Source organism: Uloborus diversus, chromosome 1, assembly GCF_026930045.1.
Source record: "Uloborus diversus isolate 005 chromosome 1, Udiv.v.3.1, whole genome shotgun sequence".
NCBI classification, from domain to species: Eukaryota; Metazoa; Arthropoda; class Arachnida; order Araneae; family Uloboridae; genus Uloborus; species Uloborus diversus.
The window spans coordinates 239,168,914-239,225,659 of NC_072731.1; the positions used below are offsets into that span (position 1 = coordinate 239,168,914).

Consider the following 56,746-nt stretch of genomic DNA (forward strand, 5'->3'; position numbering starts at 1 on the left):
TATTGAAAAAACAAACAAAATTGAAAGTATAAATATTATTCAATCCCCGTGACTGATGAGACAAAGATTTTGAGACTGATGTTACATTTACAATAAATTGCTGCAATTATAAATTATTTCTCCTTGAAAATAAAATTAGCATAATTAGCATATGTTTTGTTTAAAATTGTTTTATTGTATTTAAATTTCAAGAAAAATACATTTATAAAGTTTAAAAAAAATGTATTCTTAATGTATTTCATGTAATGAAATGTCCTCTTGCGTTTGCTACATCTAGTGCGCTAAGTATTTTATTTCTTTCTCATGTGAATAACAAATTTCATCCACATTTTCAGGCTATTTCCAATGTTTTTTTGCTTAAATTTTGACAATACTAAATTCTCCTAGTTTTCAATTTTAATGCCTCTTAACTTCTCGTAATACGATTGTTTGTCATATTCTTCAAGAACCCCTTCTCCAGTTGCAGCCAACAATTTTGGAACATGCTCTGCTGGAAGTGATTCTCTCCATTACTGTAAAAAAAGTGTTGCTGCTAAGCACCTGCTACAGCTTCTGAATTAGAAAAAAGTATTACTCAAATATAACTCTTTATAACATGACTGCAAGTCAGATGTTAATAGTTCTGAAATTTGCATGATGCTGTGACATTTAGAAATATTTCTGTATCGGTAATGTAGCACTTTTAATCAAATGTAATATATAGAGAACTAGAAGTATCTGTTTGACTAATTTCATGCTGATTTTTTTTCTTACAGCAGCCGTTTTCTCTTGTGAAGATATGACAAGAAGCGCTTTGAATGACTAACATATTTTACCAGTGTTTCATTATTTTTAAGAGGGGTAAGGCAGCTGAGAATTCTGCCTGGGCTTTAATACTTTAAATTTGTTTTACTCTCTTATTCTACTTCCTCACCTAATTTCTCTTTTTAGCTTTATTCTGAACTATCTGTGGTAATTATGTTCGGTTTTTTAAAATTCCATTATTTATTTTTTATCCTCCGCTGTTTTACTTTTTGTAATCTTCATGTTTTTCTTTATTTTTTAATTTATCTCGCCTCCTTTTTTGTCTTACTGCAGCAGTCAATGCCATTTGTGCAATTTGTTTAAGGTATATAAACGACAAGAGAAATTTGACTGATGTTACAGTGACTGATGTTACATATTTTAAATAAGTTTTGAATACTTAAATTCAACTGTTTCTAAATATTTAAGTGATAAATGTTAAATATATCATCATAAATGAAGAGAATATGACTTTTTATAAACTTTAGTTTGTTTTTGTTTAAGCAATACAAACTTTTATCCAATTTTGTGACTGATGTTAGATTAATATGAAGCCTAGTAAAAAAAAAAAAAGATGTTACAAGACAATTGTAACAATGTCAAGTTTTTTTGTTGGTCTAATCTCTTCCTATGTAAACAGCATTTCAGAAAAAAAAAAAAAAAAAAAAAAAAAAAAAAAAAAAAAAAAACAAGATTGTAGACATACCAATTAAATTCCTAAGTGAAAAAAAAAAGATTAACTTTTAGAGCCGCTAATACAACGACGCATGGGCACTAAATAGTTTTGTGAAAATTTGTCTATAAAACATACAAAAATGCTTTTGTAATTTTTTTCGCATAGTTTTATAAAAATACTGTCTTTTTTTTACCTCATATGGAGGAATAAAATTGCTGATACAATGAAGTTTTTTTTTTTATTACTGTGATGTCCCTAGTGTCATGGAATTTCCCATAATTAAATAATAACAGTAACGATAGAAGTGCTGGGTACTTGGGTATTACTAGCGTCGATAATAATAATAATAACATCTTTATTATTATTATTATTATTATTGTTGTTGTTGTTTTTGTTATTGCTATTGGTGTGGTTATTATTATTATTATTGTTATTATAATTGCCAATATGAAAGCAATAGACGGTCGAACAATACTATTTAGTTTTCTTCTTTTCAATTTCTGTAAATAAAAATACTTCTTTTCTTTTTAATTTTTAAAATGAAAACGTCGCAAAACTGTTGCTTGTCAAACTGAGATTTTTATCGCTATGCAAATTCTATTTTATCTATACATATTTCAATTATTTTTGCTACAAAAGCTGCGTAAAAATCTAGTTCAGTCAAATCGAAAAGTTTTTTTTAGGATATCAATACTTACCTTTCTTGTAACATAATGTTTCTAACAAACATCTGCCAAAGTACATGATAATTGGTACAGTGAGTTGCGTTTTGTTTATTGAAGAGGGATATTCTCTAATTTCGTAATCGAGACTAATATGGAATACTGCTCACACATACCTAATATTTCTTGTAGAAATTATTTGAAATTAAAGTTTTAATTTATGCACATTTACTACAAACACTTTGTAAGAGTTCATTATACGACGTCTGCAACAAGTTTACTTGACATTTGTAACCAAATTTGTAAACAAATAACATTACGGTAACATACATAAAGTTAAAAATTCTGGTTCGTTAGTTGAATATAAAACGTCTAATCTTTTTCATTTACTTTAGTTTCTTAACTGACAAATAAATCAAGGCTTTTAAAATTGTCTCAAAGCTATTGCTTTGGCATGGCTTTGAGAACTGACATTTAAATTACTCCGAAATATTAAAGAAAATAATAACATTGGTAATTAAAAATGTGGAGAATGCTGAACAACGCGAGGAATTATTTTTTCATTATAAACAGGAGCATTTTTTAATTGACATTAATAAAAGAAAAAAATAATTTTTGCTATTAATGAAAAATTAGTTTGAGGCAATGCATAAAAATGTATGAAATCGAATTTATGAAATTTGTTGTTCAAGCTCGTAACGATTTTAGAACACTTCTTGAATAGAGGAGAGAGCAACGTAAAATAAAGCAACAATTGTTTAAAAAAATGTTGCCAATACAGCATAATTCCAGTTATCTGAAATCCAACTACTCGAATCCCTAATTATCCGAATCACTTTCAGAATTTCAGAAAAAAAAAAAAAAAAAAAAGACACAAGCGTACTGCAGTTCGCAAAATTCTGATCACGTCTTCGCGCGCTATTGTCCTTCCCGACTTTAAATTTAGTGTTGGCACTGTGCGAACATTATTGAAATGATGAGTCACCGTCTCATAGTGCAGTCTATTATTGGATGCCGTCCGTTGCTAGATGGCCAGCCCTTTCGTTTAATTAATTAAAAAAACTCTTTTTCTATAAAAATATTTTTTTCTCCTATTTTCATCACACACATAATAATTCATAAATATTGAACCTTTTTTTGGAAAAAAACCTAATCATCCGAATGGGGCGCAGTCTCAATTGATTCAGCTAGTTGAAGTTCTACTGTATTTATTTCAAGGCTACACTAGAGTCCCTTCGATGTAGCTTTATGAACAGTGAGTTATCAATCACGAATTTTTTGTGTGTTGAGAACATATAGCATTGTTGAAGGGTCTCCATTTTTGTGCTGAAATGACCATTTGTAGCTTTTTCTTGGAATTATCTGTTTATTTGCGTTGTTTTTTTTCTTTTTCATAACATTTTAGTACAAATTGTTTTCGATCATCGTTCCTTCAGGAAGAATCGTTTTCGTAATATAGTCGAGCCAACGAATTGGAATATCCTGCTTCATGTAATAAAATCTCAATTCACTAAAACGTCGTAATCCCGAATAATGGAACATCCCCTTTGACTAACTTTTTTGTGGAAAACTGGCTATTCTCTTAAGCGGGCTGTACTGAAATCCATTTCGATTGTGTTTCGTTAATATTATCTGTTGATTTGAATTTTAGTATGATTAACACATATTTTCACATAAAAAATAGTTTCAATCATTACAAGTAACAGTTCATTTTGATAAAATTTAGAAGATATGCGTTTGCGGAGTATTTGGAAAATGACCGAAAACAGTTATTAAGTGTCACACTGTTTTCTTAAAAACTTACTTAAGAATTAAAAAAAAAATGCGTTTAAGTATTTATATATTGTAAATTCGACTTTAAACTAACAAGATTCTGCCACATTTATCTCATAACTATTATGCAAGCCTTTTTTTATCCTTCTCTATTATGAATGTCTTTCCATGACAAAAGAGAGAAGCAAGCTTTACTAACTAACAATATTTTAAAGATTATCATTCGCACAATTAAGTTATTTTTTTACAAACATCATAGTTGAAAATTTACTTAAGTTTACTTATTTTAGGAGAAATAAATAGCTACTTACATATCACTTGAAGGCAGGTTCCAAGAACCAGGAAATTCTTCATCATAATCTTCATCGTCATTCAGGAAAATTCCCTCTGAATCGGAGTATAGCACGAATTCATCACTTTGTTTCACCGAATCCGTGAATTTAGCGGTTAAGAATATCAAGAGGATGGAGAAGGGAGCGGACGGAAAAGGAGTGGCTGTGAGCATCCAACCCATCTTCTTGATCGTCTGCTGCTGGGAGCAGCGCTGCTTTACAATTTGAGCATGCGTATCTTTGTTTCTTTCTTGTTTCAATATTTTTTATTCATTTATGTCCCGAAAGTTTTCGTTTTAGCGCCAGGCCTATTTTAATACATCTATAGTGCACAATTCTAATAAATGTCACAATAAGGAGTTGTTTCTGTCCTAAAAGATTCGCTAATTGAGTTTAAATATACAGAGCCTTAGTCAAGGAAGGGAGAGCAAAGGAGATAATTGCACAGAAACCTGAGGCTCTGAGAACCCGGGCTCACTTAATTGAAAAATAGATTTAATGAAATTTGATGAACATTGATTAAATAACAAAGTTTGATTGCTTTCATTATATCATAAATGTGTTCATTTTACACACTTATAAGCAGTCATATAGTAGTGTTGCCGTAAAAACTTTTTTTCTTTGATGAAGTCGTAAGTACTAAATTTCGAATAGGAGGGTGGCAACAGAATGGGAGCAAAGGGGCTCGGAATTTCTATCTTAGGCTGTGCATGCACACACACACACACATACATACATACATACACACACACACACGCACACACACACACACACACACGCACACACACACACACACACACACACACACACATATATATATATATATATATATATATATATATATATATTTATTTATATTTATATATATATGGCAGGTCGAGGCACGTTTATGCAGTGCCCTTTTTACAAAACGAGTTATAACTGGAGAGCCAACAGTCATACCAGATTGATGCTGCTCCCTAGCAAATGTTTTCACAAGTTTTTGAGCATCAGTCGAGCTTTAGTTCAGCATGCGGAGAGAAAAATCTGTTTTCTACCAAGTTGAGTAAATTTTTCGTTGAACGTTTTGAAACTTATTGTGAATAAATAATATTCAGTTAAGCACAAATAAATGTATAAAAATTGACAGAATTTTATCCTGTTTTGAGAACTGTATTTGTATGGACAGAAAAAATATTAAATTTTGTTGCGCGTTAAATATAAATCCAAACTTGCCGACGGGGCTTATCGGGGCACATTTACGCACGTTCTTACTGTAGTGTCAAAACAAAAATGGGGTTTCATTGTTCATACTATACAAATTATCCAAGCTATAGAAGAAAGTTTTTCTACTTCATTTACACCTTAAAAAAAGTTTAAAAAGCTCGCCAACATGCCTCGATCTCCCCTACATATAAAAAAATAGCAGTAAACTACAAACGCTTGTTTTGCTCATTGTATTGAAAACAGGATGCAGTACTGTCCCAAAACACGTGTCTAAAGTTTATGTAAAATTTGTGCTTTTTTAATGCTTTTACTTCGTAGCACAAAAGTATTTATTTATTCCTTAATTTAAAAAAAAGGCACTTTTGTATGATACAGTTTTGAATTTAGTTCTAGGTAAAAAAGTATTGGTAAACAGGCCGCTTAATGTGTTCACGGTTAATGTTACCATTCGCTTAATATTATCAGAATCACGAAGTCCCGGAACACTTGTATATTAACACGTGTAAAAAAAGTCGGATATCGTAATCAGTGTCTTTGGTTATTGTTATCACTTTTTCATTTGCAAATGCAAAACTTCTGTTACTGAACATGTCCGTGGTTGCAGGCAGTGGCGTAGCGAGAAAAAATCCTAGGGGGGGGGTTAATTTTTTCTGAAGTTTCAAGTAAAGCCATGCCCTCAAGTTTATACACTTATACTGTATATATATATATATATATATATATATATATATATTATATGTATATATATATGTATGTATATATATATGTATATATATATTAGGGTGCATCATTTGCCCAACTAGTCTAAAATTGTTTTGTCCCTAGTTTAAAAATGTTCTCATACCCATAGATAGTATTCCTGTGAATTTTTATGAAAATCAAAATTGATTTAGGTATCCTACCTCAAGCAAGAAGTTTCTTTTTTAAGGTAAATGAACAATTATAACATCAAAAGTGACTCAAAGTGCAATACTGGGAAATAATTTTTAAATTATTTAATTTACATTGTACCTGTGTTAACTTCAACTGTTACCATTTTTCCAGTAACTTTCCATAACATCTTTTGTAACTGTAAGTTTAGGTTCACTATTTGTTTTCAACTTTCTACCATTTTCTTCTATCATACAACTGCTAATGCTAGTTCTTTACGTTTTCTTCTTGTTATTCTATGCATATGTGTTGTAAACCACTTAAATAAGTTGATCTATACTATTTTAATAAGGTCCATAAGGTTTTGATAATGTCCATAAATTTTCGAAAGTAACATATTTTGAATTTTTTTAATAAACATGAGTAAATCAGCTGCTGTTGAATCAGTGGCATTTTCTCCAAAAACAAAGCCTTGTTCATCTGTACAAAAGGTAACAATCAAAATCAGACAACCTTCACGTTTACCCACTAGCTTGCAAGTTGCTTCGCTGCTTGATGTATCATATTGAGAAAGGTGTCGATCAGAATCTTACCAAATGGGAGTCTTCAAAACTTATCTTATCAAAAATATCTGATTTCTATGCAAAAGCAAACATTCCAATGATTACTGAAAGTAAATAATGTGAGAAAATACTAAAACTTCATGAAGACAACACAAAATTTAAAGCAATTCCTCTTCAAAGAAGAAATACAAAAAATTCCATTAATAAAGTAAAGAAAGTGGAAGAAGAATTAGCTAAAACATTTTCATTATGGCCTAAAAATGTAGAATGCCTTTTAAAAAATCCAGAAGATTTAGCTTTTCTTCAATCTATGAAAAGTGATCATCTAGCAACCTTAGGCTCACACGATAAAATATTACACCGAAACATTAAGCGTCAGGAAATGCGTGAAATATCAAAAGCAGCATTTTGTGAAAAAATAGCCAAGGAAAAAAGGAACTTCAATACAAGTTTTAATTCAGCTATTATTGATGAAATTGGAAGAGATGAAAATAGTGATGTAAGTGATACAAGTGATGAGACGGATCCGAGAGGTCAGATTTATAATGCTCATAATACCAGAAATCATCATCGTACAATACGAACTAGTACATATGCTTTTATTCCACATATTATAAAACGACCTGATGTTATATCATTAGCAACACGTTTAAAATGACACCAGCACAGCAAGCTTCGTACACTAAAGTTTTAATAGCAGAAGCTGGTGGTGAATCATCCAAAATTTCAGCATCATATGCAACAACAGACAGAGCAAGACGATCTAGTGTCAGAGACATTGTCAAAGCTTGTAAAGATCAATGGAATGATTATGATTTTGCAACTTTGCCCTGGGATTCTTAACTCTTTCCAACTTTAACAAATCAAAATATTGAAGAAGAAAAGCTTGCAGTTATAGTAGGTAATTCATATGAAGTTAAGCTTCTTGGTGTACCAGCATATCCAATAGGAACAGAAAAAAAAACGGAGATATCATTGCTAGTTTAACAACTAATTTGCTGAATTCATGGAACTGTTCTGACTCAATAGTTAATATGTTGTTTGTCACAACTGCTTCTAATACAAGACATATAACTGCAGCATGTGTAGCTATTCAAGAGCGTTTGGGTAAAGCTCTCCTGTGGTCAGCTTGCCGTCACCACATTGGAGAAATTATATTGTCACATGTGTTTGACGATTTAAAAATTGAAGCATCGAAGTCACCATACATATTTGTTTAAAAGATTTCGCAAACATTATACATTACTGCAGTTTGTGGAAGAGAGTCACGCTGATATACCTATAAATTTATCCAAATTTGATGACAGTTCATTCAGTGAGTCCACAAGAAGATAAATTGACGAGTGCAAAAACGTTATCAAATTAGCTAAATCAAATGTTGTGTTTTGCAGAGGTGACTACTTAGAATTTGTTCAACTTTGTCTTTTATTCTCAGTAAACGATCCAAATGAGATAACTGCAGCAGACTTTAAATGTCTAGGAGCTTTATATAAAGCAGATGGCAAAATTAATTAATTCAATCAAAATTTGCTTATTTCAACATCAAATCCAAGAACTACCAACTGGAACAATAACTACACAACAAGTTTTAAAATTAAGAAATTTTGTTATTTTTATCACTTTGGTATATAGTTCATGGTGGATGATGTGCACTTCTGTCTTTGATGCACTATGGAATGACTTGCAATTCTTTCACTTACTTATAAAATATAGTATTATTAATTCAGAAATTTCTGGAAGTGCAATTAATGCTTTTAAAAATCACCTTTGGTATCTGACAGAAGAAACTGTACCTCTAGCACTCATGGAGTGATAAAGTGCCTGAAGCAGACCGACGTGCTCTTGCTGACAGTATATTAACCATTAGACTTGCTAATCTTTCTAATCCAAAACACAGATTTGGTATGGGATTTGGAAAACCAGTTTCCAACAGAAATTCATTTTTCTTCAACACTGTCTGATTTTGTTGGTATTGATTCCTGGTTTTTATTTTTAATTTTGAAGTTAGATTCAGAATTCATGGTGGAAGATGTTAAACAGTGGCCAAATTGTATTTCATATCAGACTTCAAAAACTAATTTGAAAGGAATAAATGTAGTAAACGATTGTGCTGAGCGAGGAATAAAGCTGACCAATGACTTTTTTTTCAGCCAAAACTGAAGATCCTTACCAGAATATATTATAAGTAGTTGAGCATGATCGAAAACAACTGCCGAATCTTTGTAAAAGGAGGAGAATTGATTAAAAACTAACTTTTAAGCCAAACTTTAATATTTAACAAAGTAATATTATGAAATATACAATAAATTGACTTCAATAAATCAAATAATTCTTTCAATAATTAAATAAATGTAAAAAATTGCTTAGTGTGCTATTTTTCTGAGTTTTCATAACTTTCAATTGTCAGGTGGCACACATAGATATTATTCAAAGTGGGAAAAATTTCTTATAAATTATTAATTTTGTATGTAGAATAAAAGTAGCTTAGGGACAAAGCATTTGTAAACGAAAAGAAAATTGATGGGGCGTATGATGCACCCTAATATATATATATATATATATATATATATATATATATATATATATATATATATATATATATGTGTATGTGTGTATATATATATATATGTGTGTGTATATATATATATATATATATATATGTATATATGTGTATGTATATATATATATATATGTATATATATATATATATATACATATATATATATATACATATATATATATATATATATATATATATATATACATACATATATATACATATATACATATATATATACATATATATGCATAGTTTCGGGGCTCATGGGGGGTTCTGACCCCCCAATCCCCCCCCATGGCTACGCCACTGGTTGCAGGTGGTGATCTTCTCCCACTTTTAGAGGAAATTACTGTAGCATCCGGGAAAAGAAGTTCCCTTCTATCAGTAAAGCAGAAGAATTTTTCTCCTTGTCCAGTTACCATAAAAACTTCACTTTGAATGGTCAAACAGCAATGATTTAACTGTCAAGGCAGAAATTAACATTTTAAAATGCTTTGAAAATTTACCCATGCTGAGTCAAAGAAATGCTGCAGCACATCTAAAAATTTCCCAGCCATTACTTTATAAGTTCTACTAAAGAATCGTGATGAGATTGAAAACAAAGCGAATCTAAATGAAAATTTAAATGATGGAAAAGTTGGTGAAAATCAATCTACTTTGAAACTGTGATTTAAGAATATCAGCGGAAAAGATGCAGTAGTAAACGGGCATATTTTATTTCACCTATTACTATATGATTTTTAAAAATTGCATATTTTAAGTTTCCCTTTTATGTCTCAGCTATTTTCATTCCGCAAATTTAAATTTAAATTTTATTTTAAAACTGCGTTTAGTTGAGTCATTGTTATTTTAATTTGTTGCGGAAAAAAAATAACTTGAATTTTGACTTCTTGAATTCAGATTAGGGTTTTCGCAATCACGAGTGTGTGTGTGCGTGTATATAGGCGTGTGTGTTTATGTGTGTGTGGGGGGTATGTGTGTTTGTGTGTAGGGGGTATGTGTATGTGTGTGTAGGCATGTGTGTTCGTGTCTGTGCGCAGGCATGAGTATTTGGGTAGTTGTGTGTAGGTGTCTGTATGTATGCGTGTGTGTGTGTATGTGTGTAGGCGTATGTATGTTCGTGTAAGTGTTTGTGTATGTGTACGTGTGTGTAGTATGTGTGTAAGTGTAGGATATTGACGCAGCCAGGAGACGGTTTTCGCTAGAGGAGCAGCATCGTGGGGCGGCCGGTCGACGGTGGTGCTGCAGAGAGTGCTGGCGGGAAAATAATATCATAGCTCATCAAAACAGTCAAATAAAAGCAATAAGCAATCGTGATTGCTTAAAAAAAAGAAACTTCTTAATTGAAAAAAAAAAAGATTATTATTTTGTGTGTTCTGGATTCTTTTCGGTTATTGTCATCAGTCGGTTATTGTTATCAAATTGTATTTGTTCCAAAGTGATCACATTAAGCGGAGCCTACTGTATTGGTAAACAGTATAAACAGATGTAAAAAATGCATATTAAACAATCTTTAGCTCTTAACAATGTTAAGTTATTACAGCCAATAATGCTTTCAAGTTATTTTTGTAGCATTGTTGCAACGTGTAAAATCTGTTTCGAAACGATCAGCTTATGGTGTTCGTCAGTCAAAATGAGAGCTGTACAAATATTTCACTTCTTCAGGTTCTCATGTTGCAAAACAATTGGAAAAAAGAAATCGAAATGCGCAATCTTGTTATTTTTCTTGATCTTGAACTGCATTTTGTGTTTTCTTTTAAGTTTAAGTAAGTGTTATTAGAATTTTATTCTAATCTCCCATCTTAATTAATCGTTACTTTGACGCTAGAAACAGGAACGTCTTCTGTGAAAACTAACTCCCAATCAAAGGTTCGAAGACAAACAATAGTTTGCCTCTCTTTTGATAGCTTATGTTTAAGGGTAGAATCAGCAATGCGACAAATGTAACATTGCTGTGTCAACAAACAACCGACAAATGTCACAAAATGCATGCTATGTCACGCTTTGAGGGGAGTGGGGAGTTCGTGAAATTGTGACAGCTTGTGGCAATAGGGAGGGAGGTGGTAAGAAGAAATGTGACATCACACCTTTATTGAAATACTATGCTCCTGAAAATCAGTATGCCATAGGACAAGAGGAGGGGAATTGGTCAAATTTTATGCAAAAAAGTGACATTTTTGCTCAACCCCCTAACTCTGCATTAACTTCTTTCTAATCATATAATTCAGTAATTATTTTTAGTATTTCTAAACGACCACTTTCTTTGTAGGCTTCATGGAGATACCACAGGATTCTGATTCGTTTGATGTCAAAGAATTTGAATTGGACAAGCTGAAATCAAAAGAGACGAGTTTCAAAAGCCTTTTCAAAAAAGTAAAGCAAGTTCGAAACTTAAACTTGAACAAATTACACCTTCCGAAAAATTGCCGTTTCGAATGCCAACCTGCAATAGACAATCATTTGGCTGGAGTAGGAAGCAGTATTCATGACTCACAACCGTCTGTGAAAATTATGATCAGTCATTGTCTTCACTGCTTAAGATCTAAAGGTTACATGGGCAGGATTATGGAGAAACGAAGACGGAAAAGAGAGATAGAAGATCAAATGGTATTTAATGTTTTCTTGTTATCATTATCGTTGCAAATAAATCCGATAAGAAATTGTAATGTAAAGCGATAAGAAATTGTGTGGCCGGAGTGGTTGCCCACAAGGGGTTCAGGGCTAAGAGTTGAGCAAGCGTGTACAGACTTCACCTAGTTGTGCTAGTGGTACAGCGGACTCTCTCTATTCTGAACACTCATGGGACTGACTAAAAGTGTTCAGATTATGGGGGTGTTCATTTTAGAGGCAAACTGGAAATGCATGCATAATGTATTTTATTGCGTTAAGGGACTATGTTCAGTACTTTGCCAACTGAACTGTACCAGTTATTGAGATAGAGGTGCTGAATTTTGGATTGGTTGCTAGAGCTAGTGCAATATCTGATTAAACTCAGTAGGACTTAAACTGTGGGCGTTTCTCTCTTTTTTAATTTAAAACTTTTTACGTTCCAAACAACTACAAAATATTGCAATACAGTTACCGGTACAATACCTATAAAAAAAGAATAATTTTAATATGTTTTTTTCATTGCGTGTTTTCATGAAAGGTACGTGTTATCATCCAACCGTTGAAGTGAAATAGTTTCCGGGTGATTCTTAAACGCATATTGCTTGTAGGTAATCGTACTTTAAAGGTCTTGAATGATTGGATTCTTCAAATACGCAGTTCAGTGGCAGAAACTTCAGGCTCATATTGCTCAGCTGAATGGTGTTATGAAATGCAGCAATATCCCCGAACATAATCTTTCTTGTTCTTTTCTTCATCTTCTTTATATTCTTCAGTCATTCTGATGAAAATGAGAAGGTATTTCAGGTTTTACAATTTGATTCTTAGGACTTCCCGACCAGTAGCGTAACTAGGGGTTGGCAGGAATGGCTCTCGCCAGGGGCGCAGCAGTCAGGGGGGCGGCATTTCGACTTATTAAAAAAAGAAATAAGGAGTTTTTTTTTTTTGATCATAAAATTTGAAAAATGCTTTAAAAAAACTAAAAAAAAAAAAAAACTCGCAAGAAAAAGAGTTAGATAGGGTACATATATATATATATACATAACATCTACTGCGAAAGAACATTGGGCATCATTGGAAACAATTCTAAAAGAGAAAATAAGAAAAAAAAATGCTCCCTCTATTTGTCGAATTAAAAAATCAAGATGTTCCAAAAAAAAAAAAGAACAATTTTTTTGGAGGCACAATGACCCGGTGACTTCCCATGCGGGCAACCCTGTGGGGGGGGGGGGCGCAATTTCTTTAGTTCGCCAGGGGCGCTAGACCCCATAGTTACGCTACTGTTCCCGACTATACCGATTGCGAACATGTTTAGTACATAGAGACGTGGGTCAAAAATAGCGTTCATAATACTGGGGTGTTCGTAGTTCAGAGAGGTCAGCCCATTTCAAGTCTATGAAGATTCGCCGGGACCATCAAAATGTGTTCAGAATATTGGGGTGTTCACATTAGGGAGTGTTCAGATAGAGAGAGTCCACTGTGTTTGAGAGTGAATATGAATGTGCATGCTGGTTGTTCAGAGCGTTTGTGTTGAAATATCACTACTTTGTATTGATTAACAAAGCTATGTACTTGAATTTTCATATCATTTTCTCTAAATTTTATAGACTGGCAATAAGGCTAAATAATTTTGATTGAAATGGTTTCTCATGAAGCTACTTCCCTGAGACGAGCATTGTTAGCACCAAGAGTTATTTCTTGCAGTATTTTTGTTAACATAATATTTCTTTCTTTTTTAGATTTTGACACCTGCTACAATTCCAGTATCTCCATTCCTTTACAAGAGCCGCCAATTGTCGGAAGAGGTAACAACATTGAAGAATCATATTTTGTTTGGAGGCTGGATAACGAATTGGATGAAAAAATCTAGTGAAATGAAAAAGAATACAGAAAAGGATTTTCCTGAAGTGATTTTTAAATCCCGCAAATTACTGTCCTCTGTGGTTTTGAAGACACGAGAAGTGAAAGAAAAAGTACTTCACGAATCAAAGAAGCCTATTGTAATTGGTGACGAAGATGATTATGAAAATGTAAATATTAATCTCATTTCCGAATTTTCATTGCGCATTTAAAGAACGGATTAAATAATTTTCTCAATGCAAATGCTTGAAAATTAATTCATTTAAGTAAAATTCAGTAAAATAAGAAATAACAATGTCAAATAGCACAAATTGCAGATTAAAGCAGATCCAAGTTTCGGCGTTACAAGGATCGTCTTTTTTAATGTAAAAAAAAGAGCTTATGAATGAAAAGAAAAAAAGTTGGATGTCATATGCGTTTGTCGGATGTCTTTTCATACATAAACTCTTTCTTTCTCATTGAAAAAGACGATCCTTATAATGCCGAAACTCGGGTCTGCTTTAATCTGCAATTTGCGCTATTTGAAGTTGTTACTTCTTATTTTACTTTTTATGTACAAAGGTATTTATTAAATTTTAAATTCAGTATATTTTTAATTAAAAATATACTTTAAATTTTGCATTTATATCCTAATGGGGTTGTTTCCTTCAGTCAAAAGTAGTACTTTTAGTCTTTGAAATTGATAGAATAAGAAAAGAAAATAACATGGACCCAGAAAACTCTTTCATTTTCCCAACAGTTATTTTTTAATTAATTTTTTAAATGTCCGATTTTGAAAACAAGGCATGGTCTTTATGACGTCACAAATGATGTCCTTTGACGGATTTTTCACTGCATTTCCTCGTTATGATAATCAAGAAGCGAGTTAAAATTGCGCTCCACGCTTGCTATAAACCATATCGTTGCCAATGCACGTGAGTAAAGATGCGAATTAAATAGTTTGAGCTGTGAATGGCAATACTAAATGGCATTTCATCATTTGTGACGTCACACGACAGATCGTAAACAATGAAAGCGCACCGATTTAAGTAATTTTTTAAAAATATTAAACTTAAACAAATTATTTAAAAAATAGTCAGATCCTATGTTTTTAGCATGTTCTTTCAGAAAAAAAAAATACTTTTAAAATTTTGGATACGGCCGCATTACACAGCTGCATGAGAAATAGTTTTCGCAAATAATTAGTCGACCCTGATACATTAGTAATAAAAAGTTGAAGATACAGACAATATTCTTTACTTTCGTTGCAAATAATAGTCACTTCATATACTGTGTTAATGTTAAAAATGTTTTAATCGCATTTGAAGAAAATTAAAATATGAGTATTAATGTATGTTCTGATTGAATTAATAAAAATGTTGTATTGGGCGACGTTCTTTTGTATTTATGAAGGATAATTTGAACTATGCAGTAACTGAATCCCATTTTCATTCTTTTCAGAACTATGAAGATGAAAGTAGAGACGAAATTCCTGATCTTGAAAAATTGGAGAAAAAAACTCAAGATGCTATTACCTATTTTTTGATCGGTGCTTTCGCTTTCTTTGCAATACTACTGATGTTTGTATTCCCAGCATTTAACTTTTTCCGGATGTGTTTGCGCAATTTCGATTCAAACTTGAAAATAATGTTGGATTTGCTACTTTGCAAGGATCCAAGTAAGTTTAAAAGTTACTTGTTTTTTATATCTTTGCTATTTGATGTCTTTTCCTACACGTTTCTTTTTAAAACTTCATGCAAATACCTTAGTTTCTTAAAGCCGGGGTGGGCGGGCGGGGGGGGGGGGTTGATTTTTCCCCTAAATGACGGACATGGGGGCTGACAATATGGGATGACAATATTTAATGCTTTAGAACATATGTTTGGTATTTGGATTTAGGTTTGGAAAAAGTTATTTGCATCTTATACATTTTTTTTTGTCCATTTTAATTATACGAACATTTAATAATCACACTTTTTCCATCAGTGGAAGTATGAAAAAGTGAATTTAGTAAATAATGTGCATAAATTATTACCTCTATATTTTCACTTTCATGCCATTTTCGAAATTTCCTGTTTTGTATTATTTCTGTTGTATTAAACATCTCCTCGTTTTAATTCCTTATTCATTACTTATACGTTTTAGAAAAAATACACAATAAAATATTCTTTCATTTACCAGAATTTTCTTTAAAAATATTTCAAGATTATATAACAAATTTATGATACGCTTGAAATTTGTTAAAGACACCAAATGAGTCGTTTATTTTGAAAGTAGGACAAGTCCGTTTGTTACTAAAAAGAAAGGACGATGATGGATATTAAAAACTTACTAGTTAGTATGATCATTTTATATGTAACAATTTAGAGCGGAAAGAAATCAAAATCCTAACATTTGACAAGTGAACGCTTTAATTTTTCATTAATAAGACAGATTATTGAAACATCTTACGTCAAATATCTCGCAACAACACAAAATGGTCGTCATCACTCTGCTCAAAATTAGCTATATAAGTTCGTCAAAAAACCATTTATGCGATTTAACAGTTTTGTGAAATCATTTCTTTAAGAACACAATAGAAAGAATAGACCATAAAAAATATTTACAATGCAGAGTTAGCATAAAAGAATATCCCGGTTTTAAAATTTTATATTTTAATAAACTATTATACTTACCACAATAAATGAAACATAAAATTAAAGATAAACTGTGAAAGTTTTTTTAGATGTACGTAACTACTTAAATGTGCACGTTTGGCACTAGCACAGCCTGAAATTCCTTTCGGAAGGGGATCTTTGGTTACAACAGTCCTTACACGTGCATTAAGTACTGTAATAGGATTGGAAACAATGTTAAAACCAAGAACTCTTGGTGGGGGGTTTACCCCCAAACCCTCCACTTCACTGCGCCACTGACGTGACCAGCCAGACCCCCAAAACTAAGGCCCCTATATATACGAGCCGGCGCATCAGCTTAAGATCAGCCATTTTGGATCGGAGCGCGTGTTTGATGGTTGTCTTTTCTGGCGAGTTATCGCGTTGGTGATTGTTTACTGTAAGCAATTATTAGCGGCACCTGAATTGTTTATAAAATAAAATATTATTTTCTGCAAATTTGGCGAAATCCGAAACTTTGCTGTGGTAACCCAAGCAGTGCAACAATGAAAAATACGGTCCAAAATGGCTAAACTTAAGCTGATGCGTCGGCCTATCTATATAGCGGCTCTACCCAAACCTAAGGCCTCCTATATATACGAGCCGGTGCATCAGCTTAAGATCAGACATTTTGGATCGGAGCGCGTGTTTGAGTGGTTTTTTTTTTCTGGCGAATTATAGCGTTTGGTGATTGTTCACTGTGAGTGGTTATTAGCTGCACATGAGTTGTTTATAAAATAAAATATTATTCACGACAAATTCGGCGAAATCCGAAACTTTGCTGGGGTAGCGCTATCTCCGCAACAATGAAAAATCCGATCCAAAATGGCTAAACTAAAGCTGATGCGTCGGCCTATTTATATAGTGGCTCTACAGAAACCTAACCCCATGTGATTTTTTATGAGGTTTCGTCAAAACCAGTATTTATACACCACTATTGCCTACAGCATTGTAAGAACTGAAAGATCGCAGATGTCTTGCATTACGAAAAATTGACATTGAAACACTCCAAAATGTATGTTTACATATGTGTGTCGTGTTACGAAAAGAGCACACATCGAACATTTGTGAGTGGAAAAAAAAAAAAAAAAAAAAACACAGTTTAATAGTTTCTGAAATATGAATTTAAAAAGCCGGGATATTCTTTAATACTATTAAATTCGTTGATTTTTTTTGCTTGAGAAGAAAAATTAAATTCTTTTAATTTAACTATAAATTAAAATTCTCTTTTTTACTAATAATAAAGCTGAAAGTCTGTCTGGATCTCTGTCTGTCTGGATGTCTGGATCTCTGTGACGCGCACAGCGCCTAGACCGTTCGGCCGATTTTCATGAAATTTGCCACAAAGTTAGTTTGAAGCATGGGGGTGTGCATCTCGAAGCGATTTTTCGAAAATTCGATTTTGTTCTCTTTCTATTCCAATTTTAAGAAAATTTCCCGAACAAATTATCACGACGTGGAAGAGTAAATTGCGAAATTATCATAACGTGGAACCGTAACATTGGCGAGCAAATGAACATAGCAAATTGTCTAGAATTCGTCATCCATTATTTGTTGATATACAGGCGAACCAAATGACCTTCTAATTTTCAACTACGAGCAAAGTCGTGTGGGGACCACACGTATTATAATACAGTTAAAACTCAAAAAACTTTATTTTCTTTTTTTGTAGAATACAGACTGGTGAAGGAAATGTGTGACAAATGTGAGATCCCGATACCGTCTTATGACGTGTATAAAAAATTGATGAGAGAATATGAAGGGAAACCTTTGAGGCATGCTTCCGATACAACACCAGATGTTACAGCAGAAGAAAGCGCATGATTGTCGTTCCTCAAAATTGCAAGGATCTAAAAGTCAATTTAATCTGATATAATGGATTGAATATCATTAATTTCAACCTCAAAGCAATAAAATTTTGATTCCACTGTCACGTGTTTTATTCATTAGACACTGATGAAGGGTGCGTTGAAAAAAATGACAAAAGTTCACTTTTTAATAAAATTGTTTTCTGTTTTATTCATTCAATTTTAGCATAAATGTTAATGTTAACTTTTCTCATATATGTAACTAAACGCTATTTTATCAAAAATTATTTTTTAAATTTATTTCTCTTTGAAATAATGATTTTATATGTGGGTAAGAGTAAGCTTACATTTTCATTTTATTTTAAAGTGCCGGGAAACTAACTACGTCGCCCGGCGTTGCACAGTCTACTTCAAAAATAAAAGTTGTGTCAAGTGACTCATGTTCAACAGTCCGGCTGTTTTCCGTCTGTCAAAGCTATTTTCCATACCAACCAAAATAATAATTTTATTTTAGAATTTTCATTTTTCAGCGTTAGGTTGTACCTTAAGATTAAGCAAATCATTTATTGAAATCCCGAAGTTGTTTTCTCTAAGTTGTCTAGTTGCTGAGACGTAAGTAAAAGCAGGCCTCATATTTTCCCCCTGACAAACGTGCCAAGTATAATAAACGAGCTTAAAAATCTGATTGATTTAAAAGTGTATCTTTGCCATCTTCTATTTGTTAACAAATAAAATGGCTGTAATTAACTTAAGCAGAGCTTTAAAAATGATTTTAAAGTTTCATGCTTTGATTCTGGTCTTACGGGAACATTTCAATAATTGGAAAATTGATGTGATCGTTAAATATTTCGAGAGGAATTTTATTTTGGTAATCCTGTAGTTTTATGGTAAGCTTATGCAAATAGATGCTGTCCAACCACGGATTGTATGGAATTTTCAAACGTCCAGATAAGAAGAATCTATCTGAATGAGGGGGAAAGTAAAAAATTGATGCCGGTATTCCGCTCATTTGAATGAGACTGCTTCTGCAAAAGCTGGCATCGCTAAAAAAATAATAGATTCGTCCATTTCCGGCTGTAAAACGGATGTTTGTCATTCCATACAATCCTTGGTCAGACAGTATTTCCATACCCTTTGTTTATTCATGCAAAGAAAAAACTTTTCTCGCTCACGACTTGGTGCCAAAAATTCAACGGCATTTAATTAAGATAGCTTATTTCCCAATTATCGAAATCTTCCCGCTTTTTCTAATAGCAGAAATTTTGTAGCAGCAATTACATGAGCGATTATACCTTAGACCCAAGAATTCATAAGATAGATATAGAAGAAAGTTCCCTCTTGTCTACAACATACTAGTTGAAATGGTTTTTATTTTCTCTCTACATGAAGTTATTGAGAACAGGTTTTCTGTTTTCTTCAGAAGAAAACTCTTGTGCTTTTTGCAATTGCTTTCAAAGTAACATTTTTTTTCTTCTGTTATCGATACTTTTAGTCCATTAGAAGGTATTATTGACCTATCATTGCTATGTTCGGTGCAGTTTTCGGGGAAAATAGTGAAATATATATTTTCGTTTCAGATCAATAAAGAGTATAATGTGTCGCATTTAGTGCATTTCATCGGAATGAATTATTATTTTTTTTTTTTTGGGGGGGGGGGAGGGAAATGACTTTCATTCAGACCTATTTTAAAACTTCAGTGACTAGGTATAAGCAAAAATTTTCTGTCATGCCGATTTCAAAAAAAATATCCCCCCCCTATTACCACTTACTACATTCTTTTTTTTTTCATTTGGCTTCCAAATTATTTGTAATAACGCTTGTGAAAATATAAGTACATTAGAGCTCTAAATCTCAAATAAAACAAATAATTGCTAAATTAAGTCTTGTAATAGTGCAAAATACGAAAATATTACTTTTTGCATTTCATTTGTTTTGTATTATGTAGTTAAAAGGAACGGATTTACCTATTAATAGTACACAAAACTGAAAATAATTATCAATTTGAATTATAACCGTTGGGACACCAAGTTCCGATTGTAGGAATAAAAGCAAAACTTTATTTAAAAAAAAATAAAATTGCATATATACTTCACTAGTGCGTACTAACTTTCATAGCATTGTAGCTTTGTTTTCTATAATTAAGTTCATCATGAAGAACAGAGGGTGGAAGAGAGAGCTCTGCATTGTGTTAAAACAATCCGTCGTACCCGGCATCCCTGAGCTTATTGCAGGCAAAGATGCTCTGAAAAGAACATTAAGGATGTGTGTATGGCTGTTTTGTTTAGCGGGATTCCTTTACTGCATCTATGCTTTCTTGATGATTTACTGGCAGTATGCGACAGTGATGGATGTATCTGTTTACACACCTGAAGAATTTGATGTGCCTGCTGTAACACTGTGCAGTTACAATGGGTAAGGTAGTGATTTTATATTAATTAGTAAATCTGATTTTTATTTTGAGGAAGTGAGATAAAAACTTGCTATATTTTTATTTCCTTTTACAAAAAAGGAAAGAACGTTAAGACACGCGAAATATCCATTTTGACGATTCCCGAGTTAATTAAACGAGTTTTCTCGTGTCGTCTGTATGTACGGATGTGCGTAGGTAAGTCGCATAACTGAAGAACGGAATTTCCCAGAAAGTTGAAATTTGGTGCGTAGACTCCTAGTGGAGTCTAGTTGTGAACTTCCCTTTTTGGTTGCATTCGGATGCTCCAAAGGGGGTCTTTTGTCGCTTTTTGGGGGGAAATCATTGCTAATTTCGATGTAATTTAAAGTGGTGTTATAATTTGGCGAACACTTGGCGATATATCGCCAGTCTTTTGGTCGCAAGTTTTTTCGCGAACTTGGCGACAAATTTGGCGATTAAAAAAATTTTTTTTAGTTTTTTTTTTAAATCTGGTTTCAATTTGGCCACTGTTGGTGATATTTAGAGAGTAAACTAGTGAATCACATTAAAACTGCCAATAATGAGAAAATGACATTAAATTGGAGTAAAAGGAAGTCATGTGATGCACACATTAGATCGTTTATTGTGGTACAAGGTTACTAAACTTGCTCCGCAGTTTTCATTGGTCAAATAGGGAGATAAAAAATCTAATTGATTCATGTTAGTTTACGGGATAATGCGTTTGTTTGCAGTGATGTTCCCATCTGTTTTTCTGAGGGTATACTCAAAGTAATCCACTACGCACAATATGTATATGGGATCATATACGTAATAGGTAAATATATGAAATTTTTTGAAGTTGAGGGTATACGCTATGTCTAAAAAAATTTGAGGGTATACGGCGTATGGAGACACCATGGTTTGTTTGTAATCTTTAATTTTATTTGTGATTTTTTAAATGATAACGTTCTTGTTATTAATATTTTAAATGTTGACAGAGATTCTAACTAATATTCGGTTCAATGTATTTATTCGCTGTTAAACTTATTTTTTATTTTAAATCATTTGTACAATCCGTTAAGTGGATGCGTGGAAAAATGGATAGTTCAAAAGGGGAAGTAGTTTATTTCGTTTACTTATTCAATGATTTACTAAATCAAGTATGTATTCAAATATTGATTCACTTACATTGTTTCATTTAATAATTCACCTACAGTTCTGGCCAAATTATTAGACTAAAGAGTTTTTTTTGTTTTTTGTACACCATTTGTACTAAAATACTCTTTATTTTACGGTTAAAGCACAGTACATACTGTACACTGATTATTACGTTATTTTAGCATAATTTAATGTTTGCAGGTGGCAGCATTGTCTGCTTTTTTTTATGTTCTTTGTTTATCTACCTACCAGAAACATAACTTCAATCAGCTTAAACAGTTCTCTAGTTCTTTTTATTAGTGTGTTTGTTCTATTATATTTAAAGTTAGTTTTAGGTAATTAGTGAATATGTGTATGTGAGTATATATAATAGTGAGTATAAACAATTTTTTTACCTCTTTTTTAAAAAGTTAAGATATGGTGTAAGCCTTGTGAAAAGTATGCCAAAAAGACTTAAAATGCTCATCAAGAACAAGGGAATGCATACTAAATATTAGATGATTATCTCAGTGTTCGTTAATGTGTCTATAGTTATGTAATCAATAAAGAATTTGCTTTTAAAACAGTCTTAGTCTAATAATTTGGCCAGCACTGTATTTATTCATCCATTTTTTCTTATTTTTATTCATAAGTTTATTTTTTTCATATATTAAATTAATGAATTTATTCATTTATTTGTTTGTTGCTCATTATCTTTTTATTTATTCATTTATACTTTTGTTTACTCATTCGTTTGATCAAAAATATTTTCAATATTCAAATAGAAAATGATTCATTAGAAAAATATTTTATTTTTCGCTTTTCTTCATGCAAAATAAAAATAAAAAATTTCCATTTGTAGGGGGGAGGAGGGAGGGGGCACAAAAATTAAAGAAAATGTTTAAATGGAAGTTTTACTATAAATTACATTGTTTTTTCTTTACCTACTATGATTTTCAAAGCAAAATTCACATTTGTTCAGTTTAAAAATGGTCAGTTTTCTTGACTATTTTACTTCGCCCCATATTTCCCTACTTTAACTTATCAATTTCAATCTTTAAAATGTGAGTTAAAATGGGCACGAATAACTCCTTCCCTCGTTCACTTCCGGCTAATCACGGGCTGATCCCTCGTCTACAATTTTTCGTGCTGGCGTTATTTCCGGAAAACATTTCGAAAATAAAAAAATTAATACGTATATCGTGCAAACACCTTTTTATTTACGATTTTCTTGAATGGAAAAAACACTTTTGTGACCGTTTTCTTGAAAGTAATAAGATTGTTAAGGGTTTAATCCTCTACCTTTTAGGTGCAGTATAAATTGTTTATTACTATTTTATTTTACTTTAAAAATTTCACGAATCATTAACAATTATCTCTTTTTTTTCAGAATTCGGGCATCAAGCTTTTGTTCTATGCACCCCGAGTTATGCAGTCAAAAGATGAATTATACCAAATTCTGTTCAGAAAACTATTACTACTATTGTGACAGAAATTACGTTTATTTTAAAAACCTTACGGTAAAGATTGGTTACATTTTTTCTCAAAAAATCTTTGAAATATCAATTTGAGAGTTATGTATAGATTTAGTTTTATTAACAGTTACTAAGCTTTATTTACGAAAAAGTGACATAAGTACAGCAAATTCTAGAAATATCTATCGATAAAATTTTCTAGTGGATCTATTACAATTCATGCCCATAACATTAATTAAACAATAAATAATAACAAATTCATTAAATGTAACTAAATTAATTTTTGGTTCTCAAAATATAAAAGATATTTGAAAGAGTGAAACTATTTGGTCCTTTTTAAAATCCAGTCTTCCTCTGTTTTCTCCAGGTCCCGACAGTGTCTTCGTTTCAAATTTCTCATCTGAGTCGTGCCGAATTCAAAAGCTTGGGCAATAAGGTGGAAAATATGCTTCTGTCCTGTCAAATTCAAACACCCCATGCCGACACCTCTTGCTTGTAAGGAATTGCTTGTACAAAATATTCTTTTTCCGATAAATGTACGAGGGCTGTTCAAAAAAGTATCAGACTTTTGTTCATTAAAAGTGCATTTATTGAACTAGAGTTACAAACCTTTAATCACCTTCAAAGTAGTCTCCTTGGTGATGCACACACTTCTCCCAGTGCACTTGGAAATGTTCAAAACATTTCTGGAAGGCATATTTTGGAATGTTGTTAAGCTCCTCCCGGCCGTCGTATTCTTTTTAATGTCTTCTGTTTTTGAAATCGAGTTCCTGTATAACTTGATAACAACCGTGGAACACGAGAGAGAGGTCTACACTGCTAGGTTGACTGCCGGAAACTGAAGCTTTGTTATGACATGAAACAGTGCATGCGCGCGCCTGACAGTCCCCTCTACATCCCCACTAAGCTTGGCTGACAGTGCTTCAAAACTTTAGGCGGGAGGACAGAAGGTCCGATACTTTTTGAACAGCCCTCGTACATATATATTGGATTAATTAGCATTGTTACTGAAGTATATATTTTGACTGAAATCAAAGGTATAGTAATTCTCATCATCATTAAACGGATCGAGAGAGAGAGAGAGGGGGGAGGGAGGGGAGAGAGAGAGAAGTTGTTAATACTTTTACGTAAAAGAATAATTTTTTGAAGGAATGTCTCGAAATCTTCTGAATTATTTAATTGTCGTCAGATTGAATCTGTGTGAGAAAACTTCTCTCTCCCTTTACCTGAATGTTAACATTTTAAGATTTTTTAAAAATTGAATCAGTACTTTGAATAGTGTCATAATTATCAATAGTAACCAACGTTGTAGGCTATCTTTGATTGGCTAAGATTAAATAGCATTTGTAATTTAAGATTAAAGTCATGCCTGCGACGGTGGAAATTTGTTTCTGCTATTGCAACTGCATTGCAATACATTGAGCAAAATCCGATTGGATTGTTATTAACGCTTTCACACTGGTAGCGAAAACCCTGTTATTAGCAATTTGACGTAAGATGACGTCATATCACATTCAACAAATCATGGTCATCTAAATGCCATCATGAGAGCGTAATTTTCAATTGTGATTGGAAAGACAGCCAATAAAAGAACGATAATTAGCTGGGGTTTTACTTAAAGAAGTTACGTAGAGTTGGTTACGGTTTCTGAATGTTCTTTTTTGCTCAGATTCTCCGTGTCTTTTTTCCTCTCAACTTTTGGAAACTTCTGCAAAGGAGATGAAGAAACTTGCTGAACTCGTCGCTTTTGAGCTTTCCCCTTTATTCTGGTAAGGTGTGTGTAAAAACAGTTAAGCCCATTAATCTCTAAATAAAAAAACCTTTGCAGCTTTTTAATGCTATGATAAGGATTTGCGTAGCCTTCGCAATGCTGTCAGAGTAGGTGTGTTCTTAGTTCGCTCTTTCACTATCTTTTCGCTGGTGCCAGTACTTTGTATTTTGGGGCGGCGTGTTGACTACCATAAAGTTCTGTATAAATATTGAAATCAAAACTTAGTATTCAATTCCCACAAAATGTCTGAAGTAATTAAACTACATTTAAAAAAAAAAGAAAGAAAAAAAAAGAAAAGGAAAGAAAAAAGGAAAAAAAAAAGAAACGAAGAGTTAGTACGGGTACATGACGCATACATGATCAAAAATTTTATGTGCTGAACGATGTGTTGAATAAAACCAATAATCAAGGTAAATCTCTACATAGTATAAAATGAAGTGTCCAAAAAGTGTCTGTTTGTTTGAACTCGCAAAACTCGAGAACTACCCGGCCGATTTCGCTGAAATTTTCACAATTTGTTCCTTTAAGTCCTGAGAAGGTTTGCAGACCAGTTCGAAAACAATTCGATGAATAGTTCTTTTTTTTATTCCAATTTATGCCCAATTTTCACATAAATTCCCGAATATGGGGGTAAAAAATTACTCGCAGTTAGTAATAATCTTTCTCATTTTCAATCCTGAAACTTATTTTATTTTGTGTTTCCATAGTTACGCTTTTTAAATCCATCTTTCTCATTTTATTTTAATTTCTTAAAAGTATTTTAATATCTGTCGTCATTGTTTGGAGTTGAAATTTTGCATGATGATTTTTTTTTCCTTTTATTTATGCCTGATTGTTGAATATACGTCACTTGACACAATTTTTGTTTTTAAAATAGACCGGGCAAAGCCGGGCAACGCAGCTAGTAAAACATAAATCTTGAAAAAAAAAGAAAAAAACGTCAAGTAACTTTTTTAAGGCTATTTTAAGGTGCTATTTCATCATTAGTTGTTTTTCCTTAGCGTAATGTGTTCTCATTGGTGGGTTTTAATCCGACTGTTTTAGTATGCAAACCAGAGGTTTTTTTTGTTTTTTTTGTTGGTTGAAGTCAAATTTTTACCTGATTTTGCTTTTGAGTTCTGCGTCTTCTTGTTCTGATCCACCTACTTATAATTATGAAATAGTACCTATTTTCAATATCTTCTACTTCCTCTTTCTTTTTAACACTCGTCGAGTTCTGAACTTTCTATACATGAGAGTTTTGTGCCTCTAATAATCCTGATAACAATAGTACCACATTTTATTTATTACAAAGAAGACATCATAAGAAAGATTTCCAACTCAAAGAGAGGAAATCTCACCGAAGGCTTCGAAGGGGGAGGGGGGATAGAATCTATGATCGCTTATACTGCAAACTGCATCCAGGCAACTGTTCGAGATTGCGCTTTCCGCTGCTTGACCACTGAGGACCGCTGCTATGGCTTCTTCAATACTTGTACTTTATTTGCGTTGATTAATTTAATTTCATTTTATAGATTGATATGTATTACCGAAATTAGACTTCCATATTTGGAGACAAAGCAAGCGTAGTAATGATATTAAATTAAATTAGATCGGATAAAGAGGCGAAGAAAAAATCAAAGTAGAATGCAAAAATTACCAAACTTACTTCAGCTTCTCAATGATGCGGACGTAGATTTCGAAAATAGGAAAATTTCTCGTGATATTGGCTAATAAGAATCAATATGATTAACTAAAACATGTACTCCCAAAATCAAAATATTTATTACCTATATTCCGATATCGTTTCAGAAACATAGTAAAATACCTTGGTGTATTTGATACAATGGGACTTCCAAACAACTGCTACGCTGTCAATAGTCTGATTGGTGATGTTTCTGGAAAACCAAGGAAAATAAATTCTAAGTCACGTAAGTAAAAATTTAAATTCAGTCACCAAATAGTCAGTCACGAATATTCATAAATAAAGAGCATTCATATATATCTGAGTATTATTAATCTTTTGTTTTTAATTTCAGGCATAGTGCTCACTGTGAAAGTATCAGCACGTGACAGGTTCTACACTAATACTCCAACAGCTATACAAATGTCAGTGCATAATCCAAGAGTTACTTTAAATCCATTTAAGAAAGGATTCACGCTGAGAGCCTGTTCCAATTATTTGATTCATGCAAAGAAAGTAGGTATTAAATGCTGCAAACGCATCTTGATCAGTGCCAGTGAATTTTAGAAATATTAAACAAAACGGTAGCTTAAATACATTTTGTAAGCTGTGTTTTAAATTTATTACTAAATATGAAGCACAATTTGAAGCAAAGGAATGTTAGCAGGGTCACCCTGAACATAAATTTTTGGGAAGGCAAAAATTCTCAATTTGCTGAACGGAACTCCAAAATTTTCCAAATTATGATAATTTTTCCGAAAGGAACTTCAAATTTCGCGAAATGGTACTAATTTCGCAGAAGGAAACTCCAAGTTTTGCCGAATGAAACTCGAAATTCAGCCGAATGATGATAATTTTGCCGAATAGAGCTTCACATTTTTTCGAATCATCGAACAAAACTTTCCACATAAGGAAATTTTTAGAAAGTCACGGTGTCCTCCGAAGATCTCCCATCAGGACGGTTCTGGTTGTAAGCCATGGATTTCGGCCCTTAGTTGTAAGTGCCGAAAATAAAAACTTTTAAATAACTTCCACAAATGGTATAAGAAACCTCTTCTGTTTTCGGAAAGAGATGCTAATACAGTAAACTCCCGATTATCCGCGAGTGGATTATCCGCGAGTCAATCAAGAATCAGGAACATGTATTTCTGCAGAAAAATCAAATAGCAGGGATTTTTTTTTTTTGAAAAATTGTAAATTTAAACTCAGTTGCTTTTGTTTTGTTTATTTACAGGTATTAGCTGATTTATTTACCTTGTGTTTACTTCATCGTACATACGCTTAAGTTCTGTTGTGCAAGCAAAAGTACAAAACTTTTTTTACAATACTGTATTGATTTTCACTCTTTGTCGAAAGTATTATGCATCAATGCAGTCAAGTTTTTGTAGCTTTACCTTATTTGACCCTCTTTTTAACCTTTTTGCGGCTTATCCGCGATTTTGATTATCCGCGGCACTTGTGCCACCCAATTCCACGGATAAATGGGAGTTTACTGTAGTAGCACTGGTAGCTACTGTTGTACAACAAGGTTTATAAAAGTTTTCAATGAAAACCTACCTACGGTTTGCACATATTATGCTCAACAATCACTTAAATCCATTTGCTTCTCACTGCAACATTTGTGAAAACGTCGAAAACTTCGTACTGAGATTTGAGAAGCAAAATGATGCAGCATAATTAAAAGTGTAACAGAAAATGATAAATAGGGAGATACAATTTGGTAACAGCTGTTTCAAGGTCAACTGAGCGAGCTTCTTCTGTTTACTTGTCCGTTTTCTGGGATTTTGTAAGCTTCTTTTATTTGCTCTTATGAACAAACAGATTCACAGCTGTTTCTAGACCATTTTCACTTGTGTTGGGTGTTTATCAACTGCACCGTGTCATTTGGGTTTTCTTATTACCAAATATTCTAAAATAACACGCATTTTTGCCAAATTAATGTACTAGTTGCAAAACTGATCGCACGGCAATGCTAACCACATAATTATGTGTCCTTTAAGCACACTCTACGAAACCATTGACGAAAAATCTCCCCCACGCATTAAGGATTCTAAAATATCGCTCAGTGAGTTTGAGTTTTTAATTTCTTCTTTGAATTTTAACAGTAACTCACTGTTAAATTTTCTACTTGCGATGTTCAACGTTAGCGATGCTCAGTGAGCTTGAGTGCTGAGAGTTTTCTTTGTACTGTTTTTTTCTACATTGAATTTTAATAACAGTGCACAGCACAAATATTCTTTTAAGTTGAGCCAAATTCTGAAGACAATTTTCTGTGCTTATGCTTTCTATAGAAACTGTATCAGCTTGTAAATAACATGATGACTTGTTAACCTGCTCTGATAAGGACAAATTAGAATATGTGATTTTAATAAAGTACTGAGTTACTATTCATTTTTTATTGAAAAATTTAACTGTAAAAACATTAACTAAGCATAAATTTAAGTTTACAATGTTTTTCAAGTTTTGTGTTTGTCACATTAATAATTACCTCTGCTGACATTAAAAGTTGATAATTTCTGTATAATAATGTAGTCATGAAAAAAAAAAAGAATTTCAATTTTCTTTCTCCGAGTAATATGAATTTTTACAAACGTCTTCTTGTTTTAATTTCTTGTTACTCATTCTATCAGACTATAAACAGGCTTTTACCTCCTCCATACACCACGAACTGCACTGATTATCAAGCGATGTGGAAATCACGAGGTGGACATGGACCTCTAAGTAAGACAGTAAGTCGTTTTTTACATTTTTGCACGAACTACGAATACTTTCAAAGTTAACATAAAAATGAATCTACGCAATATAAAAAAAGTAAAAATAACATTAAATGGACAAGAATTTTATACACTAACCTAATTTTAAATAAACTTTAGGAAAATGTAACTCGGTTTTTTAAAAAACCAATGTAAGAAATAGATGAAGATTTTGCTATCTGAGCGATAGAGATATAATGCCGTGCTAAGCACAAAAGTTGTATCTCCAATTTTTAACCCCCGACACACAAAGGAAGGGGGTTATAAGTTTAACATGTCTGTGTATCTGTGTGTCTGTCTGTGGCACTCTAGCACCTAAACGATGAACCGATTTTGAAAAAAAAAAGTTCGAAAGGAGAGTTGATCGAGGGTGTTCTTAGCTAGGTTATATCGTTAGATGACATTAATTAACGAAGATATTAATTAAAAAACCTCTAAAAGGTTTTTCGCGATTTTCAAAGTGAAAACATAGCTAAAAATTTAAACATTTAATACCAAAATAAAGAAATGTTTTTTTCGCGTCCAATAGAATGTGTTTGGAACTTCCATATTTCATAGAATTCGAATTATAACGTTTTTTAAAGCAGATAATAACAACGGTTAAGCCTTTATTCACACGATTGATAACCGAATTCATTGTTGGCCGACAAGGAAATTAAAAGCAATGATTTAAAATTTGTATCTGCTGCCAGTTTCTATTTAATCTTTACTAATAATAAAGCTGAATGTCCCTCTGTCTGTCCGGATCTCTGTCTGTCAGGATCTCTGTGACGTGCAAAGCGCCTAGACCGTTCGGCCGATTTTCATGTAATTTGGCACAAAGTTAGTTTGTAGCATGGGGATGTGGACCTCGAAGCGATTTTTTGAAAATTCGATGTGGTTATTTTTCTATTCCCATTTTAAGAACAAAATTCTCATAAGATGGACGAGTAAATTACGAAACTATCATTACGCGGAACCGTAACATGGGCATGAGCCAATTGGCGAGATACGAACTTATCATTACGCGGAACCGTAACATGGGCACAAGCCAATTTGCGAGACAATTCACCATACATTATTTGTAAATATACAGGCGAACCAAAAGACCTTTTAATTTTCTATTACGGGCAAAGCCGTGCGGGTACCACTAGTAGCAAATAAAATACTTGACATTGATTTTTAATAATATAAGGCTTTTAAAAAGATTTTCCATTTTCCCTCTTGATTGTACAGTTGCAACTCAGTCGGATTTTTAAAAATTTTTAATTTTATCGTTGCTTGTATACTTTGTAACGTATTTTACCAAAAAACTGTGCATGGTCATTTGAGAACGGAATATACTTGAAAGCAAATTCTGGAAAAGTGACATCTGAATCAAATACATGGAAGCGTAAAACTTTAAAACGCAACATCTCAGTTGGAGCTCGACTGCAGATATCACTTTTGTGCTTAGCACGGCAGTATAGTTGATAAACGTTTTTACGCTATTGTATTTTAAAAGATGATGATTTGGGGCCATTCCTCGGAAAGCGGTCATTTTGTCTCGCATGTGACGCCTCATATATATCATTAAAAATAATATTTTAATATATTTATGAAATTTTTTTTTCTGCTTAACAAATTACAAATGTTTGTGCAATATTTTAATCAAAAAATTTCGTCATTATCCTTTAAAATTATTTCTCTTTAATAAAATACTAGCTTCGACGCCCGGTTTTGCACGGTCCACTTGGAAAAAAAAAGTTATGTTAAGTGACGCGTGTTCAACACTCAGACTTCAACCAAAAAAAAAAAAAAAAAAAAAAAATCAGTAAAATTTTGCGGCAGATTGCAGGAAAATAACCAAAAAGAAAACATTTAAGTCTCCCGATTACAGGAAAAGCCTTAAACAAAAACCAGAATTTTATTTGTTCATATTCGAGAAAAAAAAGGACAACAGATATTTCTTTTCAATATGATTTTCTTAACGTTATAAATTTTAATAAAAGCATTGTTGCGGAAAGTTGAGATGAAGCGCTGAATATTGATTTGAATGGCTTTCGAAATATATGGATTTTATGCCGAAATCTAAGTGTCATAATTAATAGTTTTTAATTGAAATCTCCGTTAATTACTGTCGGTGGATTATTTTAAATAGCCAAACATAAAGACGGGAAGATTTCGAATCCATCGATACCTGGTTCGATGGTCAGTTCACTGTCGTTCGGGAGAAGAAACTTGGAATAAATATGGAATAATGAAAGAATATACATACATCATACATAGATACATAGGTACATACGTTCAGTTTTTAATTATATAAGATGTGAATCGTTATGTGCAAGACAAGCGGTTGATTTTTTCGTAGAATGATCCTTTGGTTATAAATCGAATAGATTTTGATTTACGATGTAACTATTACCAGAACAGTTTCGGTTTTCACAAAACGTTTCAAAATTAAAAGCTTCCTTTAGCGCTGTTCGCTTTCCAGTTGCAATTACTTCAAAAGTGGAAGATGAATAAAAAACTTGAGAATGATTTAGTTAAGAGGAGTAAAGTGGGTGCGATAAATAAGGCCGTGTTGACCAATAAGGATAATCCCATTTTTTCTATGTTGGTCAGCAAAAAATTTGCTAGCTCGTGATTTTATCGTCATCAGAAAGCCAAGTGAATAGTAAAGTATTTTCAGTAAGTTTTATATATTAGGCCATATATAAAACTTACTGATACGCCCTATAGCCAGGGCTAAGGAATAAATACATGAAATACACCGCCATTTCAGTCATTCCAGCCGAGTTGAACCGAACCATTGCTCCGGTCACTCTTCTGGTCAGTGCTGATTCTATGTTAGCTACCAGTTTGTTTGACACTCTTGGCTTTCTTAAGAGGTTTTCCACCTCCAGCTCAGTCACTTCCTATGTCAGGGTGATAGGTGCTAATAAGCACGAAACTGCAGTCCTCGGCTGGAATGACTGAGTTGGTGGTGTATTTCATCTAATAATAAAGTGTTATCAACAAGCAGTTCGTTATCAAAAGTGTAGCAACAGTTATTACAATAATCTTGTACAAAACTGCCTAATCTTATTTTACAGTAAATTTTGTTTGCTCATGGTTCACTGTAGTTCATTAGAAAAAAAAAAGTTCTATTCTATTCAAGAGTCACAACTGACTACAACTGTATTTATGTCGAGGACTGCATACTATGTGCCTTGCCTCCATTATTTTATATACCGATAGATGGCAGCACCATCACCGGATCGAACAGTTAATGAGAATTTAGAACTAGTCCAAGAGCTAATAGCTACCTGGTACTAGCACCCCCAGAGGTATCGTTTCACTTGGAGGACATTGAGACCACGAGCATATTTAACGTCGCCCAGTCCCCTTTAATGACGACGGTGGGTCTTCGACCAGCGGGGATCGAACCCGAGCCCCTCCGGCCCCGAGTCCAATGCCCTACCGATCAGGCTACCACGGCCCCCCAAAAAAAGTTGCTAGTTTTTCTAAAAATCCAACTTTATTTAGATAGTTCAGGAAACCGAAAAGAAAAATATCGCTGTCTTTTTTTTTTTTTCTGTGATTTGATAACCCTAGAAAGTAGACTAACCCAGTAAGGCGAAGATTGGTATTGTTAGGACTGCGGGGTCCTTATTAAGACACAACTGGAATTACTACCAATTAGAGTGTCCTTTAGAGTTACTAAAGGATAACTGGTGGAGCATATTATCCTGTGCTGCATATGCTGGCACATGCGTGAAAATATTCTCTAGTCCTCTTTCAAGCCTTAGTGGTTATTACACATAGAGGCGACCATTGCTTAATTCTTTTGCATAAAGCTTTGATGTTATTTTGACAAATTTAAGTGTTATGTCTGATATTGTACCACCAGCTTTTGAATTTAGTGGAGTTAAATAACTGGTATTAGGGGATATTCATTAATTACGTAAGGATGATTTTGGCAGTTTTTTATCCCCCCTCACCCTATGTAAGAGGGTACGTAAGATTTTTCACAACCCTCCTCCCTATTCTTACGTAAGATTCCATTTAGTTTTCCAAATTATAAAATAACGGATCTTGCATCACACTGGATTCGTTATTAAACTCACTATTATTAAATTAAATCTGTTTGTGCACAGAAATATTTACTAAAAAGTTGGAATCTAGACTGAATGTTTTTTCGACATTTTTGTTTATATGATGCGATACTAATTAAAAATAAAACATGCCATACATAGTACAATTCTTTTATTACACCTTACACTATTCATTCTTTGTGAAACAAATAAAAAACAGCTTATCCTTAATACGTTTTTACTCTTCCAGACGCAAATGAAATATCATCCCTGCCAAACCCCTTACTTGAAAGCGCGATTTTTAATGTAAAGTTATCAGCTTGGAAAACATTACGTAAGAATGGGTTTGACCCCCCCCCCAAGTAAGGATGTGTAGAGATTTTTCCAACCCCCCTCCCCCTCGGGATCCTTACGTAAATAATGAATGGTCCCTTATCTCTATAGGGGTTTAAATAGACATGCTAGTCTGATTTAGTTGCTTCTCTGATTCTATGTTTCAGCAATGCAGAGAAGAATGCATATTAAATACTTCGTTATCTGAATCGAGGTGTGTGGATCCATTTATTGTATCTTATCCCAACATGGAAAAGATATGTGACATCCGTATGTATGCTTTACTTTTCCTCTACTAACTATTTGCACTTTAGTTGATTTAACTAAAATGCACCATGATTTGAAAAAGTTTTGAAAGTTTTCGAAGTGGAAAGTCTCATTTCTAAAATTTTGAATAAAAAGAACCATTGAAATTACCACTTTGAACTTGAATTGAATATACAAGGCGGTCCGAAACTGAGCGTACTCTTCTTTTTTTCCTCAGCATTGTGTTAACAATGAGGGAATGTTTGTTGCATAAAGTTATCTTAAAGTCTTAAGAGTCATAAACATCGGTAGAGCACTGTCCATGTCGTAACACAGCTGAATTCTGCGCCATGTTCTCGCAAATGCTTTTCGGCAAAACATCTCTGAATCGTCGAAACTCTGCAAGTCATCTGCGAGAACATGGTGCAGAATTCAGCTGTCTTACGATATAGATGTATATGACTCTTAGGACAACGTTTAAGAGTTATAAACATTGGCAAACACTATACATAGATGCATAGATCTACATAGATAGTGGCAAAACACTGTATCTGTATTAACATAGCTGAATTCTGCACAATGTTCTCGCAGATGCTTTGCGGCAAAACATCTTCGAATCTTCGAAACTCCGCAAGACATCTGCGAGAACATGGTGCAGAATTCAGCTGTCTTACGATATAGATGTATATGACTCTTAGGACAACGTTTAAGAGTTATAAACATTGGCAAACACTATACATAGATGCATAGATCTACATAGATAGTGGCAAAACACTGTATCTGTATTAACATAGCTGAATTCTGCACAATGTTCTCGCAGATGCTTTGCGGCAAAACATCTTCGAATCTTCGAAACTCCGCAAGACATCTGCGAGAACATGGTGCAGAATTCACTTGTGTTACGATATGGATGCATATGACTCTAAAGACAATGTTTAAGAGTTATAAACATTGGAAAAACGCTATACATAGATACTTAGATCTATATAGATTGTGACAAAACACTATCTATGTAGTAACATAGCTGAATTCAGCACAATGTTCTCGCAGACGCTTTTCAGAAAATCATCTCTGAATCCTCGAAACTCTGCAAGACATCTACGAGAACATGGTGCAGAATTCACTTGTGTTACGACATGGATGTTTATGACTCTTGTGACTTACCTGGAAATAAAATTTCGTACCCAAGTACAATTGACAATGTTGAAAGTGAAAGGGTGAACTTTTGGGCCACCCTTTAGGAGAAAGGGAAAATTGAATCGCAAAAAAGAAATGTCATTCTGTAAGAACACCTTGAGGTCATATTTTCTATTGACGTCGAAGCGTCCCTCTTTGAGGTTTATGAAACCTCAAAAGAACTTGTCGTTTCGAATTTCTTGATCAATTCCATCAGATCCTTGACAGACATTGAGCAACATTCTTTTTTCATTTTTTAATGATAGCAATTTCTTTAAATATGCTCGCAACAGCTGTCGTTTTCGTAAAAGAGTATTGGAAGTAAACCGCAGTACTTCATTGTAAGGTTCATAAACTTTGGAATGTGTTTTTTCCTATTCCATACTATTTTCTCCTTTTTTAAGTATTTCATTTTGAATTTGAAGTCATTCTGACCAGTGGCTCTTTTCTATTGCATTTTGAAAGTGAGACTTTTGTTACAATCAAGCACACTAACTACTTATTTTGAATTTAAATTATTTTCGTAAACCTTTTTTCGAATTAAGGGCATTTAATTGATATTAAAAAAATAATGTGCTTGTAATTATGAAGTTTTCAAAGTATTTTGATGTTTCACTTTACATTTGTAACGTTATAGTTTCTGAAATTTTTAACTATTTTAATTTGATTTCTTATTGCTTTTAGACAATTATAATTAAATAGGCAATAAAAAAAATGTTCGTACTATAAATACTTCTCGAAATATTTGTACTTTCAACAAAAATTCACGACACTTTAAAATCTTCTGCCATCATGTGAGAATTCAGTTACGTTAAGTTTATTTCATAAAGTGCCCAATTTAGTACATAAATGTGTTGATACCTCTTGCTTGGAAGAAAGATGACTTGAATATCGAAACTGTTTGTCTAATAAATATTTCTTGAAAGCCTTTATGCTTTTTACTTTCTTCTATATCTAATACATAGAAGAAAGTATTGGATTCGTGCAAATTTTCGAATTTCGAATTTTGACGGATTCGAACGTTTTGAGGTGTGCAGAGTCCATTTCGACTATTTTTGGAAAATGTCTGTCTGTCTGTGTGTGTGTATGTGTGTGTGTATGTATGTGTGTATGTGTGTGTGTCACGTCTGTGTGTGACCAGTTTTTTGTGGCCGCTCTACAGCAAAAACTACCGCATGAAATCAAACGAAATTTGGTACACATATGTGCCCCTATGTGAACTTGTGCCCATTGGTTTTTGGCGCGAATTCCTCCAAGGGGGGTGGAGCAATGGGACGTTTTTTGAGTTACGCGTGCTTGCTATTCCTCAGGAAGTAACTGGCGGAATCAGACAAAATTTGGTCCATATGTTGTCATTAACAGGAACAGGTGCTGATTCAATTTTGGTGTCAATAACTCAAACGGGGGTTGAGCTATAGAACGTTTTTTGTCGTCGATTGTGACTGCTGTATCTCAAGAAATAATGAACAGAATGAAAGAAAAATTTATCGGCAAGTAGTCCTTAGTGGGTATAAGAGCTGATTTTATTTTGGTGTCAACAGCTAAAAAGGGGGTAGCGCAATCGCCCGTTCTTTTTTTCCATTGTGAGTGCCCTATCTCAAGAAGTAATGCTGCGTTCTGGTTGAAATTTGGAACATATGTGAATCCATACGTAAACAGGCATTGGTTCAATTTTGGCGCCAATCGCTCCAAGAGGTGTTGATTTTTTTTTTTGAATAAAAATAGCTTTATTAATGCAACAATAAGAAAGATAAATCGTAATAGATTGTCGTCTGCGTATTTCTCGTGATTTTAATTAAATGGAAATGATCGGAAATATTATCTCAATGATTTAAAATTTTTAACTGTTGCCATCTTATGTTTGTTAACAAATAAAATATTTGTAATTAATTCAAGCAAGGCTTTTAAAATAACTTTCAATTTTCGCTCTTTGCTTTGCTTTTAAAATAATTCAGACATTGGGATGGTAGTCAAGTTTTTGCATGTGTAATTTTGTTTTTGTTGGGAATATTGCTTCCTCGTCAAGCATGGGGAGGGATCAGAAAAAAAAAGAAAAATATAGAAGAAAGTTTCGTGATGGCCACAACATACTAGTTATTACTTTCTTCTATATCTAATATATAGAAGAAAGTATTGGATTTGTGCAAATTTTCGAATTTCGAATTTTGACGGATTCGAACGTTTTAAGGTGTGCTGAGTCCATTTCGACTATTTTTGGAAAATGTCTGTCTGTCTGTCTGTGTGTGTGTGTGTGTGTGTGTGTGTGTGTGTGTGTGTATGTGTGTGTGTGTATGTGTGTCACGTCTGTGTGTGACCAGTTTTTTGTGGCCGCTCTACAGCAAAAACTACCGCATGAAATCGAACGAAATTTGGTACACATATGTGCCCCTATGTAAACTTGCGCCCATTGGTTTTTGGCGCGAATTCATCCAAGAGGGGTTGAGCAATGGGACGTTTTTTGAGTTACGCGTGATTGCTATTCCTCAGGAAGTAACTGGCGGAATCAAACAAAATTTGGTCCATATATTGCCAGTAACAGGAACAGGTGCTGATTCAATTTTGGTGTCAATAACTCGAACGGGGGTTGAGCTATAGAACGTTTTTTGTCGTCAATTGTGACTGCTGTATCTCAAGAAATAATGAACGGAATGAAAGAAAAATTTATCGGCAAGTAGCCCTTAGTGGGTATAAAAGCTGATTTTATTTTGGTGTCAACAGCTAAAAAGGGGGTAGCGCAATCGCCCGTTCTTTTTTTCCATTGTGAGTGCCCTATCTCAAGAAGTAATGCTACGTTCTGGTTGAAATTTGGAATATATGTGAATCCATATGTAAACAGGCTTTGGTTCAATTTTGGCGCCAATCGCACCAAGAGGTGCTGATTTATTTTTATTATCATTATTTTTTTAGCGAATAAAAATAGCTTTATTAATGCAACAATAAGAAAGATAAATCGTAATAGATTGTCGTCTGCGTATTTCTCGTGATTTTAATTGAATGGAAATGATCGGAAATATTATCTCAATGATTTAAAATGTTTAACTGTTGCCATCTCATGTTTGTTAACAAATAAAATATTTGTAATTAATTCAAGCAAGGCTTTTAAAATAACTTTCAATTTTCGCTCTTTGCTTTGCTTTTGCAATAATTCAGACATTGGGATGGTCGTCAAGTTTTTGCATGTGTAATTTTGTTTTTGTTGGGAATATTGCTTCCTCTTCAAGCATGGGGGGGGGGGGATCAGAAAAAAAAAAGAAAAATATAGAAGAAAGTTTCGTGATGGCCACAACATACTACTTTTTCTTTTGTTTAGTAATGTTTGCAACCTGAAATATTCAAACGTTAACAACACTTTCAGGAAAAAATCTCAAACAAAATTTTTCTTTTCTTACAGCCGCTAATACAAAAGTATTTGCAAGAAAATGCAACAATGCATGCAATAGAGGTTGTCTGTAAGTCATATGTTTCATCTTTTCTATGCATGTTTTAAAATTTAACTTTATCCCAGGCGGACCTAACTTATAACAGCCTGCCATTGTGTGGATCCCCGATATTATTCACACCGCCCCCACCGTATCTTCTAAAACTAAAAGTAAAAGTTAACCAAGTGAGATCACGTGTGTCGTGAGGATCTTGTCGACTAGATTAAGAAAGAGAAAGAAAGAATTACAGTAGACCCTCGTTTTACGCGAGTTTATTTTACGCGGTTTCGATTATACGCGGTTTAAGATTTGACACCTTTAGTTTATTTTCCTCGGATGAGTTTCGGTTTTACGTGGATGCAGCAATGCAAAGATAACATTTCCCTGTCTTTCAAAATCCAACTCCTGAGATTGTAGATGACAAGTAATAAACTGCATTTTGGCGTGCTAATAACCGAGCTAGGGCCACTGGAGGCATTTTATGCGCTTGGTTCCAGAGCTCTTTCCAGAAGTAAAGTTATTTAACTCACACAGTTCAGAACTCACTGGAAGAAGAGCTTTTAAGAGTGACAAAGGATGAAAAACCCAACGAGGATACCGACATCGATGACACACAACCAAAAACGTTCACATTGAAAAATTTGAGCTATTCCTAGGCAATAGAAATGATCTTTCTGATTTGTTAATGAAGGAAGATTCTATGTTGGAAATGACGCAAGTGATCATGGATATGTTAATGCTCTGCAAAGAACTACAGAGAAAAATTCTTGATGGCTACCAAAAGACCAGCTCCTTTTTATAAACAGAACAAGGAATTAATTTATGTTTTCTTTATGCATGTTGTGCATCGAAACCGATATAAGTACACATTAAACTTATTATACAATTATTCGTCACTAAATGACTTTTTTTTTTATCTACGGAACCTAACCTATATTTTAATACTAGTATTAGATCTCAGTTTACGCGGTTTGATTTACGCGGCATTTCCATAAAACCCCCGCGTAAAACCAGGGTCTACTTAATCCCTGATACATTGTTATTCCAAAGGGTTATTCTTCATGAAGCTTATAAGGCTACTGTCACGATATCCAAGTAGACAGCGACGATATCATCATGGATATAAACAAGGGGACAAGCAAATTCGAACGATGCAGCTTGGGGACTGTCCATAAATGAAGTCACACCTTTTTTTTTCAGAATTCTAACCCCTACCCCCTTTGTCACAAAGTGTGACACATCACCTTACCCCTTATCCTCCCTTTGTCTGATGTCACGCAATATAACACAAATATATTGTTATTAAAAATGTTTTTATTGCAATCAAAATGCGTGGTATCATATTTTTTGTTTCATGAAAGTATGCAATAAGACAGCCTCCTCCCTCTAGTCATGACAATATTTGTGTGAACGATCCCTTGCATCTTCTGCGAAGGAAAGTTCTCTGAACACATTCATGGAGAAGCGTGGATTCAATTCTGTGCCAAGCGGGGACACACTTTGATTGGACGGAACTGATCGACTCAGATAGGGTTGCGATTTCTGTATAAATGTCTTTTTTGTAATGAATGCATTCTCTATCAGTTTTATATCATTTTATTCTATTTTAAATTATATAAAACAGCTTTTTAGAAAAATTTCAGAGGTCTTATATTTGCAGACTTTGTTTGAAGCGTTTTTATAAGCTTTAGGCCAATCTTCGTTTTTGGTGACATTTGATATTAATGATTAATTTGACTCTATTTAATTATCAAACGTGTCACAGTTGCTAATAAAGGTCCAAAATCTTGAATGAAAGAAATTAATGTAGCTTTAAGTAAAATAAAAGAGCGGTGCCCATATTTACACCTTTTCCGGTTACACGAAAAAATTCAATGATTCTGATTTACGTTTTCTGAAACTTCTTTGCCCACTAGAATAAAAGAGCCATTACATGTTTTATATTTTTTTGAGAGTCCGAACTCACTACCAAATATCCATTTTCATTGTCTAAAAATTTCAAAAGTTTTTATCAATGCTTTTTTCTAACAAAAGTCTGTTCTGTTTCCTTTAGCCGTGAAGACATAATAACCACTGTGGAAGAGCACGCCTCGTTTTTCATGAAAGTAAGTCGCTTTCGAAGTTTTTATCAAAAACTAGAAAATCGCCCGTCAAGGTATGACGGATGAAAATTGCTTCTACATTTGAACGAAGCAATTGCCTGCTTGGTGATATTTTGATAGTTGAATTTTTAACCCTAACTCCAGTGGATGAACCCTAAACTCCAGTAAATAGCGTTCATTGTAGACCACTTTTTCGTTTTGTTTTTTCATTCTCCTTGAATGACAGTTTTACCAGTAAAACAGTTAAGTTACCGGATCCAGTTCAGCCTTGTCAAAATACATTTCCCTGCATTTCAAACATTACCAAAACATATTATCAAATTATCATGTCGTGGCGCAAGTTTCATTGTTGATGACGTCAAGAGCGTTACTCGATCATTGGATGAGGATAGCATCTGTATTATTGAACTGGTTCTTTGATAGTATGACGGGATTTGAGCTTGGAATAAATATGCGATACATTTATTCCAAGTGTTCTAATTTATTACCCAAACTTCTAAGAAACTCTATTGGATGCAATATTTTTTCGGGCTTCAGTGTAGTAAGTGACGAAAAGATGCCTAGATTCGTTCGTACGAAAAAAAGCAATTTTTTAATCATTCTCCAATGGATGAACCCTAAACTCTAGTAGGTAGCGTTCATTGTTGACCATTTTTTCATTTCTTCATTCCCCTGAAATGACACTGTCTTACCAGTAAAACTGTTAAGTTGATGGATCGAGTTCAGCCTTGTTACAATAAAGCCTTTCTCTGCATGTTAAACATTTCAAAAACACATAATCAAGTTTCGGTCACTCGTCTGGTCTGCGCTAATTCTATATTAGCTACCAGTTTGTTTGGCACTCTTGGCTTCCTTAAGAGGTTTTTTATCTCCAGCTCAGTCACTTTCCTATGCCGGGCTGATGAGTGCTAATAAGCACGAAACTGCAGTCCTCGGCTGGAAATGACTGAGCTGGCGGTGTATTTCATGTATTTCTGCTTTAGCCCTGGCTATTGGGCGGTAATTTACTGAATATGAGTCTCATGGTTGAAACTCGCGCGTTACTCGATCATTGGCTATTATGTACTTTTACTGCTCGTAAAACACGTGAATTGCTTTATTTCGGATTACCACGATTTGCAGTTTTATGTTCGAACCAAAGTCAAGCATAAAACTGCAGAAACGACTTACTATCCGAAGATATTGTGATTTACCTTTGATCAGAGGCAGTATAGATTATCCTAATCTATTAATTTATCTACAACAAATAAGGTATTATTTCATCTCAAAACGTCATTGTCTTAATGAGAAGGATATCAGACGTCTATATTCAAAATTTAAAGCTTTGATAGTTAGTTTAGAGAAAATAAAGTTCACGTTTACAAAAAAAGCAACATACGAAAAAAGTCATAATGGTCAAAATTTTATTTTGAGAATTTGTTAACCGGATTATTGATAAAACTCAAATGTTTCTTTTTAACTCCTTCAATTATTTTGTGATTAAGTTAGGCATAATGTATGATTTTCTTTTTAAAGGATTTAATAAAATCAATGACCTGCATCTCATATGATATATTTATTGATATATAGCATATGTTACTTTAAAGTATATAATGCAGTTATTTTATCGTATACCTAGTTATTCCATGAAATAACTGATCGTGTCCGTTGATGTGTGTAATATGTTGTTACTTTGACACTTTAACTAGTTATTCTATAAAATAACTAGGAATTTTATAAATTAACTAATGAGAGACAGTTAAAGTGTAAAATAAACAATTTATCTAAAATGAAATAACTAGGTATTCTATAAATGAACTAATGATAGACATTTAAAATGAAAAAGAAGCAATTTATCTAATTTATGCAGCGTATAAATGGTATATATGGAAACGTACCGTAAAATCATTTGTTACAACAGGGATTACTAAAATGACACTTGGAATTACAAAGAACATTATTTTTAAAACAAAAACATTTTTTGTTGACACACTGGGTTTTACACGAACATTTTTGGAAGTGGTTTGGGGTGGAAGGTAAATGTATTTTTCGTGCAAGATATACGACATAAATTATTTTGCATTTTAACGGGCTGTAGATCGTTATTCTATGAAATAACTAGTTAAACCATGAAATACAAGAGAGTTTTACACTTTAACGGACATGATCAGTTATTCCATGAAATAACTAGGTATTCAATAAAATAACGCATTTCATGCTTTAGCGGTAACATATGTTTGCATATTATAAGATACATACTCGTATATTTTTTATTTTTTTAAACTTCCAATTAAATGTTTTCTTATTTTTTGTAGGACAAGCCGGTTAACATCAACGAGTGAGTAACCATTTTTTTTTTAAATATTTTTTTTCATTTAATATTATTATTTTTCATGATTATTAATGAGGTCCAAGTAATTAAAAGCAAAATCTCTAATCATCATAGGAATTTATGTTACTAAATCCTTGATTAAACGTAATGCATATTTAATATTTATTCAATGCAAGTTCTCTCATTTAATTAAAAAAAATATTTGCAATGGTCTTAAACCTCCTTGCCGGCAGGACAACGCCAAAGCAAAGTTGCTTTCGATAGCCTATATGATGAAATTGCGTTTTACGCTAATTAAAAATTAATTTTTTTCCAGGTGTACTTCTGTGGTGACTATTGTTTTTAATAAAATGGAAGTAAAAGAGTATGCCTATTCTCCGAAGTATCAGGTATTTTTCTCGGGAATTGTTCAAAAATTTATTTCTAACTTGCAAAATGATAAAGAAGCAAAATGCTACTAAATTAAATTGACACTGAACTAGAAAATTTAAATTAGTCGAAAAGGTAAATAATAGGACTAGTACTATTACTACTAATTATAACACTTTAAGAACTCCATTAAAAATTATATTTTTACTTTTTATATTTTAGCTATTTCTCAATGACACGGATTCCAATAATTCCTTAAATTTACCTCAGAAGACTTCTTGAGATTGTAAATAGTTTTATTTGCGTTAATGTTTCGGATCGGAAAATATTAGGTTTCCTCCGATACATAGCAACATGACTTCAGATTCTTAGAAAAAGTAATTAGAGGACAAGTAATATAATTTTGAAAGAACTAGAAACCACCAAAGTATCTGTTCTAGAGGCGTGTAGTGCAGCCTCTTCAAATAGTATAAACTTATTTAAGTTGAAGTTTAAGTTTTTGTTATACAGTTTAAGTTTTAAGTTAAGTTGCCTCAAAGTTTGGTCAGTGTGATCACAAAAACTTAAGTGTCTTGAATATTAATCTAAAATTTAGAATTAATTTTGCTATTAATATTATTGTTATTATTATTATTAGATTATTACTATTATTTTTACAGACTATTGAACTTTTTGGTTATATTGGTGGCTATCTTGGAGTTTGGCTTGGTATTTCGCTTTTGGCTGTGACAGACGTCTTGGAATCATTCTACGTGGTTGCGAAATTTTTTGGAAGAACACTAAAAAGAAGAACAATTTCAGGAAAGAAATGTTTGAAGAAGAAAAATCAACTGCAATATCTTCATTATAATGGAAAATCAAAGGATAATTTCATTTTGAAAATTTACTGATTTTTAAATGTTTAAAAAGAATTTCCTTAACTGTATTAATAATATCCTAGAAATAAACATGGTATTATTGTCTCAGAGTTATTTATTGTTCGTTCAATGAATGCAATCAAAATTTCGTTCTAATTTTTAATGATATTTTATAGAAGTACCAATAGGAACAGTATTTTGAGGAAACTGTGCAAACTAAGCGTTTAATTTTACTCAAAGTTGACGTTGAGTTAATGCATTATAATTTTTTTCTTCTGTTGATAAAAATATTTTTTTTTCCATCTGATAAATAAGGGGGATAATGTTTTAGGGGAGATGAAAACTTTACTTTCAAACTACATTGTTTTCCCAAACTTAAGTAAAATACAACTGCAAGTAGGGGTCGTTGTTTAACATGAAATGTAGAATTTAATTTTGCTGGTGCATTTCAAAATATAGTAGTAATAGAAATAGAAAAAGTTTTCGATTCCGTTTTCACTTCCATTTACCAAGCTCTGTGATTTATAGGGCTAATGTTAATTCATGTGAATGCTTAAAAAAATACTGTACCGAAAAAAGCTAAATGCTAAGGTTGATGTTTTTACTAAAATACCAGTTTTTTTTATTTTTTATATTGATTTCAAGAATTCGTTCACGTTCTCCATAAACGAATGGCCCATGGCTTTTGATCTAGAAACATACAAATGACAATTCCATTTATTTGTCAATATTTTTGACATCTCTAAAGAAAGATAAAGAAAGAAACAAATCAGTTCTTTTTACCTTTCTTTTTGAACTTGCGCTTATTGAACTTATTTATTTCGCTATACTAAATTCAAAAATCCTAGCTATCTCATATCACAATACTTAAAGTTTGGGATCATTTAAATTGTTCTTCACAGAGATATGGTACGTATTTTAGAATTATTATACAGTGCTGGTCAAATTATTAGACTAAAGAATTTTTTTTTGTTTTTTTGTACACTATTTGTACTAAAATACTATTTATTTTACTGTTAAGGTACAGTACATACTGTACACTGATTATTACGTTATTTTAGCATAATTTAATGTTTGCAGGTGGCAACACTGTCTGCTTTGTTTATGTTCTTTGTTTATCTACCTACCAGAAACATAACTTCAATCAGCTTAAACAGTTCTCTAGTTCTTTTTATTAGTGTGTTTGTTCTATTATATTTAAAGTTAGTTTTAGGTAATTAGTGAATATGTGTATGTGAGTATATATAATAGTGAGTATAAACAATTTTTTACCTCTTTTTTAAAAAGTTAAGATATGGTGTAAGCCTTGTGAAAAGTATGCCAAAAAGACTTAAAATGCTCATCAAGAACAAGGGAATGCATACTAAATATTAGATGATTATCTCAGTGTTCGTTAATGTGTCTATAGTTATGTAATCAATAAAGAATTTGCTTTTAAAACAGTCTTAGTCTAATAATTTGGCCAGCACTGTTCAGTCGAGCCCTCTTAATGGAATAGCCGATTTGCCACAAAAATAAATAACTAAATAAATAAAATAATCTAATAAACAGGATATTCCATTATTCGGGATCAAAATAACAAATTACTATGGCTTGGTACATTGAAAATGTATTACATTAAGCGGGATATTCTTTTAACCAATATTCTAATAAGCGGGTTCGACTGTAGCTATTTTATTTGTTAATTCAACTTAAGAACATTGTCAAAATTTAAGAAATCTGGAAGAATTTTTCGTGAGAGCTTAAAATTTTGCCAATGGTTTTCGGATACTTTTCTGTTAAATGTATGTCACTTGACGCACTTCTTATTTTTATTTTTTTTTTTTTGGCAATTTAAATCGCTATTACAAAACAAACATTTTGCAGTTTGTTATATTCAACGATTTCAATTTCTAAATTATAGAGGTGCTATAATACTTGCAAATATCGCCAATCGCATTAAGTATTGTCAAGGTAGAAAGCAAACAAGTCGCCAAACCAAGTGACGTAACTTTAGCCTACATACAGTTAAAATCATAATTCTTTTCTGTCAAAATCTTCTCCTATGGAACTTCAGAAAAGGCCAGTTAAAGAATTGGAACCCGGATTTAACTTTTAAATTGTAATGTGTATTTAAACTTTGATTCGTTACAAAAAAAACTCTTTTGAAATTGCCACCTGTATTTTCAAAAAGCATTTCAAAAATGTTTATACTTACAATCGTATTATTTGAAGAAAAATCACAATCATGAAATGTATTTGTTAGCAAATGCAGCAGTTTAAATATTTTGCCTTAACCAATTATAAGAAAAGTGCTACACGTAATTTCATCGTCTCTGCTTATACATGGTTCAGAACAACAACAATAACAACAGTATAGTAATTACAATAGGAGTAACAATAAAAACAATCGCAATAATAACTATAGTAGCAACAATAATAACTATAATAACAACAGCAATACAAGTAATAATAACAACAACATTAATAACAATAGCAATAATAGCAATAACAATATCATCAGTAAACAACAGCAATAATAACCACAATAATAATAGTAATTACAATGTCATCAGTAAACAACAATAAAAATAACAATAACAATAATAATAACAATAACAATAATAATAACAATAACAATAATAATAATAACCACAACAATAATACTAACAACAAAATTAAAAATACACTACTAGTAAGAACAATAGCATCAGTAAACAACAAAAATAGCAATAGTAATGATAATAGTAGTAATAATAACAAAAATAACAGCAATAAAAATAATAACGGCAAAAGCAACAATCAGAATAACAATAATAATAAAACAACAGTTGTCAACAACAACAATCATCAGGAGGACCATCGATACAGTTGTTCACTTTTATCCTTTGGTGATTTAATTTCCCCCTGTTTTAATTTTCGAACTGTGGTTGTTTTCTTCCCTTTTTAAAAATTTTAAATTTGTAGCATTAAGAGGTATGTTCTATATCTCTAAGAGAAATTAGCAATTTTTACGATGCTACATTATGATTTCAAGTAGATGGAAATGGAAATAACTAAGTTGAATAATAAAAATATATTAATTGAAAAAAAAAAACAAATTCTTGAAAGAAAAAAGGTGCACATCGTTAAATGTTAAAATGGTAATAAGTTGAATTTGTTCATGAGATAACTACATACAGTGGCTCCCAAAAGTATTTGTACACCTGTGACTTTCAACGAAATAGGCCCCAATCCATTGGTTAGAATTAATATTTCGGAATAGGTATTTAATTATAAGATCTATGATCAATTTTTAACAAAACTACATGCAAGGTTTTTTAAAAATATTAAAACGTAATTTTTAAAAAATCAAAAACCAAAAAGTACCGGAAAATTTATCTCACAAAAGTCTTCGTACACTTTATGAAATGTCTTCATATTATTGAATAATCTAACTTTTTATTAAGTTATTAATTAGTAGAATATCATACAGTATTCATAACACCTTTTAAACGTCTGGGAATAGATTTCATACTTTTTCTTTCTTTTTTTTTTGCGTAATTTTTGAGTAAGTGTTCAACCACACTTTGAGTCTTACTGCTTCTAGCTCTATTTTCGTTTTAAAGCCATATTTTCGTAATCTAGCCTCCAGATATTTCTAAATACGTTACATTAAGTTCAAATCTGGAGATTGAAGGTGTATTTTCTAAACTTTAGGGCGATTTTCGAGGCGCTAGACGCAAAAGTTGAAAACCGTGTGCTTCTTATCGTTATCTTGATATAAAAACAAAGTTGTTTCCGATAACGAAATTTTATGCTAAGAGTTTAAAATTGGTTTTTAAAATATTTAAAGAAACGGAATGATTCATTATTTCATCAAAAAATTCCAAACTACCAAGTCCTGATGCTGATATGCACTCTCACACTAGAACACCTCCACCGTCCTGATTAACTGATCCAATTAAGTTCTTAAGATTAATTTCCTAATTTTTTCTTCTACTTACAATTATACAACAATTTAACCAAAAATGTTGAATTCATTTTGATCTATAAGTAAGAAGTAATTCTAAAACGTTTTGAGCTTATTTATCATTGATTTTGTGAAGAAAAGCGTAAGCATTCTGTTTTTCGCACGACCAAGAAAATTTCTGTGAGAAGAGGTCCTATTTACTCAAGCTAATCAGAGAACTTGGCGAACAATTTTAGGTGAAAATCAAATGTAAAAAGTTTCATTTAACTCTTCAGAAACTTTTACAGCACTCAAACGTGTATTTTTCATAAATTTTTTAACTTTAAATCTCCGATCACGTTTTGCCAACTTTGCCGGTTGACCTTTTCTTTCCTTGTTTTAAGTCCGATTCCTTTCTTTAAAGAATTTTATCAAGCACTTTACTATACAAACAAATAAATTAACTAATTTAGAGACATTTCAAACCAATTTACCGCTACTGTGGGAAAAGATTTAAATTTTGAATGGTGTTTGCGGTTTTTACGAATACCAGCGATTTTATAGTAATAAGCACAATATTAGGGAATAAATAAACAAAAAATTAAAGCCAAATCACTTATCAGGGTCAACACAGTGCAAAAATAGTAATAAAACGGCAGATTAAAATTTTAATCATGAATTTATTTGAAAATATTCGATGTACGATGACTTTTGTGGCGTGTTATTTCTCTGTCTCTTCGTTTTTTGACCCATTTCAAAAAGAAGATCCGTCAATATTTTGAAAAAGACTGGGTTGTATTTAGAATGACATAGGAATGATGTGAAAAAATATTGGACTTCATATTCGAATTCAGTTTCGAGTTATTTTGGTTTTACTAAAAAATTTCAAAGTGCACGAACACTTTTGGGAGCCACTGTACATTTACGTGTGCGTTAACTGAATATCAACGAGAAGAAACAATAATTAAAATGATTCAATTAAATGATTTAAAAAATTTTCTTGAGGGCTCAATTTTAGAATATATTTAGGAATACCGAGAAAAAAAAAACTACATCAATCAACACTACAAGGCCCTAAACTGAGTGAAAATTTCATTCCCTACTGTTGAACACCAAGGAATCCCACTTAGCTCTGCATCCATTCGTTGAATAAAAAGTTTTTGTATTTCAGATGGCTGTGATGATACTTGTCCTTGAAAATTTCACACCTTTTCTGACATGTCAGTTAGTTTATTGCCAATGCAAAAGCAATGTTGACGTTTTAGTAAATTTCATTCAGTTCAAATTATTTCAACCAAGATATATATATATATATATATAGCTATATCTATATATATATATATATATATATATATATATATCCATATATATATTCACTCAAAAATCGGCCTTAATTTCCATTTTGCTCACCCCAAAAGAATGTTGAGCTGTTTTTTCAACCCGACCACACGCGGATATATGCCTAATAACGTATAGACACCATAAAGATCCATTTTGGCGACCCCGAGTTAATTACAACGAGTTTTCTCGTGACGCGTGTATGTACGTAAGTATGTGCGTATGCATCTCGCATAACTCCAAAACGACATGTTCAAGAAAGTTGAAATTTGGTACGTACACTCCTGTGGAGTCTAGCTGTGCACCTCCCCTTTTGTTTGCATTCAAGTGTTCCTAAGGGGGTCGTTTACACCTTTTTCATTGTTAATTTCAATGCAAACTCAGGTGGTGTTATAATTTGGCAAACACTTGGCGATCTATCGCCAAGCTTCTGTCGCCAAGTCTTGTTGCCAACTCTGCGGTAAATGTGGCGGTTTTTTTTTTTTTTAAATCTGGTTTCAATTTGACCATTTTTGGAAAGAAAACCATTGAACCACATTGCAATTGCCAATATTGGGAAATTTTATCTGTATAAAACGTTTCTTTTTTTGCTTCGGTTCGCAACAAACTTGGGGAGAAAATATTTAAAGTGTTTCTTTGCTTACTCCGAGGCACTTTTATCGTTAAATTTGACTAAAAGGAAGTCATGTGATGCACACATTAGCTCATTTGCTTTTGCACTAACGGGTAAAATATTTTCACGGCCTCTAGTGGTGAAGTTATAGACAATTTCACGGATTTTACTGTTTCCAAATTAAAAGCATTTATTAATGAATCATGCATAAAAATACCATCACTACATTTATAAATTTGATCAACGGTCTTTAAAAAGTTTCTTTTATTGATATAACTAATAGCCTAAAAAAGATTTTCTTCCTGAACGTTATTTTTCTACTCTCTCAATCAGCAAAAAAGAAGAAAAAAAAGCCAAAAACAAAATAACATTGAATTTCTACACTATTCAAGCGTATTACATGCATGGAAAATCTAGTGCATATACTTCAGGAGCTCTGTTTGACCTAACTTGGATAAATCTAACTGATATCTTTTACTTAACAATCCACCAACACGCACCACCAATAACTAACATGAAAAACTTGTAGCTCGGACAGGCCATTTCGTTCTTCCTCTCTCGCATTTTAACTAATCCTATTGACCTCGATGACTTCTTGTCAACAACTGAAAGCCACTCAGATTGCACGAGCTCACGGCGAAATGATACTGATCAGTTCCAAACATTTAAATTAGGTTGAAATATTTCAAATTAATATTCAAACTGTGCTCTTAGAAACGTTAAAATAAATTACAGTCTGAATGTGGTATAGGTGAAAGTCTGGAAATGCCGCTCACTTGATGGAAAACATGAATAACTATAGTTGGAGCAAACCTAACATGGCAGCATTGTGAAGGCTACGCAGATTCTAATCACAGCATTGTGATGACCATGCATTGCTGCGTGGTTTCCCATCGTCTAGGTGTACTTTATCTGCCCTGAAAGTCTGTAAACACTGTATTGATACACCCTGTATAATATTGTTAGCTATATAACGGTACTAATTGCGATCATTCTATTTAAGGATATATGGGGGAGAGGGATTACCAGTTGAGCGTCATTACCCTAATTTACATACAACGCAGAGGAATGTATAAATTCTTATGTATCGAATGTTCTAATTTGTATTAAAAAGTCATTAATACTTCTGTACCTTCAACTTTACTATAACAAAGCCCTAGACTTGCATCCGTTTCTCTTTCTTTTACAGACTCCATAACAATCAACACCAAAAATGAAGTTCTGGACAAGATTCAAAAGACTCTTAAAGAAATCCCTCATAACTGGAATTCCTCAAATTGTTTTAACAAGAAACGCATTTCGAAAAAGTTTGAAAGTGTTTGTCTTCTGTGGTTGCTTGATTGGATTCTTCTGGCAGACATTTTCTTTTCTTGAGGTCTACTGGACTTACCCAACAGTTGTAGATGTGCAATACGAATTTCCTGATGAGTTTGAGTTACCCGCTTTTTCCGTCTGTAGCTACAATGGGTAAAAATGAATGATTTTGATTTTATTCTACAGTGTGTTATTCGTTTATGTAAAATAAATAAAATAAATAAAATAAAATAAAATAAAAAAGAAAGAAACAAAAAACTATAAAAAGAAAACACGATTTTATTTTATATGAAAAGAAATGTGTAGAATATGTCGAAAATTACTAGTATAGTATAAAACTAAAATAAATACAGTATTAACCCGCATTATCCGGCATGCCACAAAATTCGGGGGTCACCAGATTTTCAATAACACTTGCCTGGTCCTTTCCGGCATGCCGGAAAAATCGAGGTTAGGAAAAAAAATACTATAAAAAATATATGTTCAACTTAAAAATGAACGTAAGTTCTATACATATCTTATTACCATTTATAAACAGTTTGCTAGTAAATATTTTCTCTAAAAAAACCTAAAATATTTTTTTTGAAAAAATATGAATAAATCGCAGTAACGATGATTGCTTCTGAATTGATTACATTATTGGCATATAATTAAATCCATTATTAATGACCTACCATAAACAACAAGCACATTATATGCAATACACTTTTTTTTTTTTTTTGAAAGGAGGTTACTATCGGGATTCATTAATTTTTTTCCCTACAGTGGCTTGCTTTTTGATTGGAACTGAATGGTAAAATTTGCTTTTGTTTTGTTGCAAAATAAACCTCGAGTTATCCGGCATGCCGGAAAATTCGAATTTCTCGGCATGCTGGTCAACCTCGCTTTTTTCCGGCATGCCGGATAATGCGGGGTAGTACGGTAGGTATATTTTTTGAGGTTTCACTTAAACTGCTATTTACCTTTTGGGCAATTCCACAGAAAAGGGGAAAAGGTGGCAGAATTTTAAAATAATCTTTTTCTCACAATTTTGGTATCAATGGAAAGGTAATTATCTAAAGTGTATGGAAATAACAAAAATATGCAACAAAAGCAAAATTAATTAGAGTTCTGAGGCTTCAAATCAGGTTGTTATGATCATGTTCTTACGAGTAACTTTTTTATACGACTTAAGAATGGCTGTTTGATACTTACATTGTCGCATTTTTCAAATATTCTCTCTAAAATATGCTTCTCAGAGCTCTCTGGAAGAGTTATATACAAAAAAATTGCACTTTAACTGAAAAACTTAATTTTTAGGGATTTTTTCATATAAGGCATTTTTGTAATTCTACGTCCGACACCAAATTGGCTGAAAGTTTATATTATGTAAAACTGAGTGGAGATTTTTACAAAATATTTTGTCTGCAACTAAAGATTTTATATGCAATTAAAAATAATCATTTAAATTAAATTTCAAAAAACTAGTTATGCTTAAATAAATGGTCAGAAAAATTTCTACGTCCGACACCAATATTTTCCTAACTGAAACTAGGTTTATAAGTATACGAAAATTCCTGGTTAAATTAAATAATTCACACATGCTATGCATGCCTAATTATGTATTTATATTTATATTTTACATAACATAAGTTTAAAGAACATATACACAATATTTTGACTGGGGAAAATATCTGAAGATAAGAAATGAGTCTCATATGTTTATCAATAGCGATTAAAGTAGTTATGTATAAAATTATGAATATTTAAGAAGCATTAGGGTTCTCAGTTCAAAAATAACACTCCTCCCTTCCCCAGTTTTCACTTAAAAACTCTCAGGTATTTTTGGTGAACTCACAACAACCCGTTTGTGCCTAGAAATGCTCAGTTTCGTTTTCAACAATTTGTAACCAACATCCAAATTTCTTATTATTTGTTAATAAGTTAGATTTTTCTTCATTAAAATTCTACAAATCAATCTTCATTTCTTTTCACCCTAGAGATTGAGTTTTTTGTTGTTCCCATAGAGATTGTAAAAAAAAAAAAAAAAAAAAAAAACTTGACAAAATGCGTCTAATCTCTCTTGTTCTCGTTATAGTATTTTCCTTATTTTATGAGTGAAGACTTAAAATACAAATTTCCTGGAATGGTATACAGATATTGATACATTAGGGGTGTCCATCTTCCCAAAAGCAATGAGATTCCCCTGCCCTCCCCCCCCCCAAATCCCTCAAGAACACCCAGAAGAATAATATTTTGTCAGAAAAACAAAGAAATGTCTCGAAAAAAATTCCTTGTAAACAAGTTCTATGACATAACTTGGGCCATGACCTCCCCCCCCTCCCTACATTCGTTTTGCATAAAATTTTTAGTTTCAAATTATTTCAATTTTCACAAAATTATTTGATTTTTCACAAAAAATGGAGTTCTGGGAAAATTTCTGCACAGACTCCTGTTATGCATATTTTCCCCTTTTTTATGCTTTTAAATACCATAATATATAATTCCATAAACAAATTAAGTGTTAAACAGTTTTTAAGACGTTTTTTTTATGTCGGATGTTGTCTGCTTTGCACATTTTACGTCCGACACCAACTATTCTACTTCCGACACCAAGGGGGAAAAAAATTGTGCTATTTATCCGTGAATTAATTTAGTGAAAAAGGAAAAGTTATTCATATTTCAGCTTTACTTTTCAACATTCAAGTAGTCAAAAAATCTGAAAACTGTTCATTAAGCTGAAACTTGGGTTTTTTCAACGTGCGTCAATTTTCAGTTCCCCTTTCATCTACGTCCGACACCATGAGGTTTTTTATTTTTAATATTTATAGTTTGAATTTTTTTCAGCAATTCTATAAGTTTTTATATTGTTCCTACATACATAAGTATTGAGAAAAAAAAATTGGCTCAGTTCATCCATTTTAACTCTAAAAAATATGAACCTTTATTGGTAAATTTCGTGCAAATTCTACTTTCGACACCGTGGAATTGCCCTTTTATATGTTTATCTATTTCGATAAACATATAAAGGTAAAATTAACTTTTGTATTATTTGCATGTTTTGAAGCGTAGTCAAGAAAACTTCTTTACAGCATAAAATCTGGACTTTTCTGCAAAAGATTTCCGACTTTGTGCTATCCAAATACTAGTTTAGAGGAGTTTTGTAAGAATGATCCTTTTTTCTGCGATTCAAATTACCAAGTTCCAGAAAATGAATCGGTAAGTAACTTATCTCTTGAGACAGTGAAATGAAGGATTTTCTTTCCCTTTTTCGTACTTTTTCCTTTGTTTTCTCTCATTATTTAGCTATTCTTGAACTTGGGAAAGATGGATGAACATCTAAAGAGTTTATGTTATAATAAATCCACATTACGGGGTTCAAAAAAACTTTTTTTTTTCAGCTAGTGTCCAGGACACGGACACCCCCTAGTTTTTTTAGACTCACTAATAGCATTATGCTGTAAAAGTTTTAGCATCTTACTCAAATTTTAAGACAGTGCTTAGTGATCCCTCGATTTAACATTAGCTATAGCATAGAAAAATGTCACAAATTTTGAAACACTTAATTTTCCCACCTGTTTTTTCGTAAATAGTTGTTTTATTGCAATGTATATGCATATTACTCGAGTATATTACAATATGTAGCGATGTTTTTTCATTTCATTGTATTTTTAACCCCCTCCCCATACTGATGAAGGTTGGGGGGGGGGGGGGGGAAGGACACGCACCATCTTTTAGTTGAAATAAGAAGCTAAAATTATTTTAGTATATAGTCCAAGTCTGAGAATATTGAGGGGTGTCCTGGTATCTAGAAGAACCTTTTTTTTTACATGTATTTTCGAACCACCCTAATTCACACATTCTTTTATGTGTGAGAGAAACTTCCGTACATAAGGTGATAATATGGAATTCTTTACTTCTTATAAGCTGAAGTAATAACAATAAAAAAAGCTAATTTTTTTTCAGTGTCGCAAACAGGGTGGATTACACAAAATGGGGAAATCCCCACAATTTAAAAAGATCCACAGAGATTTCCTCCTGAAAGCAGCAGTTTTTAAAATGTAAGAATAACTAAAATGCCAACAGACAAATGAAGCAAGTGATGTAAAGGACACTAAGACCTTTTTGCACATTAAAATGCATGCCCAAGTTAGGCTGTCCTCCTTTAGAAGCGCGAGGATTGCTTACCGATCACAACCGCGTAAAATGGAACTCTGCGTTCGAGGAGGAGGGGCGAAGTGCCTTCTCATGAAAAACGGACAATAGTTGTCGTTTCTGTTTTAGAAAACTTAGAGAAATCCTATTAACAGAGTTCTCGAAATTAATGTTTCACATACGTTTTCCCATTAAACCAGTCTTGAAAAGAACTCTACAAGAAAATAATTTATCATTGAATATCGAAAAATATTTCTGCTCTCTTTTTACTTCCTTTTACAAAAAAAAAAAAAAAAAAAAAAAAAAAAAACTATTGTATTCGCGAAAAAATTTTCACTAAAAAATCGACCTTAATTTCCATTTTACTCACCCCTGAATGAATGATGAGTTTTTTTTTTCGACTCGACCATACGTGGATAAGTGCCTAAGAACGTATAGACACGCGAAATATCCATTTTGACGATTCCCGAGTTAATTACAAAGAGTTTTGTCGTGACGTCTGTATGTACGTTTGTGCGTATGTGCGTATGTATGTCTAACAACTTAAATTGGTATGTCCTAGAAAAGTGAAATTTGGTTAGTTGTGCACCTCCCCTTTTGGTTGCATTCAGGTGTTTCTAAAAGGGTCTTTTGCTCCTTTTTTGGGGAAATCATTGTTAATTTCGATGTAAACTCGAGAAATGTTATAATTTGGCGGACACTCGGCAATAGATCGCCAGTCTTTTGGTCGCCAAGTTTTGGCTACAAATTTGACATTTTTCTTTTTTTTTTAAATCTGATTTCAATTTGGCCACTGTTGGTGATATTTAGAGAGTAAACTATTGAATCACATTAAAATTGCCAGTAATGGGTAAATGACATTAAATTGGAGTAAAAAGAAGTCACGTGATGCAACACCAGCTCATTTATTTAGTGTGATAATGAACATTGATTTTTTTTAGAGTATTGCTAACTAAACTTGTTTTTGCACAATTAGTTTCCAACCGTAACACCCAGGCAGTTACCAGATATTTCACGATTAGAATATCAGGAAATGGGTATGAAAGCTGAAGAGCTCGTTTCTTTGTGC

General features: G+C 32.6%; 1 protein-coding gene across 1 annotated transcript; it reads left to right on the plus strand.

Annotated features, from left to right (window-relative positions):
• Nucleotides 1-26,930: 26,930 nt before the first annotated feature.
• On the plus strand, nucleotides 26,931-44,401 carry LOC129219467 (degenerin mec-4-like). The gene is made up of 9 exons (XM_054853868.1): nucleotides 26,931-27,015; nucleotides 27,124-27,284; nucleotides 29,399-29,497; nucleotides 34,056-34,158; nucleotides 38,702-38,759; nucleotides 40,783-40,834; nucleotides 43,126-43,148; nucleotides 43,459-43,531; nucleotides 44,171-44,401. Exons 1-9 carry the CDS (start codon nucleotides 26,931-26,933, stop codon nucleotides 44,399-44,401), a joined length of 885 nt encoding a protein of 294 aa, XP_054709843.1.
• Nucleotides 44,402-56,746: the final 12,345 nt, after the last annotated feature.

What these genes read in the sequence shown, in the direction of transcription:
- LOC129219467 (XM_054853868.1), top strand. Translation starts at nt 26,931, where the DNA reads ATGGGACTTCCAAACAACTGCTACGCTGTCAATAGTCTGATTGGTGAT. An exon ending in ATGGACCTCTAAGTAAGACA is followed by an intron (nt 29,498 to 34,055) that starts GTAAGTCGTTTT and finishes TCTATGTTTCAG; the next exon opens with CAATGCAGAGAAGAATGCAT. An exon ending in GCATGCAATAGAGGTTGTCT is followed by an intron (nt 38,760 to 40,782) that starts GTAAGTCATATG and finishes TGTTTCCTTTAG; the next exon opens with CCGTGAAGACATAATAACCA.